This window comes from Oxyura jamaicensis, chromosome 1 (genome assembly GCF_011077185.1).
Source record: "Oxyura jamaicensis isolate SHBP4307 breed ruddy duck chromosome 1, BPBGC_Ojam_1.0, whole genome shotgun sequence".
Lineage (NCBI taxonomy): Eukaryota > Metazoa > Chordata > Aves > Anseriformes > Anatidae > Oxyura > Oxyura jamaicensis.
The window spans coordinates 79,059,086-79,129,615 of record NC_048893.1 but is presented as its reverse complement, the minus strand read 5'-3'; the positions used below and the strand labels follow the sequence as shown (position 1 = coordinate 79,129,615).

The 70,530-nt window shown below is 43.6% G+C and overlaps 4 protein-coding genes across 6 annotated transcripts in view; 2 read left to right on the top strand and 2 right to left on the bottom strand.

Moving 5' to 3' along the window:
* Window positions 1-9,033: 9,033 nt before the first annotated feature.
* LOC118164263 (homeobox protein NANOG-like) lies at window positions 9,034-13,901 on the top strand. The gene is made up of 4 exons (XM_035321682.1): window positions 9,034-9,214; window positions 11,659-11,933; window positions 12,973-13,062; window positions 13,539-13,901. Exons 1-4 carry the CDS (start codon window positions 9,034-9,036, stop codon window positions 13,899-13,901), a joined length of 909 nt encoding a protein of 302 aa, XP_035177573.1.
* Window positions 13,902-19,033: 5,132 nt separating this feature from the next.
* On the bottom strand, window positions 19,034-23,451 carry LOC118160959 (homeobox protein NANOG). 3 transcript variants are annotated; one of them, XM_035316054.1, is made up of 5 exons: window positions 23,306-23,451; window positions 22,152-22,267; window positions 21,710-21,978; window positions 20,915-21,004; window positions 19,034-20,474 (listed from the first exon to the last, which is right to left on the bottom strand). In XM_035316054.1, exons 2-5 carry the CDS (start codon window positions 22,231-22,233, stop codon window positions 20,058-20,060), a joined length of 858 nt encoding a protein of 285 aa, XP_035171945.1. In that variant the 5' UTR covers window positions 22,234-22,267; window positions 23,306-23,451; the 3' UTR covers window positions 19,034-20,057. The 3 variants fall into 3 exon arrangements, with proteins under 3 accessions (XP_035171945.1, XP_035171943.1, XP_035171944.1); XM_035316052.1 differs by having other exon boundaries at window positions 22,152-22,350; window positions 23,306-23,403; XM_035316053.1 differs by having other exon boundaries at window positions 22,152-22,419; window positions 23,306-23,371.
* A 28,792-nt stretch (window positions 23,452-52,243) lies between these two features.
* Window positions 52,244-59,787, top strand: APOBEC1 (apolipoprotein B mRNA editing enzyme catalytic subunit 1). Its single transcript, XM_035316041.1, has 5 exons — window positions 52,244-52,727; window positions 53,935-53,962; window positions 54,422-54,810; window positions 56,622-56,740; window positions 59,182-59,787. Exons 1-5 carry the CDS (start codon window positions 52,706-52,708, stop codon window positions 59,212-59,214), a joined length of 591 nt encoding a protein of 196 aa, XP_035171932.1. The 5' UTR covers window positions 52,244-52,705; the 3' UTR covers window positions 59,215-59,787.
* Window positions 59,788-69,648: 9,861 nt separating this feature from the next.
* The window catches only part of AICDA (activation induced cytidine deaminase), a 5,240-nt gene continuing 4,358 nt past the window's right edge, over window positions 69,649-70,530 (bottom strand). The window contains exons 3-5 of the mRNA XM_035340630.1: window positions 70,462-70,530; window positions 70,197-70,312; window positions 69,649-69,898 (exon numbers count right to left, since the gene is read on the bottom strand). The exon at window positions 70,462-70,530 is cut by the window's right edge and continues 202 nt beyond it. Of these exons, the coding sequence (XP_035196521.1) occupies window positions 69,845-69,898; window positions 70,197-70,312; window positions 70,462-70,530 (239 nt within the window). The 3' untranslated portion in view covers window positions 69,649-69,844. The remainder of the gene's footprint in view (window positions 69,899-70,196; window positions 70,313-70,461) is intronic.

Here is a 70,530-nt window from a genome sequence, read left to right as displayed (position 1 = left end):
GGACAGATATGGATGAACTGAAAGTATGGATGAAGGTGTGGCAAGCCTCCTTGTGGAGGTTCGCTTGCATTACCTACAGGGCTCTGGGCTCTCTCTTATAACTCAAGGACTTTCTTGTGACTTTGACTTTCACATGGTCCTTCCCTCTACCACATGGTATTTTCTGATGCCCCCATTTCCCCTGTAGCTCCTTCTGTTTCTGTCATGTTGTTGGATCCTCCTGTATACCAGCAGTGACCCACTGCTATTACAATCCCTTACACCTCTGGGAGCCTCTCTCTATTTTCCCTGATATTTCAGCCCATTTCTCCAGCTCTTCCCCACTTCTCTGTGGGGATATTACATCAATAAAAATTATGTGATGACGACGACCCAAGGGTGCTCCCACTGCTGCCCCTGTGTACCCCAAGTACTGCTGGAGTGCCAGGTCACCCCTTGAGTGCCGCTGCTGCTGCGGTGAGGACATGGTGGTGCAGGTTGGCTAGCAGGCCGCGGCCTCCCCGGGGACTGGAGACACCCGAGGGCTTTCCTTTCCCTGGTGATCCCAGAAGATTTTTGCATCGTGCCTTTGCTGCTTTGAGCAAAAGATATCCCATGCCTGCCTTTGTTTTTTTTTTTTTTTTTTTTTTTTTTGGCAACACACTAGGAGCATGTATGTCTCCGAGGTGTCTCACCAGTAGTGACTATTCCATACAGATGGTTGTCAACCACTCACCCACAAATTTTCATTGCAAAGTTTAGACTAATCTGCACTGCAAACATCAGTAACGTTTTCTTAGACCACCTGAGGGCTCAAAGAAGCAAATCTTGACTGCCCACACCAAAGCACAGGGCTGCACTGAAATACGAACCCCAAGCCAACCTTCCGCAAAACATTCAATGCATACACACAGTGCCCCGCAGCCCTCAAAACAAAACAAAATAACACAACAACAAAACACTCCAATTCACAACCCAAAACATAACACTGCTCAGCAGCACTTCTGTGCCACCCCCCACCCCACCCCAATATATGCCTGAGCCACAACTACAGGCCAGAGATCAATGGATTTTTCTACAGAGCTGATGGTCTGCTCCTGTTTGCCCAGCAGAACTAACACAGCTCACAGGAAGGAATCAGACCAATTAATAACAACGCCTATTAAGATCCAGCAATGATGTGACTGGCAAAGCTTGTTGGAGGATCATCCAACATAACTGTTGGTAATGGTGACAAGAAAAAGGGCCAGACCTGGCCCATCTCTGTTCCAGACTGGGAGGGTACATAAGTGAGATTGTGAAGACTTGACAACTAAAGTGACATGCAATCTTATTTACTTTCATCACTGCCCTGTATCTGTCTGCCAGTTCAGCCCTTTCCACCTGTCCTCACCTTTTTTATGGGAAAGGCAACCAGAGTGGAGCTGGCAGTGGGAATGCCTTCAGGAAAAAAAAAAAAAAAATCTCCCCCTAAGTGTAAACAGAGATTAGATACACAGATTGCTGAGAAGCAGAGAGGATGAGGTGCTACAGTTCTGTTCTGAATTTGCCAAGCAATATATTTGGCAGAGAAAAGCTGTTTGTCTTTTTTTTTTTTTTTTTTTTTTTTTTTCTTTTTTAACACTCTGTGCCTGCTGCTCTTCCCTAGGACCTCCCCCTCCCTCTCGTTTTGTACGGCACACACAAAACAAAATGTAGCCTTCCTTGCATAACCTCACCGTAACTCCATCCTCTAGTTCTAAAACTAAAGTTTTCTGCACTGACAACCTGATGTTGCTGCCTAGCCAAGGTGTGGTCAGTGCTGCACAACAACAGGCCCTTTACTGAGCCTGTATGTTGCCTCAGTTTCCCCATCCATGAAAATGAGACGATATGGATCTTTGTCAAGTGCTTGCATGCCTGCAAAAGTCAAGCTGTTGCTTGAATTGGGTATACCTCAGCTAGTAAACATGCATCTCTTCTGCTTCTCTCTCTCTCTCTCTTTTTTTTCTTTTTTCTTTCATGCTGTGCTTTCTACTTATCTCCCTTTGATATTTACTTACCTTTGGGATTCTTTCTCCCCAGGTGCATGACTAGCTCTCATTTTTTGCTTCTTCCTCCCTGCTCAAGCAAGATAGGTTCCTTTTACATTATTTCTTTGTTCTCTGTGGTATTTGCAACACCCTCCCAGCCTTGTATCACCTGTGAATTCCATTCCTCCTGGTTGTGTTTTCCCTGTCTCTGCAGCACCTAGAATGACGCAGCCTTTTGTGCTGTTGCTGTAATTGAACCTGATGCTTGAAAGGAGAAGAAAAGGTTGGAATAAACTGCCCTGATGATTCAACCCTGGGGCTGAGTGATTTGCTTCTTTGATATCAGTCCCTTGATCAGAGCTCTGCTATGTTATCTCTGTTTGTCTGGGGAGAGTTAATTCCTGGCACATTTGGGCTGGTGGAATCCCAGATATCAGAGCTGGTAACTGGAAAAGGAGCAGGCTGCATTCTTCTCCCACTCCTTGATATGTCAGAAGAGTCTGTGAGGTTAGATGTTCCAGCGCTTATTAGTCCCTTAAGAGAGTCTTCACCTGCATTTAATATATTTGAGAAAGCTCTAATTTTCTTTCACCTGCCAAAATCCATCACCTGCTCTCCCTGTAATTTAATCCCTTACAGAGGTGTCCCAGCATAGTTTCCTCTTCCTCCTGCATTGTTCTATGGACAGAGTTCCCTATCGACTCATCACTACTCGCGTGCCTTTTGCTCACAAGATATTTAGGAGTTTATGAGTACTCGCTGATCCACTAATCACGAAGCATGATGGATGACTACCATGAAAAGAGCATTGAAAGCCTAGCTTGAAACTAGTCTAACATAGCCTAGTTTAGGTCAAAAGCCTAGGATTTAGCCTAAGTTAAAAGCCTAATACATCAGACCGGTGAATGAATGGGAGGGGTTCCCAGGTGTTGACATCTGAGCAGGAAGAATGTCTGTGTAGACCCACAGTCTTGCAAACTGGGTTTAGGTGGGAGTTCTTTGACTAAATTGCCTAGGAAAGGTATAGGGGTGTAATCACACAGAGATCACATCTGCCTAGGACCAAGTGAGATTTCCAATGGCAGGAGAGGGTTTAGTAATGTGTGCATTTTGTACTACATTAAACAGTTAAGAATGATTTGAGATTTCAAGATCTCAGGCAACTTGGTGCCATGGAAATAACCACCATTAAAAATCTTCATAGCATTTGATAAAGAGAAGGGAAAACAGCTAAAGCACTGGGAAAAAAATAAATAATAATAATAATAATAAAGTATTTGAAAATTCCTCATCTCCTTAATTTTTAGGAAGAAAATATATGAGATAGCATTAATGATAGTTAAGATTCATTCTTCTAGGGGATTTAGTCATGGTGGACATGGACCATAAAATTGTTTTTACTTGATGTGCAAACTTGAAAGACTAAACACACTCTGAACTGGGAGAGGAAGAACAACAAAGAAGGAAAGTGCACCTTTCATCTCTGATGCTGGGCACTTGCACCACTTTCTGCTGTTAGAGGATGTATGATATAAACAGGCACTCTTGGAATTGGAAAGCACAGAGCAGCATTAGGCTGGCGGAGAATTTGCTGTTACCTCACACTGACCATAAGCTCATAGCCATATAGTCAAAAAAACTTCCTTGGCCAGTAGCCATGGATGTGTTTTAAGCATCATGTTTGATGTCCACAGAATGTTCAGTATGAGTGAGAGCAGGGAAATCATCCTCTGCTTTTCAAGAGGTGTTGGAATGAGACTAACTGTAGTAGACATGGTGACACTATCCAGGGCCTTCTCTTCAGCCTACTTTCATCACAATTTTTTTAGCAGTTCAAAGAAGTAAAAGCCTAAAGGTGAAATCCAGGAAGCTGTGAGAGTGCTGGCAATGTCCGCAGAGTTCTTTTCTTCCAATTTTACCTTTCTCTTGGCTTCAGAGTCAGACTATGCTTTGGTTGGAGGGCCTCACTGTGTGAAGGACTTCAGGAAAGATATATGGATTGGAAAAATCCATCACCAACAATGTTTAGGGTTGCTTACCCTAAACAACTTTCTTGGAAACTAAGCCCATTCATTTTGTGTACCTTACTTTTAGTTAATTGGGTAGATTAAAAAAGAGAGAAAAGCAGGGGAGTAGGTTTTGGGGAAGTGGATTTAAAAACAAGTATGTGTTTGTGTAGTACAATTTTTGGTGTGGTTTTAACTTTTACCAGTTTTACTGAAAAATTTTGTTCAGCAAAATAAGTTGGGTTTTTGTTACTTTATAATATATATATTATATATAACAGATATATTTGTTATAATTGAAGAGGTAGGACCTCTATGGAGTGTTTTCTTTCTTCATGAACAAAACACACTGAACATGGGAAGTTGGCTTTTAAATTACATTTACAAGAGGACAGATAGAAATTTGATAGGAAATGCAAAGAATGTTATTTAAAATTTACAGATGTCCTAGCCCCTCACCCAGTATTTGATAGGTTGGTGGTACAATAGGTCCCTTTAGATCTCTCAGTACTGAGAGTTTTTAACTTATTTTCTGTGGCTCTGGATGGCTTCTATGCACAGTGAGGTGCCAGCTCTGATCCAGTTTAGCTCTAGGTTCAGAATAACCTAGAGCAGAGAGAGAGGCTCCTTTTCCTTTTTCTAATTGAAACTTCATCATATACCTTCTCTGGGAATATATTTAGCTCTTTCAGAATTTCTTGCCCCAGCATGACACGCGAACAAATAAAAACAGCAACACGTTGAACTTGATGATCTTGAAGGTCTTTTCTAACATAAATGATTCTGTGAGTCTATGTTTATGATTTACTTTTTTTTTTTTTAATCACTTTTCCTTCCCACTGCTTATCCTTAATACAGTAAAACAATATGTGGTGGGGGGAAAGAAAAACTCCTCTTCTGATGTAGGCTCATTAATAGAATTTTAAAGGAGGACAAGGCCCTTTTGAAAACTGCCTAAAATGGATACGACTAGATTCCAGCACAGTCACATACAAAGCAAATTAAAAGTGTAGGAAATATTCAATCACCAAAAATGAAAAGTCAATGAAAAAATATATGGTGCTTTAAGAGAAGTAAATTCAAGACGAAGTTACAATTAAGTAACTAACATGCTGAATTAAGTGGTTAGCAGGGGGACAGGATGAGAATGCTGTGATGTGGGAATGTTTTCACTACGTTGCTTTCTATCATTCAAACTGTATTAGTGTTCCAACTTTTGCTTTCAAAATTTTTCTTTAGGTTAAGCCATTACCATCAACATTAATCACAAAATCCCTGCAAATCTTAAAACTAAGAAGGGCATTTGTTTAAAATATCAGAGAAAGGAAAAATTCTATAAAACAAGACAGTCAAAGCCTTTTTCTTAAAGCAACAGTAATAACTTTCTTTGAATACTTAACCCAAACCAACTTGAATGTGTTCAAGGATTGAAAAGCATACTTTTTCAAAGCCATCTTGGTGCCACCAGCTGTTTCTTCACTGAAGGGGCTGTAGGGCAGAGCTGCACCAAGAGGTGAGGCATGAGGACTCAAGCTGTTACTGAACACCTGAGTCTGGTCAGGCTGCTGTCACTGTTAACTTCCAGGTTCTACACATGTGCTCAGTGCCTGTTAAAGAAAATACTTCCATGAGTATGTTCTCCATCTTCTGCTCTGCTTGTGCATGTCCTGAATTATGGTCAGAATCCCAGCCCAGTGTTCCAGGTGGTTTTTGCAGCCTGTCCTGCCTTCCATGTCACTGGAGTTACACTGTCAGTAGCACATGCCTTCACTAGTTTGTGGCTGTCTCAGGCCAGTGTGAGCTACAACCAGACCTTGGAGGACATGGAGGCAGAGAGTAAGGACTTCTCTTTTTCTCTTTCCTCCCAGTCTAACTACTAGTCTTTCTACCTCACTGCCTTTATTGAGGAAACCTTGTCATTTACAGGCTCCTGTTCCATTTGCTATGACTGCTGCATACTTGAGTTCCATCTCACAGAAAGCAAAGAAGTTAGCTGTTGATGAAAAATAATGTTACTAACACACTTGTGAATAATTTAGCTTCTTCTTACAGGAGTGTGCTTTCAGCTTCATGAAACAGAAAAACAGGTAAAGTTTTTATTTTTTTTTTAGATACTAGAAAGTCCTCTGAGCCAAAAGCATGAGCCTGGGAAGGGCAGACCTCTTGGAGGTCATTATGGGAACATAGTAAGTAGCTGGGCCTAGTCTGGAACAGCACCAAACAAACCAGAGTCTGGCTCAGTTTGAGGCCAGACCACATCCGTTCTGTTAGCTGCACACACTGTTGGTTTCAGTGAGCTGATCCCTGAGCTGTGCCACGTGATGCATGGAGGAGATAAGCTGCTCTGTGAATGGTGGTGCTGTGCTGAAACCATGGGAATGAAGCCTGGAGCTTTTTCATCTCCTCTGTGCCTCAGCCCCAGTCCCACTCCCACTCCCCAGGGAAGTGACTCACTGTGTGCTGCATTCACTGGTCCAGTCTTGTGGGTGTCTTTGCTCCTAGGAGCACTGTGTCTTCCTCCCATGGCTTCTATGCAGCGGGACTTTGTAGTGCAGCTGACTGTGATAATTTATTATGGCCTCTGGGCACTTTGCGAGAAGGATCCAGACACCTTGAAAAGTAGCTGAAATCAAAAGCAAGTGAGAAGTACTCAGGCAGTATCCCAACAGATACTGTGAAGGCACAGTTATTTGCCATATTTTCTGTCAAAATGTCAAATTAAATCTTAGAAGATATGTTGATATCCTCCAGGTTGGCTAACTTGTTTTCATTTTTTAGCTGCACCAAACTTGAACACCAAGATACTGTAATAGGCCAGACATGAATAGGAATGCGTCATTCTCCTTGAAGGTCTGACACTGGAGCTGCCCAGTGGGGTCCCAAGCTCAGTACAGCTCATGTCATCAGTGTCCCTCCCTTTGCTTAGGTAGCTAGAGCCTGAGGGCAGATATAAACCATCGTGACTTGAGATCTTATGGCACTGCTACTCTGAAACGTGGAGTGATTCAGATGTGAGGCATGAACCAAAACCATGATGTAGAGGCTGTTGCAGTGTAATTGACATACTCAGTATGTTTTGGGATTTTGTAGGAGCAGATGTGTTCAAAAGTCCTTTTGTACTTCATTTTTTTCAAACATACTTCATACTTGTAACTGCATTTCTTGTGCAGAGGGAAGTTAGATCCTGCGGTTTGTAGGCACAGAAAACAGTGCTTCAAAAAACAGAAAATACAATCCTGAATGTCAGCAGAAAAGAGAGCCTAGTCAGGCCTCTAGTCAGTTCCCTCCAGTCTGCACCTCATGGGAAAAGAGATGGTCTCAAGGCAGCAGAAATATTCAGTGATGTGGCAAGTGTGTTGAATGATCTGTCAGTGGTGTTTCACAAGCAGCTGCTTTGATTTTTAAGCTCACTCATAGGCCAGCCCTGCAGAAACTTTTAGCTTCCCATTCAGGGAAGAATGCTCTTCAGTTACCCTGGCCGTACAGACACGGGAGCTGTGATAGTAATCTGTCAAGGGACATAGAGCAGTGGCAGAAATGCTGGTAGAAGTGATGCTTTATATCACTTTAAGCTAATCTAACTTGCATTTATTGAGGGTTTGCTCATCCCTATTTGTCTGTCTCTTCTCCCTGCTGATGCTTGAACATTGTCACAGCAAGCAGGTTCCCCTCTCTGGCCTGTTGGGCAAGTACTGGGTGCTAGCACAGGCTCAGGAAGAAGGCAGCAACAAACATCTGTGGAGCAATGAAGTTTTAAGGGGAATAGAGTTTGTCCAGGTTTAAATCATTTTACACTGCTGTGGAACTGCACCTTCAGCTCTGAGCTGAAGCCAGACATACCACAAGTCATTATGCCAAAGCAGGGCTGATTCCAGCAAGAAATATTTGAATTAACTCCGGAATTTCTGTCTGTGCACTGAGAAATACAGACATTAGCTAAAGAATTCCAACGTAGCTTGAGATGGAACTAGTCAAATCTTCCTAAGCTTAGGTAGACCAAAACCTATGGAGAGTGAAGGACTGGAGCAAGCCCATAGAGCAGAGCAGCCCACTATCCCATTGCTGTGTTCTGTGGCTCACTCAGTTACCTCCAGTTACTTAATGAACAGCTCTGCCAGGTGCCTGTTTTCCTTGGATCAGCCATGTGTCAAGAAACTGCTAACACTGCCTTAGAGAACCCACTTCATCTTCTTTACTCCAACCAGTCTGGGACAGCCTGACAAAGGCCACAGACAAGACTATGCAAACAAAAGGATGTGCCTTTGAAGGGCCATGGGGGAGCAAATCTCTTAGCCATGGACCTCACCTGTATTAAACCTTCCCTTACCTCCATATAATTGTGAAAAATTATCTTCTGATTGTCCCCCTGAGACTCCTACACTGAGTCTGGGAAGTGCTGCTAGGTCAGGAAGGAGTGTGGGTGTGGGTGTCTTGTGGGGATACCAGTGTGGCATGAGCCCTAAAGCAAAGGTCTCAGACCCCACACACGTAAACCGTAACCTGGGCTTAGGTTTGCACTGCAGTCCAGCATCAGATCTACATCCATCCACTCCCTTGAGGTGGAGATGGAGCGTGTTCTTTCCACGTAGTGAGTAGCTCTCTTCCACAGGACATCTGTCCTCATGGCATTATTTTGCGATGGGATGGACAGTTTAAACTGAGCCCCAAGAATCAAACAGGAAGGGGTTTTCTGGAGCTCTGGATCACAGACCTGCTCAGGTGTGACTGAGGGACCTGGAGAATGGGAAGAATTCATAGGGGACATATTTTAACCCTGATGCCATGTGTGCCCCCACCTCCCCCTCCCTCTGCCTTGTTCTGTCCCCACCCCACCAATCAGGCCTCTTTAGCATGACAAAGAGCCTAGAGAAGCCGAAGATGGTAGATATTGCAGTCCCAGGCAGGGGATAGTGAGCTATAAAGGCATCTGCCTGTCTATACTTCGGGGCTACTGCAGCTTGCCGGTGACACCTGCCCCCTAAGTGGAAGTGGCATTTATTGGGAGGCAGGGGAACCACCCCTCCACCTGCCCCCCCATGTGTGCACAGCTGGCTCTGCCCCCCTACCAGGCTTACCCCGGCGGGTCCGGCATGGGGTGCCTGGAGTTCTGCTGGAGCTCAGCAGGGGAGGCAGGACATGCCCCTGCTTTGGCTGGGCCAGCGGCAGCAGCCAGTGTCAGTCCGTCTCCGGAGGCAGGAGAGCACAGGCAGACAACAGGTAAGACGCTTCTGTCAGGATACCTGTGGCCCTAGATCAGCCACTTCCTTAACCACTTTGAGCAGATCTTTTTTTTTTTTTTTTTTTTTTTTCTCTACTTGTCTTGGATTTTTTATACGTGAGCTGGGCAGAAAGCGGTGTGGTAGGTGAGAAGGATGGCCTTTGGCTGTCACTTCACCTTTCCACAGTGCATTTCAATGGTGTCTGTGAACTGGTTTCCCAAACCTCACCAGGGACAGGCAGTTCTGTGTTCCGGGCTAGGGCTGTTCAAAGGCATGGTTTCATGGAAGTTTGTGGCTATTAGGGAAGGAATATCTGGACCTCTTTTTAGACAAATGCTGTCAAGTGCTTTGGAGTAACACATCCCAAAGGTAGCTGTGCTCAGGGAGTCCCCTGGCCCCTTACTGTCCTTCACATGCTCATTAAGCTTGTTCTTTGGCAAGTCATGATCTGAATCACTGTGCCAGGAAATCTGCTCCCTTCACACCAAATGTTGTTCCACTCCATTTCTTTCAGTTTGTCATTTTCCTTTCTCTATTCCCCTCACCTTTCTGTGCTCTTGTCTCTTTGCATCTCCCTCTCTGAAAAGTTCCAGGCTTGCTCTACCTCAGTGACATTTTCTATTCTTTCTGTTCCTTTCCCAGGTGAGTGGCAACTGAATAACTGATAAAAGTCTGATAAAAGCAGATCTTCACCCAGCCCCATTCTAAGGTCAGCAGGGTAACACTCTTGCAATGGGTGAGAGGGAAGAGAGAAGAGTGAGTTTTCAGAGTGCCTTTTTCAAGCTGTCAGATGCCATGGAGAGCTACAGCCTTGGGCAGAGGTCCTAGTGGCCACTTAGGTTCAAACACTCTCCTTCAGTGAATGTTCTTCTTTCTTTCTTCAGAGAGAACCCAGGTGTGGAAGCAAAGGCCTACATAAGTCAAGGGCTTGTGGGAGTTGTGTCTGTCTTAAGTTTTTGTGTCTGTGTCTGTGTCTGTTCCACAGCTGTTTGTGGAATGGCAGGCCCTGGGAGGACAGCTTGTGTCTCTGTCAGGAGAGCAACAAGCGAAAAGATACCACAGACATGGCCCTCCCTTCAGAAGCCCAGAAATTTTTTAGTGTTGCTTAGTAACCCCTCATCTTAGGGCAAGGAGCCATTCCTCAGGAGGGTATCAGTGGTTTTGGTTGGATGTGTGTTCAGGAGGATGTCTCAAGGGGATTCAAAGTTACAGCTCTCAAGATGGCTAGGAAGAAGACTGGGAGCTACTGGGATGAGTAGACTGAAAATGGCACTGCAAGATCACTGCAGCTTCTCTCTCCATAAATGTCAGTAGGAAGAGAGGGTATGGGGTATGCAGAAGGGTTTTTAGAGGAGTTGCTGGAGGAAGGAGAAATGGACAGATTTATCCTTGCAGGTATGGGAAGGGGGAAGACTGGCATCACAGCCAGACAGGATTGTCTTGAGAAGATCTCGGGCTGTGACAGGCCTCAGCAACTAGGCACCTGACAGAAAGATGCTGGTGGTAATCTCTTGTTAACATTTTCCTATTCAGGCAGCCTGAATGACTTTGCATCTTGGAAGCTTTTGTCTACAAAAGTGGCCCAGCTTGTTTAGGAAGTTTTTCCTTTAGATCTTTATCTATGCTTTGTCCTTCAGCAGAGACCCCTTAGGACTTCTAAAAGGACAAATGAGAAGGGGCTCAGACAGCTTCCTCTGCACTTTTGAATTTTGTCCCCAGTGTCTCCAATACAGGGTTTCTGAGTCTTCTCCCCTGTCTCACACACACACTTTTCTTTTCTCCTACCCCATATCCATGTCAAATCTCTCTCCTTTGTTCTTGACATAAGGCTCCCTACCAAGTATCTTCATCTGCACATTTATTTCCAGCACTGAGACAGTCTGTCAGTGGGAGCCACTGGAGTGGTATAATATCCAAGGTCTGGCTCTGATGCTCTCCACCTGTAACCCCCCCTCGCTGTAAGCATTGACTGTTCTGCCCCAGAATACACCCTGGGAATGGAGATTTCTTTGCCTATCAACTGCCTTGAGATTCCTGGGCAGACAGTTTTGGGGAGGCCAGTTACCAACCCAAGTCTCTATCTATAGTCATGACTACTTTAAACCACCTGAATCTGAGAAATGACTGGGGCCTTTGAAGGATGATAATTACACAGTGAGCCAATGTGCAGTATTCTCTCTTCTGTGCCCTGGCTTTTTCACCTGATGAAAGGGAACCATGGACATCCTGGAAGTCGAACTGGAAAACTGTTCACTGTCAGTAGGCTTGTCTGTTCTCACAGATGAAGGTAGAAGTGTGACACAGGCCTTTGCTTGAAGCAGGCCTCTTTCAGGTAGACAAGGAGTACTGATTTCATGCCATAACACGTAGGGAGTGTGCTCATACCCATTCAGCTGTACATTATGTCTTATATATCTTCTGCCTTTGTCTTTTTATTTATAGAAATTTCCCCGGCTTCTTCCAGTTCTGGGAATTTCAGCCAGTTCATGCCAGACTCAGCCACCAGTCCACATTCAGCATCCTCATCCCCACAGCCTACTGCTAGGTCTCAGAAAGGCAGAGAAGATGTCATGGGGACAGTCAAGAAGGGCAAGAGCCGCACAGCCTTCTCCCAGGAGCAGCTGCAAACCCTGCACCAGCGGTTCCAGGCCCAGAAGTACCTCAGCCCCCATCAGATCCGGGAGCTGGCAGTGACCCTGGGGCTCACCTACCAGCAGGTGAACGTGGAGGCTTTGACCCATGGTATATCGGTTACACAGTGGCTGCATAGTCGTATAAAGCAGTGTCAGGATGGAAAAGCAAGTCGCCAGCAGAGGGCAGAGGCAAAGGTGCTCCATATCAGTCACTGCCCTGCCTATTTGTCCCCAGATATCTGAAGCACTTCTGGGGAACAGGAGAGTCAGTGGCACCTGACTTGGGCCTCCCCAGTGAGGGGTCACTTAAGGGGACTGTTGCCAACACTTGCAGTAGAATTACAAATGTGGTTATCAATACGCTGTTTGCTACAAACAAACCATGTAACCACATAATTACATGAAGCTACAACTCCAAACTCTGCCTGGAATTTGGATATCAGAACTAGGCACGATGGCCTGGATGTCCCTTGATGCCCTGTGACTAAAATATTTATATATACATTGTATATGCATGTACAGGCACCCACATACTGAACTGGTTCTGTCAGGGACAGGGCTGGCGGGACAGTCTGCTATTTCCTTCAATCAACATCCTTGCAAAGGCTGCTCTCAGAGCCCAGACACAGCCCTGGGGGAAAATGGTCTGGAATTCACCCTAGCTAGGAGCTTTGAATTCCGAAACAACGGGATACAAGAAGCAAGAGTTTCACTTTGCTCACAAGTATACACCGTTTTCCTGCAGAAACAGTGTTTCAGAAATTTTCCTGTAGTGCAGGGGGCTTATGGAGAGCAGGGTGGGCCTAATTTGCTTCAGTCATTGCCATCCATGACTGCAATGAGTTTGTATGTCACAACTATAACTGTCACAGGGCTATAATGCCGCCCCCTCCACCCCCTCCCCACATGCAGATGCACTAGCCACCTGCTGAGGCTGCTAGACAGACATCTCCCTTAGCAATAACCCCAGGGAACACTTAAAGAGCTTTGTTTGCTGTTCCCCATATATCTATGCCATCTGACCACTCTCCCCTGATTCTTTGCTGCTTGTGAGTCTGATAACAGTCAGTCACTACTCGCTCTCATTTGCTGATATTTTCTCTGCTCTTCCTTCCCCATCTAGGTGAAGACTTGGTTCCAGAACAGGAGGATGAAGCTGAAAAGGTGCCAGAAGCATATCCTGTGGACCGCTCGGGCTCAGTGTCTCACGCAAGTAAGAACATATGGGCAATGTAACCGTATAGGTACAGGTACAGCATACCATGCCTTCTGGTTTGTTCAGCACAGAGGCACAGACTTGGCACGACTCTCCAATGTTCTGTTGGTAGCCTGGCAATGGGCTGACTATGCAACTTACATGCTTCCAGAGAATGATTGTATTCCTTAAATATTGCATATTAAATATTGCATTTGACAGCATATCCATTCCTGAGCTATGGAGGTGGAGATGGTTCTTCTTGCCTTGCCATCCCACTGCTGCTGATCAAGAAACAATGTGAAATGTGAAGGGACCGAAGTCCCTCTAGTGGAAGGTGTCTGTGCCCATGGCTTTGGGGTTGGAACTAGATGATTTTTAAGATTCCTTCCAACCCAAACCATTCTATGATTCTATGACTCTGTGATTCTGTGTCAGGTCTGTGGACACCAGTGTAAGATGTTGTGTTTTGATTCACTGTCTTTCCTTTTCAGAACAGCTTCCAACCAAGTACTTACCTGGATGTGCACCCCAAATTCCACCAGGGCTACCCGATCAATGCAGCTGGCAACATCCAAACAATGCCTTCTCCCCGCCAGCACTACGGAGCAGGGCAGAACGCTTATACAATTGTGACCAGCGAGGATGGAGGAGTCTTTGGCAAAGGCGGGGGCACCTGCAGTGTCCAGCAGACAGTGGGCTTCATTGCCCAGCACAAAGTAGACTTTTATCACAGCTGTCCTGGCAGCGTGGAATATCCGGGGACAAAGACAGGTGATGGCTATAACTTTCACCACTCAGCCCCCATGGGGGCATCATTCCCAACCACTGCTGGCTACCATCTCTATCATTCCTAAGCATTATGCGTATGGGGAACTTGGGCACCTTGCAAGCAAGTCTTATTCTCATTTCTACCTTCATTATTCATGTAATTTCCAGCTTAGGGTCATCACATAACTAGAACCAATTTTGGCATCTAAATGTTTGCCTGCAGGCACGCCCAGACACACAGGTGCTAGCACATGTGTACATATAGCCCTTCATTCACATGCTTTTACACATACACATGCACACACCCTTCTTTATTGGCAAATATAACCAAATTCCCTTACCTGATATGCCCAAGGTCTGGCTGACTAGACTGTCTCCTAGATCTTCCAAGTTATGGACCTCAGAACTTTATCTCAGAGTAGATAAAGATTCCTTTGGGGCCCTCATGTACACACATCACTGTACAGCTGTATATACATAACAAAGACATGGGCAGTATGTAGAGGTGCTAGTTACACACTTTTCAGTGACGGTGGATAAGCTGTTGTCACACAACAGGCATCCATCTGATGGTTAGACCACCAGTTCTATAGCTTAGCCACAAGTCATAGAAGTGAAGGAATATATAATGAGGGGAGATTTGACAAGTTGCTTGCAGAGAGGGTATTGAGATGATCTTATAAGCATCAAAATGATAAATAAGCTCATTCTTCTATCTTTCCTTGTCTCCTCTTGAGAAAAAAATAAAAGTGCATTTAATTTGGCAAATAAAATACTTTTTCAGGTGGATTATGGTTTTTTTTTTTTTTTTTTTCTTTTTTTTCCTCATTATAACCAGGCAATGAAACCCAGATGGAGAATAAATAGCCATGGCAACCATATTCTATCGTAATTATTAATTTGAATCTGAAACTATAAACAGATATTTTTCCTTTTTTATCAGTGGATCAGCTTCATGGCTCTTGGCAAGACCAGATATCTAGAGTCCGAGGGCCAGAAAGGTAACCCCCACCTACTTTAAAAATCTCTCCTACCCAGCAATATTTCATAATGGGACCAGACTAAAACACAGTGGTACTATCATTTCTAACTTTAATACTGCATGGATATCTAAGTACCTAAAAACAGATGTGCATATCAAATCATGTTTAATAGTAGGGTCCCACTACCCTGAGTCAAAGGTTTTCTCTCAGGCTCTGATGACAATGACTTTATCTTAACGTGAAATAGCTGTCATGGTTAAGAAAATAAGTATAAGATGAAAGTACTTGCTGTCTGAGACTGGAATAATACGTGTGGCCATCTGACAAAGCTGTTTTGTCTTTCTATGCCTCACATTTGTTTGTTCCTACCCCCATTCCATCACGCAGCCACTCTCTGACCCTTTGGGTTGTACAGCTACACTGTTTATAGGGTTGTACTGTAAACTGGATGAATTGGGAAAATAGGGCCTTCTCGAAGTTTGATTTTGACTCAGATCATTTCATTTCATTTTGAAGCACAGTCCCTCACCCCACATCTGTCCTACTCCCACCAAGTGCTTAACCTTGAGAAAGACTTGTTCTTGCAACCACTGCACCATCAGAAGGGTGGGGATCAATCGAGTCTGCTTAACTGAAAGCCAGCATTAAGATGCTGCTTAACATCCCAAGACACAGAACAATAACATCAATTATCAGCTCCTTTGCAGTTACCCTGATGGTACTAACCTGAATATGATCTGGAACCTTTCCATACTATCCTAATAAATGCAGTTGTAGGAGAAAAAGTTGAGTCTTTCCTCGTTATCTAGCAATGGTTCACTTGCCTGCATCTTAATGCTCACCCCAGGCAGCAGTGCCAGCGTTGTGATATTTAAAAGATTTAGCGATTCAGATACATCTCAGCTGCTAGAGACATGCCCTGTGCACGAGCAGCAGAACTTCCATTAAACATGAGAAATTAATTCTAGTCTTGTTTTTATGAAAGAAATTCACAGGTATGACACAGGAGTGCTCTTCAAAACTCTGGAGGCATGAAGGTAACATAGCCCTTACAAGAAAGGAAAAGCTTTTAAGTCCAGTGTCATGATTTTGGGTCCTTTGTGCCTCTTGATGTGCCCAGGATTGGTTAAGATGCTTTTGGCTACTTATGATGGGCTAAGCAAGAGACATGTGCCAATGCTTTACTGAAAATTTCCAAAGTTATGGTAGCTCAACGTTTGAGACATGCAGGGTAGTTGGATGACTAAATATAACACTTACTAATGCCTGTAGGGAAGAACCTATTAAAAGTCACACCTTTTATCTGCACTGCAGAGATAACTAGGACCGTGAGCCCTTGCTCATGGGCCACTCAGAGGAAATATGTAGCTTGTAAAACATAGCTGTAGGCCACATTGACAGAGAGCAAGGAATGAGGTTGCTTGCACCACACTACCTACTTGGTATTTTGCCTATAGGACAGCAGAGGCTGGGACCCAGTAAATTAGGAGATAAAACCTAGCCTACATAGCTTGCACTAGATTTAATTTGTTCAGTTTGGATGCGATTTAACAAACTGGAGCATTGACGCTGCAGAGATACTGAAAGTGCAGCGTACTCCCACATGCTGTAATAAATATCAAACTTCACATGGAGGTGAGGATGCCAGCAGCCAGATATTTGTTGTTAGATGTCCTGCAGAAACAGGTGAGATTGTTCTCAACACTCCATGTGAGTTTACAGCTTGATCCTAGTAAGATTTGCTAGCAAGCAAATCATGTTTGCAGAAATCATGTGTACACAGCATAGCCACAAGAAGTTGTGGCAGTGCTAGCAGAGATGAAATGCATCCCACAAAGATAAGGCTTTTTTTTTTGATATGCACTTACTTCCTTTGAAGAGCTACTATAAACCTGTTAGGAAATACCAGTCTCGAAGGATTAGTTATATCTCCACTACTTTTGGTAGCAGTGCTGCAATTACCTGTGCAGCTATTTCACAAGTTGGGGTAACTCAAGCATGTCAAGGTAACAGACCTCCAGCAGCATGAAAAGACCAAGTCCAGTGTCATTCCACAGCTACCTGATCCTGTGTCCTTCCCAGCCCACATTCCAGAATTCCAACAGCCGCTTTGCATCTTCCCTCTAGCTCTGCAGCTACATGCACTTGCCAAACCTGCACGCAGCCTGGGGGCTGAGCGACCAAGGGAATAATGTACCCATGAAGGAACACTCCATTTCTGCAGAACAATTCCATGGTAAATGCAGTAACAAAACCACAGCATGCAGAGCAACCAGCCCCAAAGCTATTTAAGCAATAGGTGTGTTGAGAACAATCTCACCTATTTCTGCAGGACATCTACCAGCAATTATTTGTCTACTAGCACCCTCACCTCCTTACCCTTGGGGCAGAAACATGGAGGAAAAACATACTAAAACAACACAGGTAATTTATAGCAAGCATCCTCTGCTCTCTTTCTACAAGGACTGTATCTTGTATATTTCTTAGGCCTTAGGTTTGCATCTTAAAAAAAATAAAGATGAAATGCAAGTGGTTTGGTAGCTAGGACCTCTATAGATGCATGGTTTTCTGCTCTTTCAAGCAACACTATCATTGAAATTAGTACTGCTGCTAGAGCAGTATCCAGAGTTCATCTAAACATGCTAGAATACAAGACTCAAGTCAGACTTGTAAGGATGTTTTGTAACACAGGGAGTGGTATAAGCCTGCCATTTCTGCTTGCTGGCCAGATTTGCCTTTTTCTGCTGTTGAAGGTCAGCAGCTCATAAACATACAACTCAGCCTTTCTTCCCCTACAGCCTCAAATGCTGAATCCCTCACCTTCCTGTACATATTCTACTTTATGCCTTGGAAGCAGATTTACAGCATTGCAACAGGAAATTACACATGCTTTGACATCCATACACACAAGCAGGACCTATGCAACAAAGGACCTGTGGCAGGCTGAGCCTGAGCAGTCAACTGCCATTTTACCCTCCTGTGCTCAGTGGGAATACATATTGAACTACCCTTCAGGCAGATGAAAAGCATCGGTGGTATATTGTAGTTTAAAGAGCCTGGAACTGAACCCAAACAGACCACTTCTGCTAGTTTAAATTATGGCCATTAACAGGAGCTTGCCTATACTAATACAGCAGTGACATAAGGGTTTGAAGACAGACCAGTGCTTTTTTCCCCTTAGCACTACTGGCCATGGAAGCTTGCATACCTCAGCCACAGATCGTTTTGCAGGTGTTTGAGCTAATAAGCATGTAGGAAAAGTAATGTTCAACAGCCAGCTGAAACTCACCGAGCAGGAAGAGGATCAGTGAGCCTCTAAACTGCCGGCTGCTGACACTGCTCCAGTGCAAGAGCCCCATGTATAGCAGCTCCCACTTGCTAAGCAGCAAGAAATAGTCTTGAGGCAAAGAGGGGAAGGAAGAAAGTTTTGTTTCAGTACTGGGGGCAGGATTCAGCTACTTCTATTAAAAAAAAAAAAAAAAAAAAAAAAAAAAAAAAAACTATTAGTTTGGTATATAAGGTTAGGACAGGAATCCCCAGAGGGCTGCAGCCTGAATAAGGCAGTACTTCTAGACCATACCTGGAACAGCAGAATCAGGCAGGTATGAAAATCTCAAAATGCACTTCTCACTCCAAGCTGAACCAAGTATGGTACCTGATGTTATTCTGAATCATTGCTAGAAACCCAGTTGCCTACTCCTGGAGTCCCCCCCTTGCACTAGGCAACACACCTGCTTATTGAAGTCAAAGCTGATGACTCCTGTGACCTACTCCCTTGAAGCAGCTGCTGGTTCCTACTTCTTCTGGGACAAACGCAACAGGATTTTTCCCTCCTTTCCTCAGTGCTTCCAGAGGAACAGAAACACCATTCCCTTAAAATGCTGTTCTGGTGAAAGATGCAGACTGGCAACACTGTTTAGACATTAAAATAAAGTCATTTATTTTCAATTCAAACAAGTTTATAAAAACATTAGGCAGGTGCAAAGTAGTAACAGACAACATGCATATACCATAAGAACATGCTCAAAGTCACTGCAAGAAAATACTTAGAAAAATGAAACTGGAACACAACAAATATTCATCTCCTTTGCAGTGAGTTTAACTATAACATAAAATCCTCATGTATACATTAAAATAGAAGATAACAGTAAAAAATGTGCTTTAGTGACAAAAAAATACCAAGAATTATTTATGCTTTTACAATTTACTCTTGCCAGCTCATTTTGTATTCTTGGGCAGTGGCAGACAGGCTTCTACAATTCTACTGCCTAACATGCTTTTTTAAGTAGCTGGCCATCTCTACCCCTGAGAAAACTGCCATGGTATTGTCACTGTGTTCATGAAGTGCTAGTGAACTATGACATACAGATAAGTAAACGGTTCTCATCACCTCAAACAGAAATGGCACTTCAGGATACCCTCTGCTGCAGTATTCAGGTTGGGACAAGCCAACAGTATCTCAGCAGAAAGGTTAAGGAAGGCAAGATCTAAACTGCATAGGAACAGTTCCAGAGATCCATTGTGAATGATTTGACAGGCACAAAGAAGCTAGCAGCTCTGGAAACTATTAATAAAGTTTCAATTTCAATAATCAGAAATACTCTTCTCCACTTCTCCTTATTCTGCTCCTCCTCTCAATTTCCCTAACGTACACAGGAAGGTACCAGGCAAGGAATAGGCAGGTGCTGACCACTCCAGGAGGAGAGGAAGAATTGTTTTGGATCAAAGCCATCTGAGATCAGATGATCTTTTAGCTTTTCAGTGAAGAATGAGAGGAGCCGGATGAACTTATCAGCTGTCTGAGGTATCAACAAAAGAAGGCAAGACAGCAAGACAGATTCTAGGTTACAATGGGTTTTTCTTGCAGAAGTGCAAGAAAAGTCATCTTCAGCAAAATCTGACTGCAAAACACAAGACAAGGATCAGAGAATCACCTGCTAAATAAAGAGGCAGCAGAGAAGGTCTTGAACAGTAAACATCAACCTTCACCATCTCTGCTGCTCCTGACGGTAGCATTGCACATTCCCCTCCATGAATGCAATTTTGTCTACACACAAAATACCCTTGGCCAAGGGTTAGCTATGCACAGTCAAATTCCTTTGAACAGAAAAGCAGCCCAACACAGCAGGGTGCTAGGCCCCACCAAGAGTAAAAGCAGGAATTGAGGAGGGGCAAAAGAAATGAATAGAAATTGGATCTGAGTCAAGACCCTTGAAACCGCATTACTAAAAACAGTAAGAGGGAGAAAAACACTTTGGTCTAAGACTCATAACTACTCTGGGTCCCCAGGGTATGCCAAGGGGCCTGGTACTGATGCCGTACAGGAGAGCTTGAGAACTGTGTGATACTATCAGAGGTGCTCTGGAAGCTGTAGGTGTCTTCTGACTGCAGGCCATCATAATCCACATTGGTAGGGTAGCCATGATAGAAGTTCATCTGCTGAGTTAATAAACCCATGGCCTGCTGGGTGTTGCAGCTTGTCCCACCTTTTCCAAAGAACCCCTCATCCTCCACAGCCATGAATGGGTACAGGCTCTGCCCATTCCCATAAGTCTGGCCACTGCTGTAAGCTTGGTGCACGTTGGTCACAGCCTGAAGGTTTCTGTTGGCACCAACAGGGAATCCCTGGTGAAACGTGGGGGTCATATCCAGGAATGAAGATTGATGAAACCCATTCTAGAAGAGACAGAGACAGCTTCAGTAATTAAGAGCAGGCACACCAACTGTGCCCATTGTTTTGGATGTGTCCTCCTTTCCACCCTTTCCAAAATCTGTTATTTTCAGTCCACATCATCCTCAAAACAGATTTATAATAGCGGAGATCATAAAGTTAGAAATCCCCAAACCAACATGTCTGGGAACACCCTGTTGGGAAGAAAAACAGCATGAGTAAGCCTTGGTGGCCCTCTCCAGCCAATTCTTAACCTGAAAATAAGTGGATAAAGTTATTTCAGTTGCCAAGGCAGGCTTAAAATAGTTGCTGCTGTAAAACCTGTATCTCATCTTTACAGCACAGGTTTACAACTGTCTTAGACATGATACACTTCTCAACACAGAACAGAGGATCCCTGACTGGTGGAAATATGTATAGCAAATGGAAAGGGAAATTCTCTCACCTGTGGTAGATACATCCCTTTTTCTACCCACTGACTCTCCTTCTGGCAACGTTTAAACTTCATCCGTTGGTTCTGAAACCATGTTTTCACCTAGAAGTGAAGAGGACAGGACATTAAAAATTCATTCTTATTTGAATCTAATTACATATCCTAAAGATGTGTTAGTTTCTGCTTGGGTCCTAATACAGTGCATAGTTTCAGCAGCTAACATTACACATCAGTAGAATCAAAACTGAGACAAGCAGCATTACTGCTCGAGTCACCATTTGATCTTTCATGCTCAGCACATCAAAAACCCTTCCTGAAAGACAGGCCAGACAAGACAACTGCCAAAGCATTGCCTGTACAGCAGCAGCACCTCACTGCTGTGACAAGATCAGTGCTGATTCAGTAGTGACTCATGGCCTCAGTCACATGAGCAGCTGGCGAGGCAAAGACCACCTCTTCAAGGAAAGAGGGAGGGTGCCACTCTGTATAAGAAAAGCAGTGCCACGTATCTGTCTTTTCATATTTTATCAGAGGCAACATACATTTATACAGAGCAATAGCCTAAGTGGCACTGCCCTTTATTTCTAAACACCTGCACACGGCGGGGGGATAATGCAGGAACTAAGAGGAAGACTGAGTCATAAGTTTTCACACCCTCTACTGTCTCATATAAGCGATCAGATAAATAAGATCATTAAACACAATCCTCTGGGGATATAAGAAAAAAAAAAAAAAAACAGTTGGTCGTGCTAGCAAGATCACTCCACAACAGGGGTGCAACTTAGTTACTCAGAGCAAGACGTTCACCTGCTTGTAGGTGAGCCCCAGGGTCACTGCCAGCTCCCGGATCTGATGGGGGCTGAGGTACTTCTGGGTCTGGAACCGCTGGTGCAGGGTTTGCAGCTGCTCCTGGGAGAAGGCTGTGCGGCTCTTGGCCTTCTTCGCTCCGCCCTCACCTTTCTCCTTGACCTTCTGGAAACTGGGATGGGGAGACGGGCGCTCCGCGGTGGGGCTGGTGGCAGAGTCCGGCGTGTACTGGACGAGCGTCCCAGAGCTGGACGAAGCTGGAGAGGCATCTGGGGAGAAAAGAAGCAGCGAGCGGTCACGCCTAAAAGTCGACGTCCAGCTTCCCGAAAGGGTCACGGATGCCGGGAGCGAGGGGTGCCCTGCCGGGAAGCGGAGGCCTCGCTCGGCCCCTGCCCGAAGCGGGCAGCCCCCGGCGGGCCCCGGGCTCGCCCCCCGGCCGTACCTGGGTGACTGGGCGTCCTCTGCTCGGCGGGCAGGGAGAGCAGGTCCGCCGCCGGGGCCTCCTCGGCGGCCGCGCCGTCCATGCTGCCGGCGGAGGGCCAGCAGTAGTGGCCGTACCTGAGGGCGCCGGCGTGGGGCGGGTAGGGCGGCATGGCCAGGTGGGCGCTCATGGCCGGGCCGGTACCCCCAGCCCCGGGCGCCTGCCGCACGCAGATACCCCATTAGGCGGAGCCGGGGGGTGCTTTATGTCCTCCCCAGGCCGGCCTCGGCTGGAAGGGATGGTCACGGCCATTGTCATGTTAAAAGCCGGTTGATTGGGGGGGAGTGGCTCTGGGGGCGCTCAGCGACGGGGGCAGCGCAGCCCGCCCTGCGGGGACCCTGCTCCCACCTAGGGAGGCAGGCGCCCCCGCCCCCACGTTTCACACTCCTTCTCCCCACCTACGCCTCCCCAGCGGCCCCCACCCAAGGGGGAAGAAAGGAAGGGAGGCCGGAGCCCCCCCCGGGGCATGCGGGGGCTGTTCGTGTCTGCATTGCAGATCTCGGCCATCGCGGCCCGCAGATAAGCACCCCGCCTCCCCGCCGGTCAATGCGGACTGGGGGCAGGGGAGGGGGCGACTCCCCTGAGCACCCACCCTGTGCTGGGGGGAAAGGGGCCCGAAGAAAGACAAACTGCTTCCCAGCTTCTCCAGCTGCTAACCCAAGTCTGGGGCAGGCCGGCCTGTCTTGCAGAGACACAGATGTGGTACTTCTCAAGCTTCTTTCCTCAACAATTTACCTTTTTTTTTTTTTTTTCCTGGATTTTTAAACAACTCAGAGCTTATAGTAAAACCAAACTTTATTCTACACACCAGGAAAATATAGGAATTATGCAGCAGAGGGCCATAAAAGAGCCTTATAGGTCTTAAGCACTTAAAGCCAGGGCCTACAGCCTGCTCAGGGAAGCTAAGCTACCTCCTCTTTCCTACCCCAACAACTGCCACCCAACAAATAAACTATTACCACTTCCTTTAGGGAAATCAAGAGCTTATTGGGATGATCTCATTGCCCAGGAATTACAAAACCTGGAAAACCTCCAGGGAGAGGTACAAGTGAAGGCACGTGACACATCAAATTCCCCATTTCACCCAGTGAAAGAAACAGGACACAGGCACCTACCTGTACCCAAAGGAAAAGGGAATAGTTGCTAGACCACTGTTAATACTCTTCTAGAGATAATAGAAACAGACCTCCTTTCCTTCATTATATCTCCTCCACCCCAGTTGAGTCATCATGAGAAATGAGCCCCAGGTGTTAACGTAAGCCCACTTTCTCTTGCACTGCTGGACAGCTGCTGGGAATTGCTGGGGCTGATGAGCTCACCTTGAGGAGCTCACACTGGGGTGCCTTTGCAGAGCTGCTCACCTGGAGAAGGCCTTTTTGGGCCCATTTTTTATAACCTCCTAATTAGTTGTGTTTTAATTGAGAGGATTCAGGCAGAGAGATGATTAGGAATGCAGGGAAAAGTGAATATAATGGGGGTAAGAGGAATAAAATACAGAGTCAAATTCTTACCCTGAAGCAAGCAGTGCAAGCTCTGGGCTCTTTGCTGCTCTTGGGCTCTTGTCCTGTTCTTGCAGCTCTAGGCTGTGGGTTTCATGCAGGTTGCTTGCTTATTGCCATGGGCAATAATCAGCCAATGCATGCACAGAAAGGGTTTATCTGTCAGACATGCAGAATGGTCATGCAATGGTATGTTGTGGAAGTGATAGCCACTGATCTGCATGGTCCCTGTGCTGATAGGGCTTCCCTGGAGATATGCACACTACCTGCAAAAGGTAGTGTTTGACTTCATTGCAACAGGCCATTGCAAAGACAGAGAAAAACACAGGATTCTGTGGTCAAGGAAGCTGTATACGCAAGCCAAATCACTTGTTTGATTATCTCCTGGCAATGACAGTTTGAGGAGCTCCATGTTTGCCTCTACAGTGCACATCAAGTGAAATAATAAACACTATTCTGGTATTTACTGACAAGGACACCTGTCTGGAGACAATGGTGCCCAGTGCTGGGAGGTTCCAGGATGCACTCTTGGCCATCTCACAGGCTGCAGACTGAGTCAAGAGAGGTGACACAGCTTGTCTAGGAACAGCCACAGCAGAAGGACTAACATTTTACAGATGGAGTAACACTACCTCCACCATCAGATCCTATCTTCCCTTGGTGTGTGTGTGTTGCGAAATGCAGCTGAACTGCTCATGGTTTGCAATTTTTTGGTGTTGAGCCGTTTCTCTCCCAGAGATAGACCTGCTTTGTAGTCTCCATAGAACTACCCATCCTTTTCCGTTTGTCTTTGTTCATCTTTTGATTTTCTCATCTCCTTTGTCTTCCATTCCCTTTGTTTTTTATGCCTGAACTACCCAACCTATTTTCTGTTCCATATATCCCCCTCTAGTGACATCAGTTTGCTCCTTCTCCCCAACCATACCTCTTATCAGATTATCAGACATATCTTTTGAAATGTCTTTGTGGGAGAAATTAAGCTTATGTGAGTGTATAAAATCATACCATCTACAGACAGTTTTTTTTTTTGTTTGTTTGTTTGTTTGTTTTTAATGGAAAGAAATCCGGTTGTTTTCCCGAAAGAAATTGTATACATCAAAATGCCTTGGGAAGGAGGTAAATCCATAAGTCTCACAAGCACATAGGATGCTATAGGAAGCAAGATGTAGATGTCTGAGAAGCTGCCCAAGGTATTGGGTCTGGGACATTTGCCATGTGACAACATCAGCCTGCAAAGTGGATGTACTACCATGAATATGTAGAGCTGACATGTATTTAAAAAATACCTGTTGAGAAAAACTCCTAGAACAGAAGCAAGTTTCCACTCAGGTTTCTTTTTGTTGGTGTTTTCAGCTGGAACAGCAACATGACACAGATCTGGTTTAGTCCTCTTTTTCCCAACAGGGTGAAGTAACAGCAGAAATTTGTTTTTAAGCTGAAAATTTTAACCCCATCCCTCTTCACCCTGTGGCCACTCCCCACTTTGGCAGTTCTCCATTTATTATGTGCCAAATATGGAGCTTTTGTCAAGTGAGCGTAAATTGCTTTATTATGCACCTGGAAGTGAATGTAGCCAGTCACTGGGCTGAAGCATGTCCTAATGAGCATTTTCCATAGTCCTTCCAGAGAAGAGAGAGAAGCTCAGGTCTAAAAGCAGTCTTGGCCTCTTGGCCTAAGCACAGGTGAAACAGGACCATGGCTGGAAGATGTTTTCATCCTGCAAGTTCCCCCTATGAGGGATCCCCGTATGAGGGATTAGCGTCAATGCAATCTGTGCCTTCAGAGGGCTCAAGCTTGCACCGAAGTGATACAAATATATATGGGAGCTGGGGAAGCAGCAGCTGACTGGTAGTGTATATCCAGCCCTGGATCTTATGCCACTGGATCAGAAATGCCATGATTTCCTACTTGAGAGCACTGCTAAGCTCATTTTCACCAGCAGGTTAATGTTATACTGGTAGAGGTAGTCTCAAATTTTATATAGGATAGGTATTCTTCTGTCCTCTTGTTGCTAGCTTAAACGTGGGGCAGTTGTGTTTTGGTGAATACTGTGAAGTGTCACTGAGAGTTCCTGTATTGTTCTGCTCACGTTCATGGCGTTCAGCAAGCTGGCAGTGGTAACAGGACCACGGCCTGGGCCCTGTTGCTCCTCAGAGGTTTCTCTGGCTGCCATCATCCTCAGTCAGGCATGTGCATGGCAGGGGAAGGCAGGTAGAAATCCCTCCCTCATATTCTGCTGAGCTTGTCTGGCTTTTCTTGCGAGCAGGCACCTATGATATTTTTTTACATTCAACTCTCAACAAGTTAAATTTTGGAAAAATAATGCTGCCCTGCAGCCCTCACTGAGCTCTTGGCTCCAGACAGCCTGCTCCCCCGTGGCTTGGAGCAGCTCACAGTCTGGACTCAAGATGCCCTGTTTATGGAAGGGAAGGCAGCCAAGAAAGAATAACAAAAATTAGACCCTCATTCATATTACAATACGGTTTTCCTTTCTCTTGGCTCTTTAGGGGAGCAGGTCAAGAAAAGGACAAAGCTTCTTCTTTGCATTGGCAACCCAGTCTCTCAATCACCTGAGAATTACTGGGTGATGGGTGATGTGGCCCTTTGTTAGCTGTGGAGAGGCAGACTGGGACAGAGGAGCCACGGCATAAAACCAACTGATTCGGGCAGGAAAACCTGAGTTTCAAAATCAGGTGGGAAAAAGGCTAGTGTGCCAACCCAGATTTCTAAGGTATGATGGGCCTGTTCCTTCTTTACCGGCCCTTTCTTGTGCCCATGCCTGCCATGCACACAATGTTAAAGTTGTGTAGCTGTAAGTACATGTTTCAGGAAGCATTCCCTATCAGTGCCTATAAACTGGAATATAGAATAGTCTCCCCAGTGGAAGAAGACTTGAGAGCCCCACAGCTTGGAGCCAGAGTTGTGCAGTCCTGGGGAATGTGGAGAGACTGCATATTGGGCAAAAACCTTCCACGTTGGGCTCTCTGATCAAATTCACACCTCTTCCTTTTAGTGATAGCGTGGTTTTTCTTATAGGCTCAGTTAGATGCCGTCTTATTAAAAACAAATGGCATAGACGTCACTGTCTTCAGATGCTTTCTTTCATTGAGTTTCTGCTGTTTCCACCACCAGAGGGGAATACCAAGTCCTGTGTTTTTCATTGTACTAAGGCCCTATGCCATTTCAAAATGAGTCACCTCCCATGCTCTCCTCCCAAAGGATGCTCTATATCAGGCAGTTTGCTTTTTCTTCCCCAAACACATTCCACTTTGAAATGAAATAGGAGCTTTTTTCCCTAAGGTTTCTTTACTCTTCTTCCCCTTTCTGATAGGAACAATTTCAAACAACCCACTCAGTGGGAAGTCTCCACAAATCCATAGCTAGTGAGAGTCTAGTCAGTAGGCCACTGCAGTGATAGATAGATCACGTGTTGAGGCTCTCTTGAGTTCACTGTGTATTGTGGCACCTGTTTTCTTCCACATCTTTCACCGGAGGCTGATCCCACGTTTTTCAGCATTGCTAATGCATATCAGAACAGAACTAATGAGGATCATGTGCCAAGTGGATGACTGTAATTAGACATGCAGGCCATAAGTGGGCACACAGCCTGTGAGTAATTTTGTGTTCCTAATACATCTCATGAACCACACTCTTCTAGTTAGCACATACTTCTCAAGTGGGTCACTGTGCCCATTCTGTGGCATCTAGATGTTTTAAGCTCCAGAAAGTCCCCGTAAGAGCAGATCACCTATGAGACAAGTGTCTGATGGTAAGAAATGTCGGGATGACTGAAAAGGGTGCTGCTCTTTCAAATCTGTCACAGGCTGCGACAGGGACTCCCCCATTGCCTGACCCTTACCCCCATCGGTCCAGCCTCTGCTTTCCTCTAAGACTAGCTGCTGCACATGCATTCATGAGTGATTAGCAAGTGTTAGAGCCTGAGGCTCCCTGGCTGGCACCCACTCTACATCTGAATGGTAACCCGTGAAACCCAGTGCTGTGGAACGGGATCTGCAAGTGGATTTTGTCTGGGACTGACGGAAGAAAGAGATTTATCTGCTTTTGTTTAACAATATTTAGGTGGCCGACGTGACTGAGATGGAAAAAAAAAGAGACAAAGAGAAGAACAGTAAGAGGCAGTAGCTTTTTTTTTCTTCTTTTTTTTTTTTCTTTTTTTATCTTTTTTTTTTTTCTGGATGTCATTTGTCTAGGAATTGAATCCAGTGGAGGTTGGAGGCTGAGGAGTGGGGCATAGCACTGACATTATTTGTTGTTCATTTCTTTCAGATTGTCTAGGGAGAACTAGCTCACACCAGGCAGTGAAAGCACATCTTTGTGGGCAGCATAAAAATAATCAAAGAGACTGCATTATTGACTGGGTGTCTTCCCTGTCTATAAGATCAGGAAAAGGCATAGAATCATGGCAAAAGAACTGCAGACACTCAGACTGAGCTGTGACAATATAATAATGCTTCCCTGGCACAATTTAGCCATGAAGGAGGAGGAGGAGCTGCTGTGACTTTTGGGAACAACATCTTGCAAAAAAATCCAGTTCTAACCTCAGCTGTGTACTGCATGCAAACCGGGGCTAAGACAGGCCTGGGAACGCCTTCTCTTAACCCCACTCATGACTGAATTGATTCACTGTAGCTGAAAACAATCTATTAATAGTGTTAAAGCGCCTGCAGATGCAAAATAACCTTGCAGAGTGTTGCATGTTTTTGGTGCAAACATACAGGTGTTGACTTGGGATCCAGTGGGGCCCTCTGACGTGGTTAACACCTCAGCTGTCTGTCTTCACTTACTGCAGCTGCCAGTAATCCCCGCTTCTGCGGCAAAAATGGTTGGGCAGGATGTAGGTCATCTCTCCTCAGTCACTGCAGTTCACAGGCTGCACGTTAACACAAACCACTGAAGATTTCTGTTTCTATCAGTACCCACCTGCTCTGCAAACCCATGTGCTGGTCCCATCTGGAGGTTTGATCTCTGATCTGTCCACCAGCTGCACCTACTATGAGGACAAGGCAGTGGTGGTTCCCTGCAGCCAGAGCAGCCTATTCGCTAGCATGTTCCTAGCAAAGCCTGGTGATTAAGGTCTGTTCCTGTTGTATGAGCAACTGGAGCACTCCTCTGTGATTTGATCCCCAAGAAATAGGTGTGCACCAACCACAGGATTCAACACCTGTCCCCTGAATGTGTCTTTCAGGTATTGACACCCCAATGACTTGGGACAGCCACTGGGAGCACCTAAACATGACCCTCACAGCACTGAATGATGCAGTCATGGAAATGACAGGGTCTGCTGGCAGCCCACTGAACAGCAGTCTCCTAGCATCATGAAACAGGAGGAAATGAAAATGCTCAGAATCAGGCTGTTCTATATACCTTTCTCTTCCTTGCTTTAAAATCTCTTATGTGGATAAAACATGTGAGCATCTAGTTTCAACCTGCTGAAGTTAAAACCAAAAGAGAGGGGATTAATTAGCCCAGTTGACCAGGTGCTGATTCCTGTTCCCTCTGTAACTGGGATAATTCCTCAGCAAGGAAGGATTTTGGTCCTATGATAGTCAAAGGCAGTTTTATATCAACTTTAGTGGCTTTTAGAGGTTTGACATTTTTCTTGTAAATGCATGATCTGACCCCTTATTTAAATGCAATAGAAACATGAATTCCTGGACAAATAAATAAAGTCAGTCACAATGAGAAAGAGGTGGACCACATTAAGTAGAGGAGAGGAAAAAAGAGAAAGAGAACAGAAAACCAGTCTATTTTGTCTATGTTCCTAGATTGCCTTCATCGTTATGGTGTCTGAGCATTTTCCGGTGCCCTGACTCAGATCTGCCACATGTGGTTCTTTGTCTCTTTCTTATCCTCTCTACAGGGAAAGAATTGCAGATGTCATGGGGGTTTCACTTTGGGTTAGTTGGATTGGTCTGGGGGCTTGTTCATAATATGTTCTCAGCTGTTTGTATTTGAGCTGTGTGTTGCCTTACTCTGATGCCTGAGACAATTCTGCCTCCTGTTCTACTAGATCTTCACAGGGTTAGAGGGGCTCCTCCGTATCAGTGAAGTGGAACTGCGGAAGCCAGCTGATGACAACTGTTGAATCCAGAGCTCTGAGGAATCTCTTTGTGCTGATCTGATCCTGCTGTTTGCATTGGGGAGACCATGAACTGGACAGTGAGTTTGGTAAGCAGGGGGCAGCCTCAGTTACAAAATGTGGGCAAGATACAAGGAAAAGCAAGTCAACAGGGGGTGGAGAAACGCTCGCCCGCCCTGTCTCTGTGCTGTAGATGATTGATTTGGCCTGGGACCCAGAAGGCAAAGGCAGGGACAGGAAGAATGATGAACCGCCCGCTGCAGGAGAAGATCAGGTTCGAGACCGTCTAAGGAACCTGAACGTGCACAAGTCCATGGGACCTGATGAGATACATCCACAGGTCCTGAGGGAACTGGCAGATGTAGTTGCTAAGCCACTATCCATCATATTTGAACAGTGAACAGTGAACAGGCTGTCCAGTGAAGTTCCCGCTGACTGAAGGAGGGGAAATATAATCACCATTTTCAAAAAAGGAAAAAGGGAAGACCCAGGAACCACAGGCCACGCAGGCCACCTCTGTTCCTGGCAAGATCATGGATCAGATTCTCCTTCAAACTATGTTAAGGCACATGGAAAATAGGGATTTATTGGTGAAAGCCAGCACGGCTTCATTAAGGGCAGATCATGCCAGACAAATGTGGAGGCCTTCTATAATGGGGTTGCAGCAATGGGGGATAGGGGAAGAGCAACAGACATCATCTACCTGGACTTGTGCAAAGCATTTGAAACAGGCTCCCATGATATCCTTGTCTCTAAATTGGAGAGAGATGTATTTGATGGATGGACTACTCGGTCGGTAAGGATTGGCTGGATGGTCACACTCAGAGAGTTGCGGTCAGCAGCTCAATGTCTAGAATACCGAGTGGTGTTCCTCAGCGGTCATTAATGGGACCAGCACTGTTTAACATCTTTGTTGGTGTCATGGACACCAGGAGCAGGCCTCAGGCCGGAGCTGCAGCCCATGAAGAGGAGCCCACGCAGGAGCAGGGAGTCTGGGGGGGAGCTGCCTCCTGTGGGGACCTGTGCTGGAGCAGTTTGCTCCTGGGGGAGAGATGGACCCTGTTGTACGGAACCATACTGGAGCTGTTCTTGAAGAGCTGCTGCCTGTGGGTAGCCTGCACAGGCTCAGTTCGGGAAGGATGGCATCCGGTGGGAGGGGCCCCATGGAGAGCAGGGGCAGGGAGTGACTGTGAAGGAGCAGTGGAGATAAGGTGTTAGGGACTGACCACAGCCCCCATTCCCTGTTCCCCTGTGCTGCTCAGGGGGAGGAGGTGGAAGAGGGTGGATGGGGGGAAGGTGTTTTTGGTTTGTTTCCTCTGTTTCTCACTTCTCTAGCTTGTTAGTAATAGGTAATAAATTTTACTAATCTCCCTATGCTGAGTCTGTTTTGCTGATCATGATAATTGTTGAGTGATCTCCCTGTCCTTATCTCAACCCTTGAGCCCTTTGCATCGTATTTTCTCCCCCTTCCCCTTTGAGGAGGGGGAGTGAGACAGCAGTTGTGGTGGAGCTCGGCTGCCCGCCTGAGTAAAAACCACCACAGTCAGCAGACTCAGCTCCAGGCAGCATTCATTCTCATCAGAAGAACTTACCTTATCACAGCAATCATAGTTCTAGGGTGCATCAGCAAGCCAGCACTTAACTTTGTGGCTTGGTTACTTATAATGACGGAGTTTGGGCAATGTGAAGCTAAGAAGCTGCAAAACCCATCTGAGATTCTGGTTAGATACTCTGGCAGTAACCTGAGTGAGTGGAGTTCCAACTGCAAGCAAGTTGCAAGGCAGTCTGCTTACAGTGGGCAGTTCTGTGGCAAAATCATAGAATCATAGCATATCCCAAGTTGAAAGTGACCCATAAGGATCATCGAGTCCAACTCCAAAATGATCTACCCATGGTCTAACTTGGTGTGACCTAATTTATCAGGTTAGTGGAAAGACGGAAAATAACACATCTCCTCAGTATACCTGACAACAACAACAAAACAGCAGTAATCAATCACATCCCATAAACAGGTCCACCTCACTGCCCACCCTCAGCAGAGCATGTAGTAAGGGGTAACAGCTAATGCTTTCACTTGGCAGGAAACCAAGGCACAGGGCTTTGAAAATGGAACCAGTGAAGAAACAAATTGTATTGGGGTAATTGACTGTTCTCCACGGGACAGGGTAACTTGCTGAAATCTCATCACATATCTCACGTTCTCACATTCCAGGGTGCTGCTTCACCTCCTCATTCCCTTCCCCCTGCCTCTGCTGGAGGGGTGGGAGGAGGCTTCTGCTTGAAATGCTTGAAATGATGGCATGAGGAGAGAAAAGTCGAGGGACTGGAAAAGGCAGAAGCAGCCAGATGAAATGAAGGTAGGGTATCCTCTTCCTCTTTGTGCCTCATGAGCAGTGCAAGGTGGCACAGTGTGAGCATGGGTGCAGAGATCTTATTATAACCACAGAGCCACTCGGAGCTGGGCTCAAGGCTGAAAAAATGTGGATGACCCACCTGTCCGGCATGTAGTGAAAAAACATGCCCATCACTTCCTTCACAAAAAGGCCCAGAGGCTGAGGGGCTCACTTTTAATGCCTTGGCATCTCATGAGACAAGGGGCTGAGAAGCACTGGGGGGTGAGGGGATATTGCTCCATCTGTCTCCTTTCTCCCATCTCTGAATGGTAGTGTCCAGGAGATCTCAAGCTGGTAACTTCACAGAGGAGAGCTAAGTTTACTAAACAATCACAGTGGCAGAGGTGCCTGAGGTCTCACCATTTCACCTTCCTTCTAAGGATGCTGTCCATATTTGCTCCCTGCCCCAGTGACAGAGAAATTCCTCTTGGACATCGATTTGCTATGAACACCACAGCAAGGCATCAAGGACACAGATCTCCATAATGGCTGCTCTGTACTGACAGATTGAGACAGGCCTGGACTGGAAAGGTCTTTTACACACTTGGGCCTCCCTTCTGACACACAAATTACTATTTCCAAGGCCTCTAAACAAGAGCTGAACTGCAGCTGAAGGACAGGACAAATGAAACATCATTCAAATGATGAAATCCATCTCCTCTAGGTAGAAGGAACACTGAGTATTTCTCATAGAATTCTTGAGTGTTCTCACGTGAATAAAATCTTGAGGAATTCAGAACTATGAGCTTCCTTCCTTTGTTCTTCTCTCATTTTGCCTATTCATTCACAACAGGATTGGCTGCTGAAAGCTATTCCTGAGAAGACATTTTCAGATATCTTCACAGGACATCCAGAGACTATTGTGAACCTCAACATGACTAAAGCCCTCAACTAAGCTGGGAGAAAGATTTCCTTCCCACCCACCACATATCATGCTCCTGTGCTCCTTCTTCTCTGCACATGAAATAAGTGAGTCTCATACATTGGCATACCGAGCATCTTCTTCCCCTCACACAGACAGGGTCAACTGTGAAATTCCAGAAGTACCTTTCTGTGCTTGGCATATTTCTGATATCCTCTCAGATTTTGCTGTTTATTCTTGTCATCTCATTTACGTTTACTTCTCTCATACATTTTCCTGTTCATTCTGCTCTCCAGGTGGCCTCCCATTTTAAACAGTCTTCTTATTTTTTTTTTACCATCATGACTGTTTCACTTCCTTCGTTGTATGGTTTCCTTCATCAGTTTCTATGGTACTTGTTTTTCTAGCTTGGAGACACAGCAGTGCACGAAGGAGTGAGAGCTATCATCATTTGGCTTTACATGGGAAAAGGTTGCAAGAGGTTTCTGCAGAAAGTTTTGGTTTTCACTACCCGTGTCCCTCCCCTTGGGAAAGCTTCTCCAGGCTAAAAATAATGAAATTAATTGGGTAATCAATCCTATGACATCTCAGCTGAATGCCACAAACTATGAATTCTTTTAGAGGATAGCACCGTATGCAGGTGAGAAGTCACTGAAATTTTGAGAGGGAAGAGTAGGAGAGAACTTCAGTTGTTTCAGTTGTGAGTGAGTGAAACTAAACCCAAGTCATAGTGATGCTTTTCAGGAAACAGAACTACTAATTTCTGGCTAGCTGCCTTCAAGCTTCATTGAACTCATGCCAGGAAAGGTATTTCTGGAAAAATTAAACTTCCCAAGATTGTTGTTTTGTTTTGTATCTTATTGCCACTTACCTTTTTGGTTTGCTTGTGAGCCTGTTTATTTATGGTCAATATCCATCTGCTCCTTTGCAGAGCTGCTGTCCAAGCACTTGCAGAACTGTCTGGGTTAGATTTAAACATTTAAAAAAATTACAGAAGGGATCATTTGTCCTGTCCTTCCTAGGAAGAGCAGTGCAAGGGTGGTAACTGGCAGGGTGGAACAGCAATAACAAACAGCCAGGGATAATAACAGTCCTGTTGCAGCCCTAGGAACAATTTGTGTTTTAGTAAGAGGAGCCATCCTGCTTCGAACTACTTACAAAGACATGATGCAATTTCCCCAAAAAGCAGCTTTGGTTGTTGGTTTGGTATTTGGGCTTGATCCCATTTACCAAACCCTCACCCTGCTCCTTCTCGTTTGGCCATCAGTACAAAATCCCAATATAGACACAGGTTGTCTCTTGAAGTCAAGAAAAAGCTGTCCTGGATCACGTTGTATCTTCCTATGGCTAAAGACCCAAGACAAACTATGGTGAGAGGAAGGAAAGGATGTTTCTTTATTCTCTGTCTCTCAGGACATTTCACGTGAATTGAGATTCTTTCCCTCACCATCATCTTATGCCAAAGCCCTTGGCCCTACCACACCTGACACAGCCACCACGTGCTAGAGAACATCTCTATCCCCCATCTCCTTTTACTCATTTGCTATTTACTGCTGGAGCTTGAATTTTCCTTCTGGAGACACAGAGATCCAAGACTGACCTGGGGACAAAGATCAGAGACAGCTACCACTGAGGGGTGTCTGAATGGCACATGGATGATGCAGGAAAGAGAGATCTCTTTTGAGGTGAAAGGGAAATCTTTTAGCCTATAGCAATGGTTAGGCTTAAAATGAGGAAATTACCTTCCCCATTCCCTTTTTCTTTCCTCAAACACCACCTTTCAAAATCTAAACTGTGTTCCCCTGGTATTCAGTTGTCTGAAAATCACCAGGGCAGCATTTGCCCTAAAAGCAAGGAAACAAGCTTGGTAAAAGGGAATCAGCAATTTTCCTGGGGTACTTATCTGCCTTCTGTTTTTCAAGCTCTGAACTGTCCCTCCTGTTCTTTGTCCCAGGAGCCCAGATGTATATATAATATTGGATCAGTGACTTTGACAGAGGTCTGAAGTTAGAGGAGCTGAGTTGTAAGGAAGGTGAACAACCTGGCAGCAAAGCAAACATCTAAGGTGCTAGAGAGAGATGTGCTAAGGAATGCTGTAGTTTTGTGATTCACTGATTTTCATAACTTTTGCTTTCTTGTATATATTCTCCTATCCTATCCAGCTCTGGGATTTGATAAAGGCTCCTTTACAAAGTCATAAGCAGAAGATGGGGACAGAAAGCCACAGCTACTGGGAGACCAGCATCCAATATGTGCATAGGAAATGTTCCCTCATACACTGCAAGCTCTTCAGAAATGTAAATCGGTCACAGAAATGCAGTTATGTTATGGTTTCCATTTCATTGAGTAATAACAATAAATATAAATAGCATCATACTTAATGAGATATTATTAAATTAAGTCATTAAACACTCTGACTCATGTTCCATGACTAAGCAGTCAGAACAAGATGTTTTGTATTACTAGTTAATGATGATCTACCTGCTGATGATCTCACATAATGTTTTTCATTGTGGTATCCAATCTTTCTAAACCAAATAACAAATATGGACAGAGTGCTCAAAAGGCAAAATGACTGTGAGCATATCAATCAAATCAATCATATCATCAGTTTTCTTCTGTCCTGGTGTCTACCACTCTAATTACTTAACCTGCTTCCTCTATAACCTCATCAGACACCTGTGAGGCTACAGCATTAGTGCCAGACAAAGGCAATTCTATTGGTCATCATTGGGTGCCAGAGATTTGTTCTAGCTCAGGTGTGTGCCCACAGCCACATCCCAAACAGGCTCTGCTGAATCCCTCCAGCTGTGATTACATGCCAGCAATATGCCCTGAATGCAAGACACTGATGTTACAGGTGGTACTGAGCATGGCTCATGCTGTGCACTGCAAGGCTGCTTCCCAGGAAGGGTCTGGCTGTTTCTGAAGGCAACCACCATCCCAGAATATGGCTTTAAAGCCATCCAGCTGTGCGGGGGGAGGGATAATACTATTTCATCAGTGCACCAAGTCATTTTCATCTAGTGTTAGGACACTGCAGCAGCAGGGTGAGGTAGTTCAAGCTCTGGGCATTTGGAAACCAGAAGCTCCCAACATCTGGTCAGTTGTTGGCAGCTCGCTCAGCAGAGGTTAACCTGTGGCTTGGCAACATGATGTGAACCTGTCACAACACAGCAAAAGCACCTCTTTTCTCATCCAGATCACCATGTTTTTGTTACAGCACACAGGAGATTGTGAAACCTGGAGAAAGAAAAGCAATCTTTGGAAGACTGTAAGAGAGCCTGACCTTAGAACTATAATATTGTTGTATTTCAAACTGTGTTACAGTTCTATACCTTTATCACATTTACTAATGTTGATTGCATGTTGTAGAGAATGTGAGTGAGAAGAAGAGGTAAACTGACTACTCCCAGGAAATTATTGCTGTTACAATGTTTGTGTGTGCCCACTAAGGCATTTCTGAAACTGCTGCTGCTCTGAAAGGACTGAGGTGCTGTGGGTACAGGCTTGTTGGGATGGATTTTGGATATCTCATATAATGGTGCCAAAGGCAAAGTCCCAAGGTAGGGAGGGCTCAGATGACAGGCACCAGAACTGGTGGGAAGAGGTGGGAAGACCCAAACAAATTCTCAAAAGTGAGACTGGCCAGTGAGTGATTTCAGTGAGTGACAGAGCACACACTGAACAACATAATACACCCATGTTAGTGACATTCTCCTGGGGTTATCTTTCCCTTAAAGATGATCACACCTATATGAAAACAAACAAATAATAATAAAACCAAACCAAAACAGAAGACTGATTGTTGATTGCTGGGTGTTTAGTCTCTTGCAGGAATACTGAAGGAAAAAAAAAAAAAAAGTCACAGTAGCCTACCTTTTCTCTTCACAGGGTACCCTCCCTATGGTGAGAATGTCATTGTTCTTGGAAGTTTCCTCTCTCTTGTGGCCTTAGACGGATCACAAAGTAGCCTTAAACAAAATGGGGATTTCTGACACCATACCATAAAGTTTTCATTCCACTCTGAAACCATTCCAACAGCCCCACTTGGTCTTAGGGTCCACCTCGAATGGTCAGAGCACATCCCCAGCACTAGAAAAACCACCATCATCCTTAGCCTTCTTGCTAAGTCTCCTCTAGATGACATCCAGAGCTAAGGGATGAAGTTCTTTTCTACTCAGAAAGCACTGAAAGCACTTATCCCTCAGAAGAGACAGGCCTCATCAATTTTCTTCAGGTACTTGATAAAATGAGAAATGGAGACCAAAATCGTCATCCTGCCAACTCATGCAGTTTTGCAATATCCCAGGTAATGGGGAAACAAAATGAAACAAAAAAACCAACCAACCAAACAAACAAAATAACATAACAACTAACAAAATAAACAACAAGACCAGTTCCTGTAAGGACCTGGAGCTCTGTCACTGTAACAGGCCAAAGCTAGCTCTGTGGGTCCAAGCAGGGGTGAGCCTGAGGTGGCCTATCCTCCTGGACCACAGAGTGCTACCAACAGAGTGTGGCATAGTTTTCTGGAGCTAAGTAACAAAGGCCTGACAACAAATAGCTTAATAAAACTGCTGTTTAACACAGAAAAAAGAAGCATATAAGCAGTGAGTAAAGCTTCAGATGCTGGGTACCCCATGTTTGTGTAGCACTGGGCAGATCCTGGGTGGATTTTCCCATGGCATGCTGTACAGTTCGTATCGGTGAAGGAGGGCTCCCACATTTTAGTCATTCGAGTTAATATTTATTTTCTTACATGAAAGCAAAACCAAAACAAAAGACTCTATTCCTAAAGGAAGTGCACATGAGAACACCTTAGGTAAAGACAAGGCCAGTGCCAGGTGGGACCTGCCTGCAGGCTGTGCTGTTACCACGGCCTGCCTGAGGCTGTCCTGCAGCAACAGGATTTGTGCAGTGCAGAACAGACCTGCACCTACTCAGGCTGACTGTTTTGTGGGTCGCTGTCTCAATGTACAGCGGTGTCTGGTCAGGGTCTCTACCTTCCATCCTGTGATCCACATACAGTTTACCTTTCCCAAAGATATTATATGTTACAGGTTTTATCAGAGCTTCTCAGGTCTTAAGCACGAGGCCCAGTAGAGCAGACATGGCCTGCTGGAGATCAAATCCTTCAATATTATGTCTTCTGCAAGGCACCCAACACATGGTCATCTTTCTTCCTCCAGAGGAGGAACTCTCATCTTTCCAGATTTGGCAGGGAAGGTGTTTAAGCTTTGCTGGTAATTTATGAGATTACTCACTCATCAGGGGTATTTCTGAGCACTTTAACCTTGGCAAAGCTCTGAGAGCATCAAGAGGTCCTGCTGTGTGTGAGGTTTCCACTTTGTTCCCACAGCTTCGGGTGCTTCAGAGGAAAGTTGAGTGTGCCATACAGAACAGCTGCACCACTTGGAGGGTTTTTATGAACAGAAAAATAAATCACATTTCCTGCCAATTAAGTGTTACCATCCCTTTCAAATTTACAAGTGGGCTGCAAAGAGACAATCCAGTCATTACGTTTTTAACCAGAAACATGTATCAGCTCTCACTCACCCTCTACAGGGAGAGGAAGAAATGCTGGTAAGGGCAGGTGTGTAAGGGCTTGTTGCTACTTGGGAGCAACTGAGGTCAAAGTATTTTTTTGCTTTTCCTCTTACATCATCCCAAGCTGAGCCTGCAGACATTCTCTGTCACTGGTTGAGCGTGGAGCTTTGCTCTGCAAGAACAGAAACAGAAAGGAGAGCACCGAAAGAAAAGAGCAGTGCCAGAGGGCTCACGGGGAAGAGAGACATCTACAAGAAAAAACTGAGGGTAAAAAGATTACTGGCAGAAAATCTCAGCTTCAGCTCTGTGCTATCATTGCTCCAGATGAAGGGGATCCCTTGCTTTGCTGCTCCAAGGGTGTGCTTTATATCTGTGCAAAGTGTCTGGCTTGCTTCTGGAAGGGTGAGCACGCTGCTTGTGCCAGCCCAACTGCGGAGGAGCCCTGCTTTCAAAAGTAATTGTGCTGGGCACTGCCCGTGCCTGCAAGGGGCTGCACCAAGCTCTGGATGTGCTGGGGAAGCCCCTGCCTGCTGCCCTGTCCTGTCACTGAGCAAGGCTTAGAGCTGGCACGGGAAGGAGCATGGGAAGGAGCAAATGACACCTGTGAAAATGGGTAAAGGCAGGGCAGGGAAGGGCAAAGGCAGGAGATGTCTCACCCCAGTGTTGGGGAACAAGAGAATCTGACAGTGCCTTTTCCTTGCTTAACCGATTGTGGCTCTTGAAAAGGCTGCTGTGCCACAGAATTTACAGTAAAAGTCAGATCAGACATTTTCTGTCCAATACAAAAAAAAAGTTCTAATACACCAGCTTTGCAAAGCATTAGCAGTGGAGATCTATAGATTAAAGAAGTTTTTACACAATTGTAGCCATACATTTTAGATATTATCATAATTAATACTATCATCTTACAATGAGTAGAACTTTAAATGTTGTCTAACAAAAAGTGCTAGGGAAAGGAAGGAAAATTATTAAATACCCGTAAAAGTGCAGTTTATTCTGCTTAATTTAGGAGCTGTTTTCACAACATTAGAACATTATAAAATAAATTCATTACATTCTTGTTCAGTTATCAATGATGGGACAATAGTAAAAATATAAAAAATACATTTTAAAATATAATTGTAATCAGTCAAAATGTTCTCAAGGTTTAGTACACAATTATACAGCTGTTGTATATTAATGGCAAAAAAAAAAAAAAAAGGAAAGGAGGTAGTTACATTTGTCTGTCATCCCTCTGCCATTTTCTCCCCCAACTCTTCTAAACATTTTTGGGTGCAATTCACCTCTCAAATTCTCATTCAGTCTTTATATTTGGTGTATTTCTTTCTATTTCTTAAATTCTGAAAGTGTTGCAAGTCCATATTCATGAGATTAATGGACTAAATTTAGAAAGAAAAGTAAAAGAGCTTGGGACTATTTTTTTTGATTTGCTAAATCTTAATTTTACCTCAAGTTTGTATCAAGGAACCAGCTACTAAGTGCTTAACTTTTTTTTTTTTTTTTTTTTTTTTTTTTAATTCATTTAGTTAGGTTCTATTTATATGTGTTATATATAACAATGCTAGGTCTGTTTTTAATAGCTATAAAAATAAAAAAAAATGAAGATGATTGCATGGCTTTGGGCAATTTATCTGTAAACACACAATTCATTTTAAGCATTTTCTTACCTAGGTTGAGGAGAAAAGGGAATGAATAGTTGCTAGGATTCTGTGTATTTCTATAGCATCAAAATTCCAACCTAGATGATCCTGTGATTCTGTGATTCTGTGAAAATATTTTATGATGTATTGTAAATTTCTTGTCTGGCCTTCTGTTAGACCTGTTTAACTTTAGTTTAATATACTTTTCAAAAAATAGTAAGTTACATCTGTAGCAAATATTTATAACAATGTAGATCTTTGCTAATATTGTATTAAGTTGGTCACACAACAAATTTCACTTGTCTAAACATATCTTTAATGTGTTTATAGCTTGAAGATTACTGTAATGCAAGATTGTTCTAAAGAAATGTGTTTATGTCATTGCAAATACGCATGGGACACCCATTGCAATAGGTTAGCCAAAGTGCAATATTTTATAATAAAGACACAGGCAAGAGGGTGCTTACAACCAGTTTAAGTAAGACTTGAAAAATTTTCCTTGTCTATACGTTATAATCAGATGGCAACAGCTAGAAATACTTTTGAATCAATCAGATCTCTACAGTATGTTGTAATGCTGCTTTCCAAAATGATGCATAGACCTTCTGCAAGAATCAGATGAATGTATCTGGCTTGTATATTGAGTTCAATATATTTTGTTCAGAACTTCAAACACTGTCACTGTGTTCCCTGTGTATATATATATATATATATACACATATATGTGTGTATATGTTAGATATATGTGGTTGTGTTTCTTAATGATCAACAAACTTAAAATAAACTTAAGCTAATAAGCACTAACTTCCAAATAACATAACAGAAATAGAAAAAAAACATCTTTAGCACCTCAAATGAGAAAAAATAAAATTCAAGCCCATGATTCCCTTTTGTCTCTCTCCATTGTTTATTTAATGACATAGTAATGGAATTATATATAATAAAAATATTATTCCTTTACCATAATTAAAGAAACAAAGTTAAATGCTACTTTTACATAAATTCAATAGAAAATCTGATAAAGCAACCAGCATGCATAGTTTCTGTGGTTTTATATACACAGAGTTTACATTGAGAAGATTAACAGACATACTCTGTGGTTTAAAGACTGGATTATGTACACAACTATACTAATGTGTGGGATGCTGGGATAAGGAAAGAGGGTAAGAATACAAAGCCTTCTGACTGACTTAGATAAATGAGATGCATTTTTACTTAGTCAATGATTCCTGTGGTTACAAAATATGTGACAGTTGATCTGCAAGATTTCATTTGTCCTCGGTTCAGATAGTGGGGTTTTTAGTTATTGGTGGGTGCTAATCTGTAAAACAATCTATAGGTTTCTTGTTAAGGGTCTGTCCAGTTGTCTACTACACATATTCTGAATTACTCTAATGTGAAAAAAAATATATATATGAAGTGCATTCTAATACAGATGTCTATATAGCACTATTGTAAAAAGGCTACAAAGTGCTCATGGAAAATATATTTCATTATTTATATATCATGGATTGCTAATATGAAGGATATATTTACTACTAACATTTCCAGTATTTGTACAGTTATTTAACTTACTATATTCATAGGTCTGTTCTGAACTGAATAGATCTCAGAAAATGTATATCTATCAGAAAATGTCATTCTTGAAATGTCATTCTTCCTTTCCTTTCCTTTCCTTTCCTTTCCTTTCCTTTCCTTTCCTTTCCTTTCCTTTCCTTTCCTTTCCTTTCCTTTCCTTTCCTTTCCTTTCCTTTCCTTTCCTTTTCTTTCCTTTCCTTTCCTCCTCTTGTTTCCTCCACCCTCCCCCTTTTTTGCATACTGGAAAACTACTGAAAACAAAATAGTAGCCTCTGGTTCCTTGAAATTTCTCTTCTGTCTCAGCATGTATATTTCTAAAAAGGTATTAAAGTGTCATTTTGCCTCCTGTGAGAAACTGCAGGAGACATACCTACTCTGTGAACTGCAGTGGGGTGAGACCAGCAGGCCTTGCATATGGTGGGTCAAAAATGTTTTTCTGTAAGAGTAAAAGATCCAGTAATTATACTGATTGTTCCATCACCTGTTACTTGTCCCGGAGCCCCTGTGCATGCTGCTGTTATGAAATACAGAAACTCCTTTTTTTTTTTTTTTTTTTTTTAAAAAAAAAAAAACACCTCCTATGTGAATATAAAGATTCATGTAGCGTGACCTTATTGCATAGAAAATGAAGAGATCTGCAGAAGCCTGATAGACTTTAAATGCTTGGCTAATGTCACCATTGCTGTCATGAAAAACAAAGGCAGGGCTTTCCTGTGCTTTCTGGAACTGGAAAAGTGTGAACTGGTGAATTTAGGGCGTGGGTGAATCTGGTATAGACTTACTTCTTGTGCTCAGTGTCCTGTCCAGCTCCTTTGGGGGCACATGCATCACTGTTCAGCAACAAATTACCCCATCCAAAAAATGATATTCAGATATTACAAGAGAAGGGGGACAGGAATCTTAGCAGCCAAATCTGAATGAAAACTCTTCCTGTTTACAGACACCATCTTTCTGTCAGTCCTCAGAGAATGGGAGATAAGGTGCTTCTTCCTTGTCCTAGGGAATTAAAGGCAGCTGCTGGGAAAAGGCTGGCAGAAGGAGTCCTCTGCTGGAAGGAGAGGGAAAAAAAATAAAGAGGATGGAAGAGGATGGTATTGTTTCCAAATGCAATGTGGAGAGCGTCCATCAGCTGGCCTGTCCATGGCCAAGCTGTCTAAGTAGCATGGCACACATCAGGGGTTAAAAACTCTTGTTTCCTGAGCTTGTCTGATGCCTGAATATACTCAGGTCAGTCAGCTTGCTTCCATTTTTCCAGGCTATACCTACTGTTGGAAAAAAGTTTGTCAGAGGAAATGCTGCTGCTGATTCCTGGTCTGTGGGCTTTTAGTCATGGATAGCTATGTATCAGATGAGGCTCAAGAATGTCTTTGAGGCTAGTAGACTCTGAGGGACAGGGGAAACCACATGAAGCAATTTGCACTCTGGGGTCGCTGAGCAGGAAAGAAGCTGTTCACATCTAGAAGGAGTTCAAAGAGTGTTGCAGCATGCTTTTGGAAAAGGAACTATCCTAATCATAGGAGCTACCCAGTGGCACTGAGAGAGAAGCACTGCGGATTTTTCTTCATCATAGTAAAGAGCAAAGGCTAAGAGTGCATCTTTTCTCCTTCAGGTTCCAGAGTGGGAAATCCCTTGATTCTCAGCTGAAACTGGTCTCACCATAGAAAGCCTTCCCCAGATTCCTTTCTAATCTGTCTCCGAGCACATGTTCCTGTTCACCAAATAATTCTACTTAACCACTGGCACTGCTCACCACTGTCAATATCTGCTGTGTTCTGAGATCCCCTCCTCGTCACTGGCCCCCTACATACCTTGTTAAATTTCCTTCTGGATTCTATGTGTTAAATTCCCTTACTGGTCAGAAGGGAGAAGTTTTTTGCGAAGATGAGCATAGCTGTTCAAAAGGGAACTTCAGTCCCCTGGGAAGTTCCAGCCTTTGATTTTTGTCAGGTCTCTTAGAAGGCAAAAGAGAATGAGAGATTGTGTTCACCAGTGATGCTGATACTGAAAGGTCGTGGCCCTGGAGACGAGAGGTTCTGGGTACAAATAAATAAATAATCTAGCAAAGTTAATATAAGTTCTGTAACACAATGTATTGGAGTTTTCTGACATGTTACTGTTAGTGAAATGGAATGAAATAAATCTATAGTTAAGCATGTCATTAAACATCTGGGAAAACTGTTAATCTGTTACAAGTAATAGACTTCTTGTGTTATGTCCATTTAAAATTGCGGCAAGTACAGAGTGTAACTGTTAAAGGATCTAAATATCCTATTTTTATTATCATTTCAGGAATCTGTATTCCACTAAGGGATTTCACTCACAGAAGATCACCTGATACTGTTTGTATGTAGAAGATAGCAATCATAAAATGTTGCTAACTTGCCCCAATTTCTAAAAGCCACCAACATCCTGGACAGAGAGTTTGTCAATGGGACACTTGAGTACACTGGAAAATGCTAAATATTCCTGATGGAGGCAGGTAGCAGGCAGGACAGGGAACAGTGTCTCAGGCCCACTACTCTTCTAACACTGTTCCTCTGAGGTGGCCTCTGTACTGTAAAAAGGTACAGCCCTGCTATCAGCACTGTGTGCTTGGGAATAGAACCTTTCTCCACTCCCTGTTCCTGACACTAGATTATTTTTGCAAGACTAGAATAAATACTCACAGTTTTATACCCATTTCAGTCATTAAGCTCTAAAACTATGATTGGCTCTGATTCTCCTCTCATTTGATTAAACTTTTAACATAATCAATAGAATTAGTCAAAGTTTTGGATAGGTCTAGCCTAAAGACAATCTGACGTACAGAAACTAAGAGATGGCTACCTGCAACTCACAGGATGGCAGCATTCTTCAGTTAAGCCTACTTTGGTGGATGCATCCCCCTGGTTAGATACAGATCTTTCTATCTTACAAGATCAGGAGCTGATGCTTTCAAGATGGTCTTAAAGAAGCAAGGAAAATTGATCACACAAGTTGCCCTGGAAGAGGAACAGCAGAAATGTGACATCTCTAAGCTCAATTTGTGAAGCAGATCAAATGAGGAATAGGCTATGTCAGGAAAAGCTTTTCACACACACATGCACACATACATGCAGACCACCTCAAATCACCCTTCAAGTGAGTCAGCAAAGTTGAGGCTGGGAGCAAACATGGCACTCCTTCCCACCAGTCTCAGTGCCAGGCACTTAGGTGGCAATTTGGCTTCAATGTGCAACTGTTCTACTTTGGACATTGTGCTTCCAAATGTTGGCAGCTGTACACACAACAGTTCCCTTCCTCAGTTTCTGGTTGGAAGGTTGTTGGAAGATAGCTGTTGGCACTAGCTGCCGATCAGATGATATCACAGTACACTTATCCAGCAGTTTCAGAAATGGTTCTCCTGTTGCGGGTTGATTAATGGTCCGTGCCAAGGCTCATTACGTTCATTTCTTGTTTACATTGCCCTGTTGGCTGTGGCTTACCACACACAGCCCTTGTTTGCATTGTAACCTTTGCTTCTGGCTGAAGCAAGGCTGTCACAACCAAGAAAAAACCCTACCTTACTTTCATAATAAAACTTGAAGGCTATTATATGGTCTATGAACTCAGGGCCCTGAGGACATTAAAAAGCCTCAGCTGCCCTGGCCTGCCTCACCTGGGGCTCCCACTGACACTCTGTCTGTGGTTACCCAGGATTTCCATTTGAGCTCAGGTCCGGGTTATTAGACCCTGCCTGAGCTATGGTACAATTGTGGTTGTCTCCAGTTCTGTGACACTAATGTCCATGCCCATGTCCATGCTTAGCCGTGGACACTGTTGATCTGACTTTCTGGGTTGACATCAGACCTGTCATCACTATAGACCATCCTGATAATTGCTGCTCTGTGTGTGACCTTGGTTATTATCACAGGGATCATCCTGACCTAAGAATTAACTTCCGTACTTGACCTCGGACCTGACTGGCCAGCATGAACTTGCCTGAAAATCTGAACTGTTGGCTGATCCTGGCTGCTAGCATTAGGCCTGCTCTGATCAACTTTTCTTTTTGGATTACAGTGGGACAGGACCTTGCTAGTGAGGCTCCTGCCCTGCTGGTTGTTCTGTCTTCCTTGATGTGGCTTTTCATCCTTTAGGGGTAGTTAACCCTTGCTGCGACCTGGTAGTGTCTGGCAAAACCTACTGTGATCTGCTTGGGGAAAACAGCGGCTCTGGACTCCTGGTTAGTTGTTCAGATTCTGATTACCTGTAACACTGTGATGAAATTTCTATTTCAGGCCATTCTTTCAAACCATATTTGCCTTGCAAAGCAATCTGATGTCAAATGGTAAGCCAAAAGTGACATCACGTTCAGGTCAGTTCTTAGCAGACTATTCTCTCCTTGGGGTGTGTGAGGGGAGAAAAAGGAAATGAAATACAGTATATTAAACTACGTGTAATGTAACAGCAAAAAATATACTAAGTGAGACCTGGCAGACCAAATATCAGTGATGCAGTTGAGCAATATTTCTCAAGAGTAACTTAGAAATCAGAACTTAGAAATCAGAATTAGTCTCTCTTGAACTGGTAGAGGCAAAAGCCAAGCCACGAAACACACTTGTTGCTGCCATAGTTGACTGGAACATTGACATTTGACTGGGTGGCACAGGCATATGAGACTAGGGAAAAGATCTGGAAACTGCTGGGTCGTGTTCTGTACTTAGATGTCTTGTTCTTATGTAAAGAGAAACAGAAGGGCCTGAATCCAGTCCATATGACACCTTTATGGTCACTGCTATTCCTTTATGCACTGTGGTCTTTCTGTTCCAGGCTTGGGGCATGGAACTTCTAAATCTCTTATGGATTGAAATTTGCACTCAAGCTCAGTCACTTACAGGCTGTGGATGATAAGTGTAGTTAAATATAGGGTTATATGTGACTATATTTGAGATACACATGTAGGCATATGCAAGCAGTAAAACTAGACAGCTTACTGGAACCAAAACAAAATCTGAATTTGGATTTTTTCTTTAAATAAACTTCTGTAGAACGAAAACTTTTTTTTTTTTTTTAATGTAGTTTTTGCTGTATTCTCTGAGAGAAGAAAGCATCCAGTCTTGCCAAGAAAGAGCCCAAGTCTTTTCTGTCTGTGCTTCTGTCTGTCTGTTTTATTTTTATTTTTATTTTTTTTATTTTTTCCTAGAGAGAGAACTGTGGATACAGCATTCTTTCAGCATTTGCAGATTTGGAGTCTGTAATATACATGCAGGGACACTGTGGTGATTACAGAAACGAAAGCAAATTAAATATAATGTTACCTGGCCTACTGTAGACAGCACACCTCATCTGGACAACATCCAGCACCTCAGCAGCTCTCCTTCATCTCATTCTGAATACCTGGCTACTATGGTCTGTTCAAGTCTTCTCCACCTCCAGCCTAAGCCTGTGCCCTACCATACAACTTGATTGCTGTTTTCACCATGGTCTGCTTTCTAACTGGACAAAGGTGCCTCTAGCTGTTGTCTTTCTTCTTACATCATTCCTGGTGAGACTCAGATCTGCCAATAGCTGAAGAAGTTGGAAACTTTCCTCTCTGCCATCGTCATCAATTTTTCAGCATTAACTTCAGCAGATCAAAGCTCCAGTGCCAGCACGCTCTTCATGAGTCACCACACCCATGCATCTGGTTGGTTTCCTGGTGGCATCCCAGAGCTCTGGACAGGAAGCAGCTGGTGGTTTGTCTCCCAGATTGGCTTTGGGAGCCCATCTCACCTCTGTTTCCTTATCTGCAGCCCCAGAGATGTTATGCAGAGCTACAGTGCTTTGGACAGGCATCACGTTTTTTTTTGCACTGCATCCATTACTACTGTGGGTCTGGTTAAACCAAGAGAAGTTTTCTCATCAACTAATGACTATTTTCATATATGAATCCTTGAACCTCAGCAATGGTGACTGGAGGTTGGGTGTCTCAGATTAAGCCTCTGCTGAAGGTGGATCGTGGAGTGGAGATTGTTAAGGCAAAGAAGGTGTGGATGGATATGTTCCCCATCCTGCAGCCCTGCCTGTCTGCAAGGTGAGCAGCAACTTTATTACTTCAAAATCTACAATGTGTTAACTGTGGTAGTGAGATCTGGCAGGGCTTCCCTGCCAGCGTCATGCATGACTTGTCTAAGATGAGTCAGGAAAACTATAACAGGGAAAAGAGCTGAGCCACTGTACTATAATTCCCTCTGTTTTCAAGTGTCACCTGGATTATTTGTACTCCCAGTTGTGAGGTCTTTCCATGGCAACATCATGACTGGTGAAAATCTAATCCGTAGCCAAGGCCAAGACTATTTGCATAGCTGGGGGTGATTTTCAGATCACTTTCATACCTGGGTGAGCATTTGCAGTTGACCCCATTGGGTATGCTCATATATATGTCTGAACTGTGACAATTCAGCTGGATTTTTGGATATAGGGTCTACCTCTCCACCTTAATTTCCACCTCATTTGTATTCCACTTCTGCCATCTACTGCTCACAAACACTGTTTAGCCCCTAATCCACTTTTTAATCCCTCACTTCCCTTAATACCTTCTCAAATGAGATGAATACAAAACAACCACTGCATAGTTGGTGTTCCTCCTTGTTCCACTGATTGGCATGAGCAAAAGAGTTTCAACCTGGGAAAAGGTTCCTGGGACCCATCACTTCAGCTACAATCCCTAAATCTCTTCCCGTGATGCGTAATCTCACAGTGGCACCAAGTGTCCCCTGCTCTTGCACCACACACTATGAATGTTCAAGTCCAAAGCTACCAAGACTATTGGTAGATGGCGCCCTGAAGATCGTCTTGCCTCTTCCATGAGGAATATGATAAAGCACATACTGCTGTCTAAACCAACAGGTTGCTATCTCACAAGCACACTCCATGCCAGTGACAGGAAGAGAGACTGTTTTCAGAGCAGCATAGGGCCTGAAACATGAAAATCCTGGCAGAGCAACCCCATATCTCTTGTATCTTCTGAGACTTCTTTAATGGTTTATCTGTGGATCCCAGCTAGGGTGGATTTCTAGTTTAACTATAAACAACAGATTTTGTGGTGGGTTAATTCCAGGAGGCAGCTAAGCACTAAGCAGCTGCTTGCTCCCCTCTCCCTGCCCCAGCCCACATTTTAGGGAGAGAATTAGAAGGGCAAAAGAAAGAGAACTCAAGGGTTGATATGCAATTTAATAAGTGAGGGAAAAGAAAACAAGACAAAACATCAACAAAACTCCCAAATGACACAAAGGCAATCACTCCCCACCAGTGTACAGACGCACAGCCAATCCCTGAGCAACAGCAACCTTGCAAAAATTCTTCCTGAGTTTTTTGTTGAGTATACCGTTATATAACTCAGAAGATCCCTGTGGCCAGTTAAGACCAGCTGTCCTGGCTGTGTCCCCTCCAAGCCGTTTTGCCCACCCCCACCCTACTTACTGGGGGGCAGAATGAGAAGGCCTTGATGTTGTGGAAGCACAGTTTAGCAATAGCTAAAACACAGATGTATTATCAATGCTGTTTTTATCACCAGTCTACACCTCAGTGCCATATGGGCTGCTTTGAAGAATATCAGCGCCATCTCAGCTAAACCAATACTGACAGTGTCCATCCAATGCTTCTGATGTCTGGTTCTGATGGAGGTTTTACCTCCCATGGGAGCTAGAACTTAGAGGTAATTTTTGGTGAGAGTTTAACAATATGTATGCCATTGAGCAGTTCCTGAGTGCTTGGAAAAGACATGATCCGCACTAAAAGCTCACAGAGCTACTCTGAATGCTGTTTCTGGTATGACAGATAGGAAAAGAACAGATGAATCATTGCTTTCTCTCAAGCGTAGTCCACCTGGTTTTGTCATCCTTTTGCTATTTAGAGCCCTGCCAGTTTTGTGATAACTGTATGCCAGACTCAGCCTCTCAAAGGGAGGGTGGATACTCTGATGTCCACCGGGTTTTCTTCTGGTATGTAGACCTTATTGTTCTGCCAGTGCTTTTACACAGCACATGCATTGAAACAACAAGGCAGGCACTAGGCAAAATCAGAAAGATAAAAATATAGTCCTTCTGTGGTGCAAAGTAGTGTGCAATGATGGCAGAAGTACTGCTCAGAGCAGAAAACCATAGTCCAATGTACAGATACTGTCACTTATGGCTTTTTTTTTTTTTTTTTTTTTTTCCCTCACTCTCTCCTCATGAAAAATATTTGATCCACTTCTTGGTTTTCTATAGCATCACCAGTTAATATTAAAAAATGTTTTATAACGATATTGGTATGTTTTGTTAAGGTAACAAGAAGTAATACTAAAATAAGCACACAGGTAAGTCCTTCCCACTAACCATCTGTCCTCTGCCTTGTCTTGGTCAGGGCTCTGCCCACACACCCTCATGGCTGGTTGTCATTCCATGTTGTTGTTCAGAATTAGATTCATAAAGCTCACTGAGTAGTAGCAGGGTGTTAACAGTTATCTTAATCTCGTATGTTTTGATTGCCACGTACTGAAACTGAACAGGAGTCCCAGTAAAGTATTGTTCTGCTGTGTAACCTGCAGTTAGAGAGAAGGAAAGCAAAGGTGCTGGAGAGATAAAAAGACCTATGTGTGGATGTCCTCATCCACCTCTGGGTGAACGTCCTAATAGGACTGATTGTTTAACTCATATGATTCAAAGTTTGTTTTTACTTGCATTTTTTCATTATTATGCTCATATGCTTCTAAGGATGTATATTTGTGTGTCTACAAGCTTGTTTTTATTTGCATGACTGTGTTATTATTCATACATATGTATGTTAATAGCTGTGTGTACTCATGCATATATATTCATACAGTCATATTTTAGCCCTTTTAAAATGTCAAGTTCACAGTATAAATCTAACAAACAAACAAACAAAACCAAAAACAACTGTTTTTTTCTTTCCATAGAAACGTAGATATCTCCTGAGAAAGCTCCATTAAATCCAAACATATCATGCATGTTCATTTTATGGTCAAATGCTCCAGCAACAGAATCTACACTTGGAACTAACACGAAATTTGCCATTGCAAATTGATTCCAGGAGGCAGCTTGTAAATGGGGATTGAGACCTAAGCCTCTGTGGCACAAGATCTGAACTTTCAGTCACATTTAAGTTTTGTCTTCCTCCTTGCTTCCAGACTTCCAACCGCTGATTCTCATCTCTTTCCAGTAGATCATTCATCCAAAAATGTCATGCAAAGGTAAGAATCAAAGCTTAGGACCTTGTATAATCCTCACAGATTTACAAAGTACAAACTTGGCTGATTCAAACCCCGTATCTTTTTGTTTTCTGTGGTGTCTGATCTAGTTTTCCTTCTTATGTGTTCTTCTTTCTTCTCCCTATCCTGTCTGTCTGTCTTAATTTCTTCCATATCTTTCCCTTTCCCTTTTCTATGACTTCTAACCATGTCCATTTTTTTTTCTGAATAAAAATGTTCAGTGTGACGCTGGAGTCAGTGTTATCAAATATACACCTCGGGTTTCAACTGTCAAATAAGCCAAGAGACTTCTGAGAAAAAATACATGCAATGTGCCTGTACTCTCAAAACACACCTGCTTAGTGAAATAAATTAGGGGAATAGTACAACCAGTAGACACCATTTCTGTAATATTATCATGTTGCAGGATTGTCATGCTGTTATCTGTTTCCTGGGAGACATCTGCAGGGAGTTAGCTCCCTGTCACTCTTATATTACTATCACTATGAAGATGTAAGGAACCTGGTGGGTAAAAAAGGCATTAATGAATGTATGCCCACCACTGTGTGCCCTTTGCTGTGTATCATCCTCCAAAATGCATTTTTATGTTCAGGAGGTGTGTGTAGGGGGTCAATGGTTATTTTTTCAAAACCCCATTTGCTGGAGTGGGTGAGATATATTCAGATGCTACGCATAGGTCAGCAATTTACAAATCATCTTCACATTTATCTCTAACATTATCTTAAGCAACTTCTGTAACGGGAAATAATCGACAGTATGAGAAATTGGAAAAAATATTTTTGTTATATATTTAAGTAAATACGAGGTTTAGCCAGCACATACCACAAAAATGTTGAAGAGCAATATTAATGGTAAAACATGGCATGGCCATAGCTGGCACTTCCACTTGGGAGGCTTCAGATGACAGAACGCTGTGGTGCCCTCTGCATTATTCATTGTAACTGCAACCATCACTTTTCATGGCTGTTATACACCTGGCACCGTTTGTTCAGAAGATCCGATGGGCCATATACGTAAAATAGCTACTATTTGTGTCTTAGTTTTATCTCAGCAAATACAATAAAATGATTTATTGACACAGCAAAAAGGACAAATAACTGCAATAGAAACACCTCAACTAATGTATTTGTTGTTTCAATGTTATGTATGCTAATAAACCCTCATGAAAAAGAGATGAGGTGATACACTGTTCTCTTCATTTCCTTCTCTGTGGTAGATATTTACAAATATGCACTTGTAAATTGAGATGCCTTGTTTGACTTGCAAAAACGTCTTGATTAGCAGCAGCTCTTAGTAACAGTGCCACAGGAAACACAGAGAAAACAAATGAACCCAGAAGAGCTGCTTTTCTTACCTGGGACTAGTAGTAATAAAGAGAGAAAATTTCTGTTTCGCACAGTAAAAATAGCTCACCTGATGCTTCCAGCTCCTAGCAGGTGACCTTACCTACATACCCAGATTTGCTTCTGAATGGGACTCACCCTCCTTTGCAGGGACCTTTCTTTAACTTTCACCCAGTGAAGAAGTTTACTTGTGTCAGAGCAAGTCACCATGAGGAAACATTCAGCTAAGTGACGTTGCAGACATCCAAAGTCCAATCTTCAAGAATAGAAACTGAAAGAAACATGAGACTAATAAAAGGAGATCCATCTCCCAAGAGGCTATAGACAGATACAGAAATATCAATGGCGGCTGTTAGCAATAGAGGTAAGTACACCTATGTGAAAAGTGGGCCTATTTCTACAAATTCAGTGTAGCTCTTAACTGTAGTTGTATCTAAGGTACTGGTGAGTACAGAAAACTGTGTGTGTTGGCAAAGGAGACTCTTGTGAATCTATGTGATCTCTTTTGATGTGTTACTCTGTCTTGAGTCTTAGGCTGAGCTTCAAAATACCAGTGTCTCATTGTGTGAACCCTGATCTGCATTAGGCAAGAAGAATTTGAATCCCCAAAGACCTCTCAGTGTATAAAGACATCTCAAAGGCAAATATTAATGGAGCAAATTATTTGGTTTATTTTTTTCACAAATCTTGTTTCCAATGCAAGAACCACCTAGAAAATGCCTTTGAAAGATTTTGTACCACTAGGCTATGTAAGGAGCTGACCAGGTCTCTGTTAATGAAGAACACTATTAGATTCCTGCTGAGACGTAATTTGACTGCATATATTTCATAATTCCCCATCTTAAAGAGCTAAGATATATGGAGAAGTGCCTTTCATATCTTATTTGAAAGTCAATTAACTCTCTTTCCTCCAGTAAAATGAAGGTTCTGAAATTCTTAAGTTTGGCATGGATGGGCTTTTGCAAAAGAAACCCTAATCTGGGAAGGGCTGAATGATACATAGGGTCAAACTTCTTTGCTGCCATGAAAGTCAAAATGTTTATATAATCAAGCAGGTTGGTGGTGCCACCCCATAGGTATTAGAAATCACTTGCCTTTCTGCAATTTTTTTCTTGGCACTGGTATTTTCCAGCTTTTGAAAAAGTCTCATACTAAGAAAAGAGATTGTCATGAGTACCAATGGGAAACTAGTTGATGTTTTGCCTAGCAGAAGTGATTTGGAAAATATGAAGTGAGAAGAGATCTGGTTCTACTCTTTCATTTGTCAGACAAAAGCAGATACAATACTGATGATATCAGTGAAGTTAAAATTGGTTGATATCACAGTATACAATAATGTGTTAAAGTGTGCAAAGTTTCACATACAGAATAGTTTAAATGACCAAGTGTAGATCCTAAGTAGAAATCCACCACTCCTGGATCCCAGAACAGCTGTACAGTTATTACTTATTGAGCCCTTTTATATAAAAGAGATTTGGTGGGCAGTGAAAAGGACCGGGACAGGAGGTGTAGAGGAGATTTCATTTTCTGAACTTCTGTCCCCAGATGATTCACAAATCTTTTCTGCATAGGTCGTGCACCCAGACAGAACAACCAAAGGTAAGGCATATTGTTCTATCATATCAGGCTGCCTGTGCTCCAGGGAATTTTCCAGACACAGACAAGGCTAAGAAGCCTTGCAACTTGTTTTCTTCTCACTATTCCTTTCCCTCATCTGTCTTTCCAGTTGTCTCACTGCTTTGAACAGTGTTGATCTCAGCATGATGTTGGCCAGTCGTGGCTCACCCTGCCAACATCTCTCAAGGAGGTATTTCATCTTTCTCAGTGCTGTGGGTTTTTCACTAGAATCACTCTAGGGGAATCATTCTGGGGTCTTCATCTCATTCCAGATTTAGATCACTAGATTGTAACATTTTTCAAGCTACTCATTTGTGATGGAAAAGGCTGAGAGTGGGAATAAGCATTGGCTGACGCAACACAGAGCAGGCAGTGGACAGTGTGACCAAACATCACTGAAATATTGGGGTCATAGAGGCACTGCTGATACTTTTGTTTCAGGTGGAAGATGCAGCCAGATGACTTCAAATCAAACTATTTGCCTTCCCAACACCCAAAGGTCGTATATCTGTTGTATGAGATCAAGTGGTGCAGAGGTACCGTCTGGAGGGGTTGGTGCTCAAACAATTCTACCCAACATGCTGAAGTCAACTTCTTAGAAAATTGCTTCAAGCCCTTGTCATCAGTTTCTTGCTCTATCACCTGGGTCTTATCTACTACCCCCTGTGGGAAATGCTCCAAAAGAATTCTGGAGTTCCTGAGGATACACCCCAATGTAACCCTGGAAATATTCGCAGCCAAGATTTTCAAACATCTGGATAATCGTAACCGGCAAGGTCTCAGGAACCTTATGATGAAAGGAGTCATCATACGTATTATGTGTCCTGCAGGTAACCCAACTACTCTTCATCTTTGTCTGGGTGTAGACCAAAACCTATAGGATTATATCCGCTACCAGCAGTTGTACTTTGTATTAGTGTGGATGACTGGTATTAGGAATGACTGGTGAGTACCCAAGTGCTGCTTTCTTCTGCCTTATTTCTTTCCCAATCCCAAAAAGCTGTAGGACCAGCATGGTCATTTCCTCTTGCCAAACATGAACAAGGAAAGTTATGTCATTCTCTAGCCATCCACGCCTTCATTATATACAGTGTGAAACCCTTGCTGGAATATCTTTCCTGTCCGTCTTAGCATATATATGCACATCAGTTTACTAACTGCACCTAGTAAAGAGATTCTTTTGATAGCTGGAGAAGAGAAGGAGACCCACCTACAGGAGACTCAGATTATGCATCACATACTACAAATGTGTCTTTTGCACCTGTGTTTTTTCTATATCTTGCTTGACTCTTGATGTTTGATTAAAAACAAAAAGTCTAGACAAGTAGCTCACAGAAAGGAAAGTACATTTGAAAAGATTAACTCCACATACGTGTCTAGATAGTTATTACTGTAGTGTGCAGCTACAAAAGCTACCAAGTCAAATGTAAACTTTAAGGATACTGTTTATCTTGGGGAACCTGTCCCTGGGATTATGCCATCAGAGGACTGAAAGAAGCTCTAGCTATCCTGTCAACACTAAGATAAATATGAAGCTGTTAATCTTGGTAACTGTTAGGGTGTTCACATCAGGTTTTCCCTGATTATAGAGGTAAGTCAGACAGAGTCATGAATGAAGCAATAAGTTTATTATCTGAAGCTTCTGTGATCAAGCTCTAGGCTGCCAGAAGGTGTGCCTAAACAATCCTGGTTACGTGTCACTTTCCTTTGCAGTTCTTCCCTGCAGCCTGTCTTTCACAGATTCTTTCTCTCTTGGCCAAGGTTCTCTGGCCTTATGTCCTTATGCTCTTATGCGGTATCTGTGGTATGGGTTGCCTAAGCCACTTTAGTAATTTCTGTCTGGTAATTCCCCTTTTTAGACATGTTGCTATTTGTATAGTTTTGGTTCCCCTTTCCACTAACTTATTTGTGTAGTTGCAGGTCATTGTTGGGCCCTTGCATGAATACCCTCAGATGAATATCTTTCCCTTGTCCTTTACCTTTGTCTTACTGAGAAAAGATTGACTCGCTGATATTTCTGAAGAAAGAACTAGGCTAGAAAAACTTGGCTGGCAGCTAAGCACCACACAGCTGTTCGCTCACCCTCCCCCCTCCCTCTCTGGGTTGGGGGAGAGAATCAGAAAGAAATGAAAGCCTGTGGGTTGAGATAAAAAGAGTTTATTAGCACAGAGAAGAAAGGAAAGGAAAATAATAATAATAATGATAATAGTACTACTATTAACAATGTGTATGAAACAAGTGATGCATTATTACAATTACCGATGCCCAGCGTATCCTCGAGCAGCCACCCCCACACCCCCCCCAGCTAGCCACCCCTATATATTGTTCAGCATGCCGTCAGATGGCATGGAATACCCCTTTGGCCAGTTTGGGTCAGCTGTCCTGGGTCTGTCCCCTCCCAGCTCTTGCTGCACCCCCAGCCTGCCCACTGGCAGGACAGTGTGAGAAGCTGAAAAGTCCCTGGCTTGGTGTAAGCACTGCTCTGCAGCAATTAAAACATCAGTGTGTTATCAACATTATTCTCATCCTAAATCCCAAACACAGCACCATACCAGCTACTAGGAGGAAAATTAACTCTATCCTAGCTGAAACCAGGACAGCTTTTCTTTCAACAGGAGTGACTGTGCATTTCTTTTCTCAGATTACAGTTACAGTTGGAAAAGATTTGTTGCATACCAACATGGAGAAGAAGATTATTGGCCCCGGAGTTTCAGTCTGTACATCCTTCTGAACTGCATAGAGCTCGAGCGTATCATTTGGGTTAGTAGCCACTTTAAAGAAAAGGCTGAGAGCTAAAATAATGCAAAGTCCTAGACAAATGAAGTTTGCAGAACCCTGGCAATGGTGTTAGCAGAAACTATAGTAAGAAAAATTGGCATGGGTTTGGTGTTGTGTAAAAAGAGGGCCAAGTGGCAAGATATTGCCAAGGACTTTGCTGATACATTGTGCCTTTGTTTGTGGCCAGGAATAGAGAAGGGAGTTAGAAACACACACAGTTTGATACTAAGGAAAGGGTGAATTATTTCAACTTTTTACATGGATCAATTACAGTATGTTCTCTTGCAGCTTACTGGATCTATTTGATACTAAAAGCTCATTCACCTGTGTAAACATGATTCAGGTACACTCTTTTTACCCCTCAGGATAGGTCCACTGATTTCAATGAAGTTCTGAGTGTGTTCAAAAGCCCAGCTGTGTGGATTCAGTTCCAGAGCTTACATATAAGATTATCATATGACTGAGATCTGCATTCCCTACCGGCTGTTTCATAACTACAGAAGTTATTTGCATGGTCTGATATCCCACTACACAAGAAAGAGGAGGTGGTCAACTGAACAGGAGAGAAGAGCAGGACTGGAGATAAATTCCCAGCTCAGCCATCCTTTATGGGGCAAGGGAGTTCTTGTTTGACCTGTTCCCTGTATGTAAAACGGGGGTAACTGAATGGACAGCAAAAGACAGAGGAAACGATACACAGAACTGCATAATACAGACAGGGACTTAAAGTGTAGGAGGAGGAAACCTAACCTGTTTATAAGTTGCTATAAATGTATTTTTTATTTCTGAATGAGGAAAAGTTACACATTGGACTCCATTTCAGTTCCATCCACCCCAAAGTTTACATGGGTCATTTAATACCTCAGGACCCATCCTTAATTCTAACTGTATGACTAAGAAGTTCAGGTAACAGGGGATGTAGTCAGTGGCATTGTCCAGTCAGTCAGCTAACCTAACAAAGTAGTTATGCAATGTAACTCTTTAGGAGATATTTTCCTTCGGCTTTGAGCTTTCCTCAGTCTCCTAATACCCAAGATTAAATAGTTTAGCAGATCATACACAGTTAAATGTATAGTATGTTGCTTACCAGAGATATGAACAGAGCTGTCTGCTACATCCCTGTGAGCACCTGGAAACAACAGCAGATTCAGCAGTTCCACAGGCAGCTGCACAAGCTGAATATGACCTTCAGGTCTCAGGTCTTAGTTTCAATAAACCAGCTAATGAATGACCTGGCTCTCCCTGTGCCCCTGGCTACCATGCTGATTACTGAGGGGCTCTGCTGGCTGGGAAGCTTGCACTGGGATACTCATGCTAAAAGTAAAGCACTTGCTCAGCTGCTTTTCTCATTCAGACAAACTCAAGCCAGCCATAAAATCAAGGTGAATGGGATCCATTACCAGTAATTCAACTCCCTACAGAAAGAACGGGAAGGTGTATCTGGTCAGTGCTTGTGAACACCCAGCTACATTATACTAACTGTGCTGAAAGTTCAGATATGTCTCATTGACCATTGCCAGCTCACGCTGTCCTTGGGGCAGAGAAAAACTCCCTGAGTTTTTCTTCCAGACACATGCTCCTGACAAATACACTGACTCTTGTGTCAAGTTCTGGGCTTCCTAACAAGGGCACTTAGAAACCAGAGAGGTTCAGAGGAGTATCACTGCAACAGCTAGGGGGCTAGAGCACTTGCCCTGTAAGGAGAGTGCATTTTTATATTTATAAATCTACTATATATATTTCCTAGAATATATCTACAAGGAAATGTTTTTGTTCCACCTCAAGAAGGTTAAATGGGATCTTATTGCAGTTTTCCACTACATAAAGGCAAAAATGACAGAGCCAGACTCTCCTTAAACCTTCACAGATGGAAATTGAGGCAACAGGTGCAAGGTACAGCAAGGGAAATTCCAACCAGATAGAAAGAAAAAGCCTCCTGGTGACAGTGGTACTGTACGGGTAACAGGTGCCCAGAGAGGATGTCAGATCTTCATCCACTGAGATACTGACGACTTTCCTGGGAAAGGTTCTCAGCTGCCTGATTAGCTTTGGAGTTAGCCACACTGCAAACACACTGTTGGACTAGATAGCTCTAGGGGACCTTTCTAAGTCAAATAATTCTGTCTTTCTACAGAATCCACCCCCACTACCCCTGGTTTCAGCTAAGCAATCTGTTACCTTCTAAATGCTTCTGTTTCTGAGTAGGAGGCCTTTTTAGGAGGGGTTTATACTGCACATAAATTCTGGGGTGTTATCCTGTTGTATGGAAATCTGTGTCCCAAGGTAGATTCTCTGACATTGTGATGGTGGATCAGAGTGAACTCGTGGAACTGATGCTGCATTTTCAAACTCCGGATTGTGTTGAAGAGTCTCAAGCTTTTGGCATCTAGCTGTTAATGTTCATATTTCTGTCTTCTTGCTAGGGGCTTCCTCCACTGTCAAACTTTGAATACTAACATCAGCAGCATGCTTACAAGTTCACTTTGTGCACCACAGCATTACCTACAGGACTGGAAAAGCCGATTCCTGGCAGTCTTTCTTACTACAGTTTTGCACAATGAGTTTCATTCTGTCACTATAATAGGCCTTTATACCCAGAAGGCTGGGCATTGCTAAATATCGGACACAGCAGAAGGAGCATTTCCTGTGGACAAGAAATCATTGGGAAGTTCAGATGATGCAGCCAGGCAACAAGGTTACAGTGCTCTGCATCTTTAGAAGCCTTCCTGAGAGTCCAGTGTGGATGAGAATCATACCCCAGGATGAAGCCTTTCAGGTCTGATGATTCTGCAGTCCGATTCTATGAATACTCTCTTGAGAGGACAGCAAATAATATTTTTTCATGCTCACTTGTTCTATAGATTTAATCAGAGCAGAGCACTGTTTTTGAGAATTTTTTATGAAGGTCACTTTCATGACTGTGTGTGTAAGTTTCAGAAAATACCTCATGATATAAAATTAATATTTTTGTTATATTATGATTATACTACTGCTTTTATTACACTATAATACAATTATATTACAAAGGATTATATTGTTGGTGGCTTTTTATTATTATTATTTTTTAATGTATTTATTATTATTTTTTAATGTATTTATTCTCCCTATGTAGAAACAACAGAATAAATGGAAAAAGTCAACTCTAGAAATTCTGTCTTTCTGTTCAGCTGCTGTGCACACATTCTTCCACATTCTGGAATCCTAGGTGTTCATTGCAAACTGGGAGAACATGTGGAGAAATGTAAAAAGTCTCTGACTTTCCAAAAGGAAGCACTGAGTGGAATGGTGAGATAGGAGATATAGAAAGCTCTGAGCTGTCTCTAAGGGCAGGAGACAAAAAGAAGATGCAGGCATGTTAGGCATTTCTGTAGTTTGCACTGGAAATAATGAAAAACATCTGAATGAACCATGCTGGGAGTCCCCAGTTCCAGTGCCTTCAAGCAGTTGATTCGTGTTGTCCCACTAGGCTACTAGGGAATGTGCTGCTACTCGGCCCTGCAAGCTGACAGGCACAAATGATTATCTGAAGCATAATGCAAGGGCTGTTGGGAGCCATGCCTCTCTCTTCTACTTGATTAATGACATCTTTTATCCCTGCCAAGGTCTCTAAATATCTAGCAGACAATTAAGAGAACCAGAAAAGTTGCAGGCTGAAGAGGGATTTCCAGACCCTGTTATCTGGGGGAGAATCTGAAATTGAGCACAGCTGGCTGATGAGTATCTCCTACACTAACAAAATAAAGTTACTCCAAGCAATATACAGCAGAGCTGAAGTTTTCTTCCCCTCTGTCCGGGTCTTCAGGGGGGATATCATGTGCCTTCTGGCCAGCCTGGTGTTAACCATTTCCTTTGGGAGAAATCAGATCAGTTGATAATAATGTATTTGAGTATACCGAAGTCCATAACAACTCAGCAACAAAACTTGTAATTTACTGAGCTGCTGTGGCATATGGCAACTAACTGAGACTCATCAGCATATACACCCTCATTATGCTACAGATGTCAGCTGAGCCCCATCCAATAATTCAGAAAGTACAACAGCATAAAACTACACAATGTATAGCATGCATAGCCAGCACAAAATGGAACCCCTTCATTAACAAGTTTTAAGAAAATCTGCAGCACCTAAATGAAGACTCATCTGTATCTCTTGCCATAATTACTGAAACATCATGAGAGTCCTGCTCACAGCTTAGCATAGTACAGAGAAGACTTTACCCATAGCAGTGTGGAAATTCCATACACATTGCTAGTTCACGTGACAATCTAAAAATGCTGGCAGGTGTCATTATTTTTCGGTACCTCGGAATAAACATTCAGTCAGACTTTGACATAGAAAAGGTCAGAGATCAGAGTTAATGCCTATTGCTTCTTGTCCTGTCACTGACCACCATTGAATAAAGCAAGGATCCATCTTTGCACTTTCCCTTCAGGTATTTATATACAGTAATAAGATCCATTTGGGCCTTAGCTGTCAAAATTCATCCTTGGATGACTAGACAATGTCTCTCTATTCCTTCTGGGCTGCCCATCCTTGCTTCCAACTGTGTATGCTTCCTTTTTGAGTTTGAGTTTGGCCAGGAACAACTTGTTCATCCATGCAGGCCTCCTGGCATTTTTGCCTGACTTCCTGTTTGCTGTGATGCACTGTTCTTGAGCTTGGAGAAGGTGATCCTTGAATAATTAACCAGCTTTCTTGGGCCCCTCTTTCTTCAAGGACCTTATCACATGGGACTTTTCCAAGCAGATATTTGAAGAGGCTGACATCTGCTCTCCTGAAGACCAGGGTTATGAGCTTGCTTTTTACCCTCTTCCTTGCCCTCAGGATCCTGAATTTCACCATCTCATGGTCACTGCAGCCAAGGCTGCCTTTGACCTTCACATTACTAACAAGGTCTTAATTCCTGGTGAATATGAGGTCCAACAGACCACCTCTCCTTGTTGGCTTCTCTGTTATTTGGATGAGAAAGTTATCATCAATGCATTCCAGGAACCTCCTGTATTGCTTATCTTGCTGTGTTGTCCCTCCAGTCACATTGTTCTATATGACTTGTAGTCCAGTAAGGCATATATCACCCCAAAGTTGATCCTAATGCTATAACAGCAATAGGGTGTGGTTTTACTCAGCTTGGCAGCCGAGCTCCACCACACTGCTTTCTCATTCCCCCTCCTTAAAGGGAAAGGGGGAGAAAAATAGGATGAAAAAGGCTCAAGGGTTGAGATAAGGATGGGGAGATCACTCAACTATTATCATGCAGGCAAAACAAACTCAGCCTAGGGGGATTAGAAAAATTTATTACCTATTACTAACAAGCTAGAGAAGTGAGAAACAAAGATAACAAACTAAAAACACCTTCTCCCTATCCACCCTCTTCTACCTCCTTCCATGATAGGTGAAGGGGAACGGGGCAATGGGGGCTGTGGTCAGACCCTGATGCTTCACCTCCACTACTCCTTCTCAGTCACTCTCTGCCCCTGCTCCCTGTGGGGTCCCTCCCGTGGGATGCCGTCCTTCCCGAACTGATCCTGCGGGGGCTTCCCACAGTCAGCAGCTCTTCAAGAACTGCTCCCACACGGCTCCGTACCACGGGGTCCATCCATCACCCAGGAGCAAACTGCTCCAGCACGGGTCCCCCACAGGCAGCAGCTCCCCCCAGACCCCCTGCTCCTGCGTGGGCTCCTCTCCACAGGCTGCAGCTCCAGCCCAGGGCCTGCTCCTGCGGGGGCTCTCCATGTGCCGCAGCCTCCTCCAGGCCACATCCACCTGCTCCACAGGGGGCTCCTCCATGGGCTGCAGCGTGGAGATCTGCTCCGTGTGGGACCCATGGGCTGCAGGGGAGCTTCTGCTCTGTACCTGGAGCACCTCTCCCCCTCCTTTTGCACTGACCTTGGGGTCTGTAGGGCTTTTCTCACTCCTCTCTCTCAGCTGCTGTTGCGCAGCACTTTTTTTTTTTTTTTTTTTTTTCCCTTTATTAAATCTGCTCTCACAGAAGTGCAACCAGTATCACTCAATGGCTCGGCTCTGGTCAGCAGCAGGTTCCTTTGGAGCCAGCTGAAACTGGCCCTCATCTAACATGGGGCAGCTTCTGGATTCTTCTCAGAGAAGCCACCCTGCAGCCCCCCACTACCACAGCCTTGCCACATAAACCCAATACATATGGTGACCAACTCCATTTTTTTTTTTTTTTTTTTTTTTTTTTTTTCCTGCAGTATCATCTAAGGTTGAGTGCAGAGCCTGTTGTGGATCCTGCAGCTTTGCTCCTGGCAGTCAAAGGCCCCTATCAGTGGAGCTGCTACAATGAAATAGCTTCCTGCGGGCAAGGTAGGGGAGAATGCCTTCACTGCAGACAGAGTTATTCCTGGCACACCAAAAGATATCCGATTCGTGCTTTGAACTCCAACTAACACTCGACTGTTAGTTGTCCCAGGCCAGAGAGCCTTGGATGAGGATGGGAAGGTATCAAAGGGAAGAAGAGTTGTTGTCAGGATATAAAGCAGAAGAAGAGGAGAAAATGACTGGTGAAGGCAAAAGAAAATGAGAAGCCACTGGGCTTCTTGTTCTTGTTTAGCATGGGTCTCTGCAGCATTATACAGTGTGGCTTCTCTCAGACTACTAGTGCAGTAGTTATGATTCTTTTCAGGTTGTGTTGTGGTTTAGGTCTGCAAGCAGCTAAGCACCACATAGCTCTTTGCTCACCTTCCCACAGAGGGACTGGGGAGAGTATTGGGAAAAATGTAAAATAGATGGATTGAGATAAGGACAGCTGGTAAGGGAAAGAAAGGCAAGGCAAGGCAAGGCAAGGCAAGGGAAAGAAAGGCAAGGCAAGGCAAGGCAAGGCAAGGCAAGGCAAGGGAAGGGAAGGGAAGGGAAGGGAAGGGAAGGGAAGGGAAGGGAAAGGAAGGCAAAGGAAGGCAAAGGAAGGCAAAGGAAGGGAAAGGAGCTTTTGGGCCCTCTCTTATTCCACCATGATGTTGTCTTAAAACAATATTAGCTAGTGTCTGTTAGTTCCTTGGACATTTTCAGGGAGCAGTGTGTGCCTTTGTAGGGATATCCTATTTTATGTCACTTTCCAGCTCTCTATAGATGAATTTTTGACTCTCTGACTGTCACCCCCCTAAAAATATGCTTTCATCTGTTGTCTCCTCTAATTATGTTTTTCTGCCCAACTGCTTGTTTGTGCTTCCTTCTCACAGACTCTAATCTAGGCTTGCTAGGAGAAGTCCCAGAAGAGAAGTCCAGCAACAAAGGTTCCTGAAAGTGAAATCATAGGGAAGAACAAAGTAAGAAGATGAAATACTTCTCACCCGACACAGTCCCAGCCTCCAACTGTCTTCAAATCCTCCTAGGCCAAATGTGGTTTCTGATTATTCAATAGCCCATTCTGAAGTGTAAGCAGCTACACTGCTGAGCTCAGAGAAGAAATTAAGAGGGATCTTGAGCCAAGAGAGATCTTGGAGCAGGGACAGCATTTTATGGAGGCTGTAACAACTCCAGCTGGAATGTCACAGGGTCCTGTGGCCCTGCACCAGTACAAGTGGTCAGAGGGGTGGGCCAGAGACATGTCCTAGTTCATTAGGCAAGAACTTCTCAGTGGTGATGGTCCCATAATAAGTAGGACTATCACTAAGGGAGCAAGAGAACACATGATGAAAGCAGAAACGATGAATAGAGCAGTGTGAGAGATGGTGACATGCTGCAAATGGAACCTGGACTTAAAAATAAATATTGTCATGGGTTGGCACCTCAGCCTCCCTGAAACACAGTCATCTGGGGATAGTCTCTCGGTACAGCTTAGCACCAGGATGTAATGAGGCAGAGATCTCTGGCATTCCCATCCATGTAATGGATGTTCTGACACTGGTAGTGTCAGCTAGTGTCACAGTTCTTCCACTGCTAGTGTCAACTCTGGGTATCACTATGTCATTCAGATGCATAGAAGTGCCTAGATTAACTGTAGTGAATGGCTATTTTATTTTATTATTAGCCAGCGTTCATAATTCTTTATAAAATGTGCCACCTTTCCCACTAAAGGCAGAAGGACAAACTTTCTCTAGTCCAATTGGAAACTTGTGAGTTCAAAGTCAATTTTTTTATACCAAACTGTTGGAGTGACGCGCTGTATCACTGCTCTGCTCTTATTGGCATGTTAGGGCTTGGGGTTGGGTCTACCACACTGATAGATACAAACACAGAAGACATCTGATCTATTCTGTCACTTTGGCTTGGACTAGTAAAAACAGTGTTCCAGTTTATAGAGTAGGCTGGTTCCAAACTGTGATTAACAACAAGGTTACAGCAGGGAGACACCAACATCCTCCCTGCCCTGGAACTTTGGTGCCACCTGCCTTAACCAGTGTGAGGAGAAGGGTTCCTATTAGACAGGGAGATTACCTCCCCCTAGGTAATATTAACTCCAGACCTTCAAAAGCCACATCCGTCCTTCAGCTGGTATGCTTAATAGTGATTACAATAAGAGCAACAACATTGGTGTTTTAGCTATACCTGAAGCCTGATGGAAAACTTGACAGTCACAGAAGTGTATGACAGATTTAAAAGTCAAACGCAGCCTTCAAAATGCTTACCATACTTTGGCTTCTACCCTTCCGCTCTGGCTCTTGCTCTTGCAGCAACCTACTTTCTTCTTCCCTTTCAGAATCTTGCTTATCCCTACCAGAGTTTTCAGAACAAATGATAGCTTCCATGCCAAGCCCCTCAGCATTTATTCTGTCAACCAAATCTGAATTCTATCACCACAAGTATTTAATACATATGTGATTAAATAATGACATTTTTGCCCATAGAAATACTGAAGGGCCAGCATCAGGGAAGGGAGAAAAAACTATTTGACCTCAAGAACAATGATGGACATGAATACATGTAGGCTAAAAACCCTTGACAGGGCAAGTATTAAGGGACTGGACTCCATGACTCTGAAGCCCCTTTCTGTCCTGGTTTTCACATACTAGCATGCGGGAGACACAGAGAGCAAGCAGCAGGGAGTCATGCTCTGGAACCCCCCCCCTCACATTTGTAAAGGCCTGAAGCATGTCTTTGTATTGTTTAATGGAAATCTGTTTCTTATTATTGCAATGTGATGTCCAAGGACTCTGTGTGCTGACCCAGAGTAATGTTGTGTGCAGCTGTGGGAATGATGTAAACGTCCTGCTTTTAAATGGAAGTTTTATTTATTTATTTTATTATTATTTTTTTTTCTTTTTAGAGCCCGACTACAGGAGCCATTTGCAGAGAGAAAAAATATCCCTCGAGCCAACACCCTCCTACAGTGTGCCACATACTCTCGTACACCAGGAGATGGCAGCCATGCCCATATTTACACACTGCACAAATAACCATCCCATCCCCTATTTGTCCTCTTTCCTACATTATCAAAGAGCAAGCCGGTATCTCTCTGCAGAGCTGGAACTTTCACAGAGTGGGTGGTCTCTGCATCACAGCTGCTTGGGTGATAAAGCAAATGTCAGTTGCTGTAAGACTAGATGCATCCCAAGTGTCTGATTGCCAAAAGGTCCCTCGGGTATCTGCATGAACAGAAACATAAGCTCAACATTCAGTGAATATGAAGGAGCTATCCCCAGCATGTGGCAGCACCCTGGGCCTTATGAAGAATAGAAAAAGCACCCAAAACTTTGCATAACCAATTGTGGGGGAATTTTCTGAAGGGCAGCCCTGGTGAGAGCTCACATATCTGCCAGATTTCCTGCAAAACCTTTAGGATTCTGTCATTAATTTTATCTTTTGTTATGATGAGAGTAACAAGAATGCAGAGATGGACATGCTCATGAAAGCATGGTTTGGGGCAGCAGTGTTACAGTTACTCGGATGCAGCCTGTGACTTGTTCATCATTGCAAACCATGAGATGTTGGACCAACCAAGAATGTAGTCACTTGCTCTGCATGTTGCCCAGTCTCTGAAGGAAAAATCTTCCCAGAAATCACAAACATGTCTCCTGTTTCCCACAGCTCAGGCAATGGTGTCTGAGGTATACTCCCCACAATCCCCCCGAGGGTTTAAATTTTTCCTAGGGAAGAGACCTAGAATAGCACAGCCACTATCTCCATAAGGGATATACTATAAACACAAGTGATACCCAACAGTGTATAAGCAGTAGTGAAATGTTCCCTATATACACAGTCAAAAGAGCAAGTAAAAAATTCTTAGGCTGAAAAAAGTAATGTTACATAAACATCATCCTCCAGGGAGTTATTCTTGGCAGACACACCTAATTCATTTCAGGTTGAATTAATTTATAATGCTAGTTCAAGGAATATTTTTTTAGCAAGTAATATGAATTAGTATATAAAAACAGAAAAAAAAAAAAAAAGGAATTCAATATATATATATATCTGTACTGCAGGAGAGCTAAATTCCTATAAATAAACTACATGGAATAGCTAAACAGTCTACTCCTTACTTAATCTGCCTCAGGTTCAGAAGAATCAGTTTGGGATGTAGTACGTTTCTTTGCATTTACTCATTGCATTTATCCTCTTGTTGTGTAATGTCACTAATTTCCTTACTTCAATGTTAAAAATTATAGAATATATTTTCCATCAAAGTTTTTTTGACAGAATTTAAACAAAAACAGTGTCTCAACTGCTCCTTTAGAAAATGCTACTTTTTCTAGTACCTCTGCAACAATTTCATTCAGAAGGACAATGGTATTGTATGGGCCAATAACAGAAACTGGAAGACAGAAATCCTTTTTCCACTTCTGCTTCTCCTCTCGGTTTGTAATGTATGTTGATTCAGTACTTCTGTGTCCAGTTTGGTCAATTAGGAGTCAAGAATGCGCAGGATCAATGAATGAAGCATCTTGAATAACCTTAGCATTTGCATCACTGATTTTTGGTAGTATTTCCAAAGTACCTGTTGCCTGAACTCTTTTGTGACCTTGATTGCTGGTTGACGCTGTCAATAGCTTCAAAATTACAAGTGAAAAGGATAAACAGTTTAATAGGATAGTGCCAGTTTATCTCTGCAGAAATCATAAGGAATAAATTACTTACCAGTTCTTTGTGTCAATTTCTACTTTCCATACCCATGTGGTACCAAAATGATGACAAAAACAAATGCTCTTTTGTAAAACCTTTACTTATATAAATAATATGCACCATATCAGACAAATATACAACACGATGTTTGCAAATTAATGCTTTGCAAAGAGCTCTCACTGCTATTCCTGGTCCAAATTCCTCAAGCTGAGAGTGCCTCAGGAGCCTGAAGTTTTACGAAGTTTGTGCTGCATTGAGCTCTGACCTCTCTGAGCAAGAGGCACTGTGGGAGAAGAGCTGTGCACTGCCCTCCTGCTGGCCTGTCACCAGAGGAGACTCTGGGAAGAGTGACAGGGGAACCTGAAGCCATACCCAGAAAGAGGAACAGGATGGAACAGAGAACTCACAGCCATAATGAAGGAAATGGCAGAGCACCTCCAGAGCATGGGACCACATTATTAGCCCTAATAAAGTTTGTAGAGGTTAGACTGCAGAGGATGACCCATCTGCAGTTTAGGTAGTGGGAAGGTTGGAGGTGAGTTGCTGTGTATGTATTATGAACCAACATCTTCAGCTTAGTAAGGATTGTGTCTCCAGCACCAGGTGCTAATGGGATCCCATGATGGAGACACAGTGATTGTCAGACAGGAGAATGGATTGATTTTGCCCCCCACTAAGGGTTTCTACAGGCTGTACAGTTTTGCTCATAACTTTTTTTTTTTTTTTTTTTTTTTTTCTGGTCAGTTCTCAGTCCTATCACCAACTAGCCGTATATAGCTGTATTATGGGCAATAAAAGGCCTGTAAAGACAGAGGACTGTAGGAATGTTAAGGTGCCTCCAGCGGAGGACAGCTAGCTGGGGAGGGAGCATAGTGCATGTCTGATCTAGGAGGAATTGCTCAGTGGATGGGAATAATTCCAGTAGCGAGACCTGTGGTGCTCCTCCCTGCAGTATGTCAAGAAACAGTGCCTGATGTAGACACCAACACACCATCCAAAATGCCACGGTCTCATCCTACAAGAATGAGAAATTAAGTTTGAGGGACTATACAATGTGGAAATTAAGTTTGCTTTCTGGTAGATACATGACGGAAAACCATTGCTATGGTGAAGTACCTTGGAGACTCCTTTCGGGGCTGCGTGAAAGGTCCACACACTGATCAGTCCTGTCACAGTCATGGCTCTCAATGTAGTTAATTGGCATTGAGTGGACTTATGATTTCTGCATGGGATATATCTTGCTGGGCATCCAAAATTGTAGCTCACACTTGAAAATTTTGGCTAGCAAATATTTTGCTTTCATTTTAAGTTTTTATTGTCTAGTTTCAATATGTCATAGGGCACAAAACCTGGATCCACAGATACTAAAGCTCCCTGCTTTCTGGGCAGGAGGCATTACAGGGCCCAGGCCTTGCACACAGTCTACTTACAAGATCTGCTGGCTTCAAGCAAGATTTTCAAGCTGAGCTGCCTGAGCTGTCCAGGACTTGGTTCAATACTCTCAGTGGAGCTTTCCAATAACTGGCCAATTTGGCTGTTTGGATGTAGGCTTTACCACTTAAATGCTGATGTTTTCACATTCCTATCTACATCCAGAAGGATAAATAAACCACTTCACAAGGGAGGACATACAGAGCAGCTCAGTGTAGTGCACCTGTAAGAGCAAAAGACATGCTCCCCAAAGCCCTGGTGATTTTTGCAGATCAGTGTGATGCCAGTGAACACAGCCACACAAAGAGCTTTGCAGCCAAACCCAAAACTTAATATATTGGGCCACCTGAATTAGCTCTAAGGGGACCAAGGAAGGGCAAATAACTTCCTGGCAATGTCACTGCAGTCCTGGCTGTTCCCAGCTAGCAATGGATGAGGTGTGAACCACAGGGAATGTCTTCAGAAGATCAGCCTAATTTTCCTTCAAAATGAAAAAGTAAGGATAGTCTTATCTCTGAACACAGGGCTGGAAGGAAGAGAGATGGAAAGAGGGAAGAAGAGAAAGACATGTTGTGAAGGAAGAGTTGAAAATCAAAGAACGAGTGTTTGTTGAAGTCTTCTGATTGCTGATGACTTTTGTTTCAAAGTCCCAGAGTTTTAAAGGCGTCTCGTAAATCATCTACTTCATACAGTGGCTGTAGAACAAAATATAAGTTGTAGGTCAGTTATCAAGTGAGCAAAACCCATAAAAATGGGAAAGGAGATAAGAATGGCATGAGATGGGCTGAGAGGCGGAAGAAGGGAAGAGAATAATGAGAGGGGATATGAAGGAAGGTGGGAGAAAGGTACGAGGGATGTGAAGAGTGAAGACACAGGAAAATGTGAAATGACAAATGGCACAGCTGGACAGCAAGAGCAGAGCAGAACTACAGCAAGGAAGAGAGGAAGAAGCTGAGGGGAAGAGGCACTGGAAGGAGAAGAATTGGTCCTCACCAGGAGGATCCGTCGGAGTTTCCTGGACAGATGGACAGAGTTTTCATGCAGTCCTTCCCAGGCTTTGAACGTCTTTTCCCTGTTCTCCACAAATGTGTTCCAGCAGTAGAAGTAATCTGTGCAAGGCACAGGGGAGTTAAAAAGTGCTCAAGACTGCTCCAGAGAAGACACTGACCTTTCCTAGGTTCAGTAAATCGTCATATCCTGCCATCACCTTCCCTTCTCCGTAGCTTTCAGTCATCTTCTTTCACCCTGCCCACCTTACCTTTGAAGGTCATGATGGCGATTTGGGCCCCAGCCCTATGCAGGCGCCGTAGCCCCTCGGGCTCTGCCT

What these genes read in the sequence shown, in the direction of transcription:
- LOC118164263 (XM_035321682.1), top strand. Translation starts at nt 9,034, where the DNA reads ATGTGTGCACAGCTGGCTCTGCCCCCCTACCAGGCTTACCCCGGCGGG. An exon ending in AGAGCACAGGCAGACAACAG is followed by an intron (nt 9,215 to 11,658) that starts GTAAGACGCTTC and finishes TTTTATTTATAG; the next exon opens with AAATTTCCCCGGCTTCTTCC. An exon ending in GGGCTCAGTGTCTCACGCAA is followed by an intron (nt 13,063 to 13,538) that starts GTAAGAACATAT and finishes TTTCCTTTTCAG; the next exon opens with AACAGCTTCCAACCAAGTAC.
- LOC118160959 (XM_035316052.1), bottom strand. Translation starts at nt 22,320, where the DNA reads ATGAGCGCCCACCTGGCCATGCCGCCCTACCCGCCCCACGCCGGCGCC. An exon ending in GAGGACGCCCAGTCACCCAG is followed by an intron (nt 21,979 to 22,151) that starts GTACGGCCGGGG and finishes TTTTCTCCCCAG; the next exon opens with ATGCCTCTCCAGCTTCGTCC. An exon ending in AAGGGATGTATCTACCACAG is followed by an intron (nt 20,475 to 20,914) that starts GTGAGAGAATTT and finishes TGTCTCTTCTAG; the next exon opens with AATGGGTTTCATCAATCTTC.
- APOBEC1 (XM_035316041.1), top strand. Translation starts at nt 52,706, where the DNA reads ATGGCGGCTGTTAGCAATAGAG. An exon ending in GGCGGCTGTTAGCAATAGAG is followed by an intron (nt 52,728 to 53,934) that starts GTAAGTACACCT and finishes TTTTCTGCATAG; the next exon opens with GTCGTGCACCCAGACAGAAC. An exon ending in CCCAGACAGAACAACCAAAG is followed by an intron (nt 53,963 to 54,421) that starts GTAAGGCATATT and finishes CTTTTGTTTCAG; the next exon opens with GTGGAAGATGCAGCCAGATG.